The sequence below is a fragment of the Arachis stenosperma genome, chromosome 5 (genome assembly GCF_014773155.1).
Source record: "Arachis stenosperma cultivar V10309 chromosome 5, arast.V10309.gnm1.PFL2, whole genome shotgun sequence".
NCBI classification, from domain to species: domain Eukaryota; kingdom Viridiplantae; phylum Streptophyta; class Magnoliopsida; order Fabales; family Fabaceae; genus Arachis; species Arachis stenosperma.
The window spans coordinates 3,031,305-3,101,876 of NC_080381.1; the positions used below are offsets into that span (position 1 = coordinate 3,031,305).

The following is a 70,572-nucleotide window of genomic DNA, read 5'->3' on the forward strand; positions in this document are numbered from 1 at the left end:
AACTTTTATAAATTATTATATATAGTTTGAATAAAATGATATTAATTTTGTTTAGTGGAGGTTTATAAAAAAACATGTCAGATAATTAATTAGGAAAATAATATTATTTGCTAATAAATTATGTAAACTACTTCATCCATGCCTCCTAATTATGAGAAAATATTCAATTTGATTCTGAAGTTACACTCGAGCCTTAATTTAGTCTTTAAAATTTCAATTATTTCAATTTAGTTCCTGAACTTTTTAAATTTTAATCATGTTAGTTTTTACAATAGTTTCCGTCACATAATCAATTGAAAAGTTTGGGGACTAAATTGAGGCAATTAAAATTTTAAAGACTAAATTGAAGTTCGAGTGTAACTTCAGAGACCAAATTGAATATTATCTCGACTTTAATTTATAAAAACAATATATATTTAGAAAATATAAAAACTCTTATTACTTTCAATGTTGTCAAATTTTTTTTCTAAAAAACACTTTCTTAATAAACCAAAAAAATCCTTATCTATCTCCCATTTTTATCGTTATGTCGCAAATAATAGAAGCTTCATATATGCCACTTTAAGTAATAATAATTAGGATCGATATTTATATATATCCCACCATAAACGAACCAAGAATTAAAGAAGAAATTTGATTTAATATTGTAATAATAAGACAAAGAAATTAATAGCTGTCAGGAGTGATGATCATGGCATGCATGACAAATTGACAATGAAGTAAAGAAAGATTATCGTATCTAAATCGTGTATTTACTATTGCTGGAAAAGATAAACATGCAATATCTTACTTTTTCCAAAATTATCCACTTCGTAGAATTAATCCCATTATTTAAATTGAATGTGGAAAAGATATGAACGACACTTGTAACCTCAACAATCAAGTTTCAGCACTAACCATATATATACACTCCTCACTTTGTTTTTTTCTTTAATTCGTCACTTTATTAGTCACAAATTAGTGGAGTATGTAATATGCGACGATAACTACAAGCTTTCATTTTTGACTTATTCATTTCACAAATTCAATCTCAGTGGAATGTTTCCTTTTTTTTCCTTCTATTGTTTTTATAAAGTATTTTGTTAGAAATATAATTTTTTTTATTAATTTATATTTAAAAAGAAAATAACATTAGTTGACAAAGTATTTTCGTTTCTGCTAATATGTACAATCTTAATGAGTTTCTATTTTAATTTTTGTGATGAATAATTTTTAAAGTACAAATATGCATGTAAGAATTTTTTTTTGTTCATCCCCAAGAATATGGAATATTTTTTCAGAATTTTGTCAAGATATTATATTTCTTCTTTTTTTAACCTTTACTAAACCTAACAACATTACATCTACCGGAATCGATTGCTTCATATCCAATATCATGAATAGTATATATATACTCAAATATGTTTTTAAAAAAATTTTACATAAGATGTTTTTGTCTTCAAAATACTTTATTACGTAGAAGTCTTTAAATTTTATAAAAGTAAGACATAAATATTTTTTATAATTTATTTGTCAAAATAAAAATAATATGTTTGACTAAAATAAAAATTTATATGTCTTATTTTTATAAAATTCAAAAATCTCAAGATAATAAAAAAAAATTTAGAAATGAAAATATTCAACATAAAATTTCTCAATGACCTATTTGAATATATACTCTATATATATTATTTCAGACAATTTTATGGTATAACAAAAATCTATAATAAATTTAAAAATAAAGTGATAAATAAATCCTTAAAAATTTATATTTCAGATTTATTAGTCTTTAAAATAAAATACTAATAAAATCCTAAAGAATAATAAACATGGACAAATTAATTCAAATGAAAACTTTTTATCTTAATTTTATAGAGACTAATTTAAAGATAATATGTCAATATTTACTATTTTAAAAATTTTATTAATATATTTTTTTAAATTAGTCCATTCGAAATATAAATTTTAAAAAATTTATTTATTTAATTTTTCTTTTGAGTGAGTGTTTACTCGTAACGTTAGTCTCTTGTAGTTTCTTTTCCTGGGATACTAACTTGGCTCCAGCTATGATTTTGTATCTTTCATATAAAGTAAAATAGAGAGATATGAGACTTCCCACTACCATACTCGCCACTTTATATTATTGTGACAACACTTGATGATATCAAAATCAAATTTGTCATAAATATTCACTACAACTATATGATGCCCATGATGATGTAATTAATTAACCCCAATCCCCTCATACTTTTGTTGGATTTGGCCTTTTAATAATTAATAATTTATTAATAAACCGCGCATTATGTATATATACAGCTATAGATCATCCATGATGATCACTAGCGCAAGATTCTCAATCCACTGGAATGAACAATTATATATATATATATATATATATATATATATATATATATATATATTATTACGCTTTTGATTTTTCAGGTGAAAGAGAGAAACGTGTATGACAATATGGTGTGAGGAGAGAGGTGTTTTATTTGGCTATAGAATAACATAAATCGGAGGCACCAATTTATTTACATTGTTTTGTTTTTTAAATAAATAATCACAAATCGGATGGTCCGATTTGTGATTTCGAAAATAAAAAAATTTTTAATGTTGAAATCGGACCGTCCAATTTTTAATTTAACAAATAAAAAAATAAAAAATACAAATTGAACCCTTCGATTTGAAGTTTATTTTTTTTTTCAAACAAATCAGAACCTCCGATTTATAATTTATTTTTTTCATCAAATAAATCATACCGTCCGATTTGAATAAAACGCCATATAAAAAAATACCTAATTTTCCAATAACAATATATTACACATATATTTAATCAATATAAAAAAATTAGCCTATTCTGGTCACCTTTTAAATTTCGTATGTAGTAAAATCAATATATAACATGTATATATAAGTCCTAATTAAACAAAAGGTTAACTATCAAAATCGCTCAAAATTTTAAAAACTATAACAAAGATATCTTTTATTTTTATCAACAATAAAAATATATTTAATTTAAAATATATAAAAATATAATAAAATTAATTACCCAAAGATCGAATCTTCATAAAAAAATTTACAAGCATGATTAAAATTAAAGAATGGGACACTTAAAAAAGAACAAAATTTTAGAGATATAATTTTTACTGATTATTTTATATACATTATTCTAAATAATTATTCAAATATTTTAATAATTTTTTGTATCAAATGCATATAAATAATTTGTTAAATATTAAATTGTTTGTCATTTATAAAAAAATATTTTTTTATTATTTTTGAACATTTTATAATAATTTTAAAATATTTTTTTGTTATCAAAAGTGAGAACTATTTTTGTCAATATATTCAAATAAAAATGATTTGATATATATAAATTCTTTCGAATAATATAATTTTAGAAATTAATTTAAAACCGTGGTTCAGAAAATCTAATAAATCGAATGATTTGACCAGGTTAATTGAAAATTGACTATTAGACCGATTCGATTCAAGATAAAACCTATAACCTTGTAACAATTAAATATATAGATAACAAATTGATAATTCTATCAAATTGATGATCCATTTTTTTTAAATGTTAACTAGTTTAAAATAATAAAACATAAATACATGCATATATATTATTTATAAACATATTATTTCATTATATCCAGTCTAAATCCGATTAAACTTCAGTTAAATTTTAGCTTTCACAACTTTGTTTAAAACTTATATTATAACTCATATTATTGTGAGTATTGAAATCTTAAATTAAGAAAAAACTTTATAATGAATATTGACAAATTGATCATTGGTATTTTGTATTAGATTTTGAAAAAAAAATGACAAATTTATGAGTGATATATTAAAATATTAAATAAATTAATAGAAATATAAAGGTTGGTCGGGATATTTAAAAAAACAAAAATACATCAAATCACTTGTGTAATGGTGAAAAGAATGAGGTTAGCAAAGAATGTTAATTAAGTAGTAGAGATTTAGACAAGAAGCACTTAGTGAAAATATTGAATATATCACCATGACAGTCGAAGATGAGAATAAAGGGTCACAACTCACAATTAATATGTGGTAAAAATTTAAATCTGATCCTAAATCACACTAAAAATTCTGCAAATTTTCAATTATATTGACATAGTAACTCTATAAAAGAACATAAGCTTGGATAAATTTATAAGTAATTTTTTTTATTTTTAGTTTATAAAAAATTATAATATATTAATGTTTGGTGTAATTTTAAAAATTAAATTGTAATTTTTTAAAAAATTATTTAAGTATTTATAGAAAATAAAAAAATTCTCTTATAATAATTTTTTGATTATTTTTCTTTTAAAATAAGCACTTTTAAGACAAAAAAATCAAACACGTGTTAATATTATAAGTGTGAGGAATAACTAGGGCTGAAAGTGAGTCAAGTCAATTCATAAGCCAGCTCGAACTCGACTCATTAATAGCTCGATAAGCTGAACTCGTGAGTTGGTGAGTCGAGTTCGAGCTTGGAATTTAGCTTATAAATTAAATGAGTCGAGTTTAAACTTGAATAAGCTCATCTCATTAGCTCGTGAGCTAGCACAATTATATATATATAATATTAAAAGTATAGATTAAATATATATAGAATATATATATTAATAATTTAATATATATATATAATAGAAATATACAATTTTACATATATGTTAATGTTTTTAATTATTTAAAATTTTATAGTCTTTTTTTATATATAATTTTGATGTAGGATATAAATAAAAAATTTATAATTGATAGATAGATACTATATAAAATTGATTTTTTAAATATTTTTTAATATATATATATATATATATATATATATATATATATATATATATAAGTTATAATTTTTTGATATAGAATTATAGATTATATTCCTATTATTTGAGCCAGTTCGTGAGCTTTCGTTGAGTTGAGTTTGAGTTTACGAAATAGGCTCGATTATTAACGAGCCAAGCCGTGAGCCAAGCTTAATTTTTGTGAGTCGAGCTTGAGTTTGATCTAGCTCGACTCACTTCCAGTTCTAAGAGTAATATATGAAATTGGTCCCACATAGAAAAAAACAAAGAAGAGTGATGAGTTTATAAGATGAGAGACTTATACATTTACTACCTTATGGTTTTAGGGTTTAGAGTTTAGGGTTTAGGGTTTATGATTTTAGAGTTAGATATGTTGTCTTCTCATCTTATGTTCAAGGTGAAGCATGTCTCATATCCTTTAAAATTTTTGAGTTGGATGTGGTATCTTCTCATCTTATACGGTGGTTGAGAACTCTCACAGTGACCTAACAATACAAAATAATTTATAAGTACATTGCTAAAAATTAATTTATTTTATTTATACATTATTTCATTTCTAGTTTTAGTTTAGTTCTTTATATTTTCGTTTCAATTTCAAACTCTACTATTTATTTCTTCATTTTGTTCTCCGGTATTTAAGTTTTCTGCTTTTCAATTCTCAATTTTACTTCAAGTTTGTTTGATCTTATTTCTATGTTTAATTTTTATCATTACTTGTTTATTTGTACTATTTTTTTCATTAATAATACAATATTTATATTCTTTTTATTGTGTCCGAAATTATTTTCAACACTTAATCGATAAGTCTCAAATGGAATTTTCTTTTAAGTTGTATCTATTTTTCAAAGTAATAAAATTCTTGATACAAAATTGATGGACAGTTTGCATCAAGATAAAACAAAATGAAGGCAAACAACCAATTGAAGTTAAAGTTTGACACGAATAAATAATATTTTATTTCGTAATCTAGCAAGCTGAGCTATAGTACTATCATGGTACTACTTTAACTAGTCCAGATCCAGCTACTGATATACAATCATTAAAATCAACCGAATTTGACTGAAACTAAAATTGACTAAAATATTCAACCAGGTTTGACTAAATTTTCAATTCTTCATTCACTACTAATCTTCAACTCATCAATCTATATATGATTGGTTCAACATTTAATGTTTCTATATTAAATAAGTCTATATATATATCATATTGTGCTAATATTCCTAATAAAAAATGAGGATTTAATTAATTAAGTCGAGTTAGTTGAGTGGTCAATTCATTCGTCTATTTAAATATATGTCAAAAATTTTACAATAAATTAATTATTGACCTATCGAATTAAGAAATATCGTGGACAACTAAAAAAAAATTTAATTAATATGTATTTTTAAAAAATAAGATAAAATTATTAATTATTTTTTTAATTATAAAAAAGATGTAAATTTAATTTTTTGATATATTTATTGTGTATGTATTAAAATAAAAAATATAAAATTTTTTATTAATAATAATCTTGACATATTTATAATAGTTAAATCCTAAAGACTATAGTATAAAATGAGTGCTACATAACTAAGAGTTGGAGTTTGGTCATATTAATGATTATTAACTCTCATTAATGCTATTGTCGAATTGTGTATGTGGAATTATTGAGCTGTAACGAACGCCAATGCAAATCTGTGATGAATATATTTATATTTTTATTTTTCCAATGGGCTAAAACAAAACCAGAACTAAAACCATGGATTGCTAGCTATTTGTAGCTATTGTCATGTTTCCAATCAGATAAGTTCAAACTTCAAACTTTCCTCTTTTATTAAAAATTTGGCATTTTTCCAAATAATAAAAGGGTTTAGCTAAGGACAAATAATAAAGTTATAAATTATAAAAAATAATATAAAATTTAAATTCTTAATATATTTATTATATATTTATTAAAATAAAATATTTATAATTTTCTATTACTAACAATCGTAACTACTTATATTTTTAAGGCACAAATTAGCTAAACCTATAATAATAAAAAGTAGAACTCAGAGTGTTTTTCTCTTATTTAGATCCTCACTAATTTCCTCATCTTACCAAATTGGACTCCAATACAGACACACGTAATTATTTCTATAAATATTTGGAATTTCATAATGGAATGTGGTCAAAGCTTTATTTTGACATTATATATGAGTTTAATTTTTATATACAATATTATAAAATATTTTATATAATTATTTAATTACATTTTTTTAGATGATTATTTATATAATTAATATAAAAAATAATTTTTTTTATTAATATAATATTATAAATTAAATTTTTATATAAAATTATTTTATATATGATAATACATTAAAATTGAATTTTATATATTTCGAGTAATTAACAATGAAGTAACTTTAAAATCAATTTATTTTCCCTTGCTCCTAAGTTATAGCAGATTGCAAAATATATAGTATTGATTTTTTTTTTTTTACGGTATCCTCCAACCCGACAGATTAAGAACTGATTCGTTGCGGATTCGAATTTCATTTAAGAGTCTGTCGTTAGCCAATGAATTGCTGCATGTATAAGGCGGAATTCAAACTCCCGACACTTGCTTAGCTGACAACTCGATCAACCTAAATTAGTTATATAGTATTGAATTTACTTTTAATTATGTGACTAATTCGACCAGATTTCACTAAAACCCACTAAAGAGGATAAAACAAATAATTAAAAGTTTTTCTTAAATCTTAATAAGCTAGAGCCAAAAACACATTAACTTGATCACTCATTGGGAATGCTTCCTAATTAGTCTTCAATCACAGCTAGCTGTTCTAGGATTACCTTGCGGTTAACGTTTTAATAAAGTGGGATATGATTGAATAATGAGAAAAAATAGTTTATATATTTTAAAAAATATTTAGTAACAAAAAAAATTAATAAAAAATAGTTTGAATTTATTTTATTTAGTATTATAATAATTAATAATTGTTAAATAAACTAAATTATTTTAGCTGTTTTTTTTTTCTAGTATTACCGATATTATTATTAGCTAGTATGACATTTAGGAATTATAGTTTGAAAATTATGGAGAGTTATAATTTGTCTTTATATTTTTTAATATATAATTATAAATATAATAAACATATAATTATAAATAGTCTCTCTAATATTATCCTGTTATTATTTACTTTGACTTTTTGTTTCTAACTGGGGGGATGACAATTATATTCCCAATATGACATGCATTCTATAATAACTCTATTAATATATATAAGTTTGAATTATTTATTAATAAGCAAATTAAAGTGATAGAGCCACGTGCTTCCATTTAATTCGACGTACAAATTAGTACATTATTTGTACAATACAGGTATAAACATACATATAACAAAATAATGTTAATTATTATGACAACACTGAATTGTTAGATCATAGTCTCATGCCACTTAATTAAGGGAAGCATCCACGTTATTACTGATATGGAATGAAGGGTATGCTATATACCAATTCTTTATTCAAATTAATTAAGATTAAGAAGCATTTAATTAGTCAAAGCCACTTGCATTTAATGCTTTGACACCAATTATTAATTGAGAACGTCAACCAATCAATTAACAAGAACGATTATTATTTGTCTTTTATTAATCTTGCATGCACATAACCTGAAATTTCTACATACTATATGTTAAAATTTAAATATAAGTGTCACACTTGTTTGTTAAGAGTTGTCAACCACTAAAACCCAACCAACGACTCATGGATTAATTAATTAGATGCTGACTAGGATAGGGTTTTAGAATAAACCACTAGATTGTTCAACAAATTAAATAGATTATAATAGAAAAATGTGGGTTAATAATTTTTTTTAAAAAAGAAATCTTAGTTAAATTTTTAAAAAGTTGTCTTTTTCTAAATGATGACAGAAATATATAGATTTTATGAAATTAATATATATATATATACATAAATTTTTATAAATACCCAAACATAAAATAGAAAAAACGTATATATTGAGAAAAGAAGAAAATTATTAGAAGAAAAAAATAAAATAAAGAAAAAATTAAAAGAAAAATGAGTACACATTAGAAGAAAATAAAAGGAGAATGCAGTTTAAAGAGGAGGAAAAAAAAAGAAAAATACTAATTTTAATTTATGCATGTTATATATTATATTTTTTGGGTTAATACTATTTAATTTAAACCTTTCAAATAGAGTATAAAACGTCACCAAAAAAAAAATAGAGTATAAAACTAGAATTCACTTAAGTTAATTTTTACAATATTAATGGTAAAAAGGGAATATAAAATAGATAAATAATTAAGATTCATATTATTAAATTAAAATGCTTTTATTATATATTCTTGCTTTCTCTCAGGTGCTGTACACCCTTAAAACCGATTAAAATAATATATTTTTTTTAAATAAAAATATGCACAAACTTTTTTATGCGCATAGATTCGCCCACGCACATCCACGCTACTTAATTAGTAAACTAAGAACGCATGATAGGATGATTTATTTCTTAATTATTTTATGAAGGATTAATTATTGAGTTTTGCTAAGCAATATTTTATTTTAGAGTACTAGTTAACCTACATTTCCGATTCAATGCATTGTTAACTTATTATAGTATTTTTCTAATAAACAAATTCTAAAACTACATTGAAACCTTAATCAATATTCTTAAAATATTGCTTGTTAATAAAACCTGCAACTAATTAGTATAGCTACATTATATTTTTTACAGTGAAATTTGTAGTTACGTCACTAAGGATGCTAGCCAGCTCTAGAATATAACTTAGGATCATGTGCATTTTTATTTATGTGTGTATGTTAATTTATTAATTATTAAGAGATAAAATTTATTCATCATTTTATTAGAATCGATCTCACTACATATCTAAATATTTTTATCAATTAAGTTTAATTAAATTGGTTCAACCTAACAAAATTACTCACAAATATATGGATTAAATCAATCACTTATTTTTTTCATGTAAAAAATAATACTAAAATTTTTTATCCATGACATCAAATTTTTATAATTTTAATAATGAAATATCTTAAAGATTTGAACTTAATTATGCAATTTCTTTTTTTTTCTTATTCTTGTTCTTTCTTTTTTATTCGTGCAACTTTTTGGATTTTTATTTATAAAATTATATTTTTTTTTCAAAAAATAGTAGTGTTTATTGTAACAAAAAAAGAAGTAAAGTTGCATAATTTTTTTATATATTTTTATTTTATTTTATTTTAATTAGAAGATAAAACAATAAAAATTATGAGAGTGTGAAATAAAAGAAATTATGAAAACAAAAAGAAAATGGTGAAATTGTTTGAAAAAAATATAAAACAAAAATAACACCAAAATTTTTTAATCATAACAAATAAATTTTTTATTTTTGACATTAAAATTTTTTAAACGTGACATATAAAATAGAATACTATAATTTTTATATTCTCTTTTGGAAGAAGAAGACGAGACTATAGTAAAAAAGAATTGCGCAAATGACAATGATGATAGAAGAGAAAGAAGAAGAAGAGAAGAAGAAGATAAAAAAAAGATGAAGTAATAACAATGATAATTATAATAAAAGAGAAGTAAAAAAAATATAAAAAAAAAGAAAAAAATAGCATACGAAAAAAAAAATGCGCTTATATAAATTTCACTTACTTGAATTTGGTTAAAAAAATTTATGGTGTAATATTTCTCATCATGTTATTGTGAAGATAATCACAAAGTAAATTCAGTTTAATTATAATGTAGTGGAGTTCAAATAGTTAATACTTAGTACTTTTGATTGGTTTGTTATAATTCATCGGTTATCGAGTAAAATATCTCCCTAAAACAAATAACAACCAAAGTCGGTTTATTTTAAATTTGTAACTTCTTACTAAGTAAAGAATTATATAATTTTTGTTAATTAAAGAAATATTAAGTTTTTATTTATTATATTATATTTTATATTAATTTTAGATTTTAAAAGGTAATTAACCTGTTAATCAGGTAACCCATATTTTGGATAACATTATAAAAAGTTAAAAAACCTAAAATATACTAATTATTTTCTAAAGAACTTTACACTCCTTAACATAATACATTATTATCTGTCATAAAAGTCTTCTTATTCTATTTACACACAAGACATGCATGCAACATTATTCTCAGTATTTTTTCTTAATTATTTATGTGAAGACTTAGTCCCTCCCTGATTATTGAGTTTGCCTCAGATCTCTTATTTGAATTGAAAAACTGGTTGCTTTGACTGCCACCACGTGAGAAGAAATTAAATTAAACTTTGAATAATTTATTTGTATTTATAACAATAGTGATTAATCCATGCATGTATTATGAATGTTATATTAATTAATACCCGTTTGGAGTTTACTCACCTCAATTGACAATTGGGTCTACTTGCTAGTTTGCTTTGACTTCGGTGATCATCAACACCTGTCACCTAACATACAAAGCATTTTTTTTTATAGAATATTTATTTAAATAAGGTCAATGATATATTTTTTGATTGGATACTTTTTGTGGGACCTATAATAGGGTGTATATTGTCAACCAATAATAAACTTATACAATTGACAATTAGATAAAATTCATTTGAGATGATCTATTCACAAAATTCTATGTAAGTGACTGGATTTTTTTTTTTTGGGTTTAACTATTGTGAAAATTAATTGCACATGAATTTTCAATGAAAAGTATCATGAACCCTAATCACTATAAATAGATATTGAATATGGGCCTATGGGAATTTTCAAGGCAATGCCTCAAAGAGTGGCCCATGGACCATGAAAGTAGCCTTGAATATTGGCCCACATAGGTGGATTCTTTCGACATTTTTGAATGAGTCTCTTTTGGTAAAGGAGAGTTGCCTTGATTGAATGTTTTGGTCAAAAGTGAGTTTATTTGATTGAGATCAAGGTTTCATTAAGACCAAAAAAAAAAAGTTTCATTTCTAATGTTTTTGACTTTTGATTATAAAACTTAATCACTATGATGATAGGCATATAACTATTAACTAATAAATTATAAGAAAATGTTAATAAAAATATTAGATTTTATATTAAAATAAAAAATATAAATAATGAATAATTTTTTGAAATTTAAAATAAATAAAAAATAAAAAAATTGATAAACAACCATTTAAACAATAGGGTGACAATAAACTAAATTAAATAATGCATATTTGAATTAAATAAATTAAATAATTAATATAATGAATTAATTCTAATTATTTGAGTCAATAAAATAAGTTAATAAAATAAAAAAATCTTATAAATATATCATGTAAAAATTATAACACTTTTAAAAATTATTAATTAAAATATATAAGACAAAAAATTAAAGTCTCTAAATGATTGCCCAGTGATAAAAGAGGCAAGAATGTAAAGATAATCAGAAATTTTGTTTAAAAATAGCCATCTTTAAAAGAGTGTGTAATAAACTAGTCCACTGATTGAACACTCTTACGTTAAAGATGAATATGGTAAGAGATCTGTTGAAGTTGTGGCATGTAAAAATAAATTGGCAGAAAAATATTCCGCCTTACAAAAAAGGACCTGCGCAAGCAATGGTGGTCGAAGCAAAAGTAAAAATGTCAGCTTAAGTAACACAAACGTTGGTGAGAATTCAATACCTCAAAAATTTAAAGATTCTTCCTCATCTACGAAGGGTGAGTTATGGCCTAAGATCAAGACGAAAAGCATAATCTATGGATAACATGAGAATATTTTTATACTATTTATTGTTGGTCCCAAAAGACGAAAATAGTTAGGTTAACCATATTGATTCAAAGACGCAAGGTTCCCTTGCTTTTTTAGGACAAGAAAGAGTAGAGAAAATATCTCGAGTTAATGACTTATGCCTTACTCTTAAGAAAAACTCAAACGACCTTTAATAAAAGAGTATTTGTACCCGAAACCAACACCGTTGAATAGGTAGAATACCTAGGGACGCGAGATAATTCTCTCTAAAAAACTCGGCAAAATATTTCAGTAATTTTAGAAAAAAGAGTGTCTATCATAAAAGGAGTTTGGTAACCTGATGACAGAAGAACCGACAACCAAAGCCGCCAATAAACAAAGAGCAATGTTACGGGGTCAGCAAAATTTATAATTGGTAGCCATCAACTAGCCATCAATGATGATTTGATGGTATGAGATTAGTGTGAGATTTCATCCAATAACTCATCTTTCTCTACTGGTTACATGCCGGCCAAAATGCAATAAAATTCCTGGCTCCTAGACTTTTTCATAAACAACCCCGTAATTATAATTTATTTGTAAATCTTTAATAAATAGATACTTAAATTAATCCCAAAAGATTCTTATCACATACGTTCTTTTCCAATAAATTTTGGTTATACTAAAAGGTTTTAAAATGATTTGATTTATAGTAATATTAATTTAGAAAAAAAAAAAAAATTCATGTCTTTGAACGCTAAACAGAAGCAGCAAGGAGCAGAACACACCAACACTGAGAAATCAGAACAGAACAAACAGAAGAGAGTCAAATTTGGGAAACAGCAATCTGCACCAAAATCTAACTTTTACCGTCTTTCAATTTCAAGGACGAAGATGGATTCAAAGGGTGATGATTTGTGAATGCGAGACAGAGGAACCAGAATCAGATGGGGTTGGTTAAAACCTGCGAAGAAGTCACACATTCTCGGCCTCTGTTCTTGACGATCTACACAGTTGTCATCGTTGGCCTCGTCGTTTCCACATGCTACGTCTTCTCCGCTATTTACTCTGCCAACCCTTCTTCACCTGATTCCTCTTCCTCCACATGGTTCTCTTTGTCTTCTCAACCTTCCTCTCCCGTTTCAGGTACTCACTCACTCTAACTATTCTTAATGCATTTAAGCTGTTTGATAAAAGTCATGTAGCTGACTATGACATCCATTATTGATAAACTTCTGATGTATTGGTTGCATGTTCTTTTTTAGCATCAAAATCATGCCTTTTCTTGTTACCTGGCAGTTTTGGCTTGAATGTGGAGCACCCTTTGGTATTAAAGAGTCTGGTAACATGTAGTGATATTAGTTTTACCTGCCTTTGATGCCATATTAGTGGGTTTGTTTGAATGAATGGATTGTTGGTATCTTTCAATATAGACCTTTTTTATTTGTTAGTTTGTCACCTTCACCGGATTTTGTTATTGGCTTGTGTAACATACTTTTCAGCCTGTCATGTGTTGGTGGGATTTTAAACTTTTAATTGAAAATGGTTTTGGATTTTTCTTTTCCAGATGAGGGTCGTGGTCCTACAGATCAGACACTCAACTTTTCTAAGTCAGAAACTGTGCATGATGTGCACCCTTCAACCCTAGAAACACAAAAGGTATTATGGAAAAGACCTGTTTTCGATGTTCCACCACCGCCTCACCCTAAAAAGATGCCACCTTTGGAGGATTTCCGACTGACCAAAGAACTGGTTCAGCAAAGAGTGAAAGATAACATCGTAATAGTGACTTTTGGGAATTATGCATTCATGGACTTTATTATGACTTGGGTTAGACACCTGGATGATCTTGGAGTCTCTAATTATCTTGTCGGTGAGCATCGCCGTTTAAGCCTTCATTATTTTTTCGTTTTTCTTATATATTGTTTTTGTTTAGTTGGCCATGACATTTTCCTAAGCATGTTAGGTATTCTTTACAGTTGATTAGTTAAGATTTTGTTAAATGAGCTTGAAATCTAACTTTTAGGTGCAATGGACACCAAATTGTTGGAGGCACTGTTTTGGAAAGGGGTTCCAGTATTTGACATGGATAGCCATATGAGCACAGTGGATGTTGGCTGGGGTTCTCCCACATTTCATAAGATGGGGAGAGAGAAAGTTATTCTGATAAACTCAATACTTCCTTTTGGTTATGAACTATTGATGTGTGACACTGACATGGTTTGGTTGAAGGTACTTTCCTCCATTTTCTCAATATTTTTGTTTGCTTATAATGGTGACTGATAAGCTTGCGAAGTTCTTTTGTGCATCATCCAAATTGAACAAGTTTCTTTTTGACCTTGTTATATTCCTTTTTCACTAATCTTGTTCTTGTTTAGTATGATTTCATTTTATCCTTTTGCTACGTTTTATGTTCCATTATCACATTACATCAACCTTTTATCCTCATAGTTAAGGATGTCTCCAACACTAGTATGTGATTGTTCTCAACTTCTTATATATGTTTTTAAATATATTCAATTTGGTGATTGTGGAGCAGAACCCCCTTCCGTATCTTGCTCGTTATCCTGAAGCAGATGTATTGACGTCTAGCGATCAAGTTATACCAACAGTTGTTGATGATAGTCTGGAAGTTTGGCAAGAAGGTGAATATCTGATAATGAACAGAGCTTAATGATTTAGATTTTAGTGTGACCTAATTGCTTTTCTGGTGGGGCTTATTTACTGCAACTGCATAATTATGAGTCATGTTGAACTCTTAACATATCATTTGCAAGTGATAATCAAGTGAAACCTATTTACATGAGAATGCTCCTTATAATGATAGTCACCTTTTATGTCATCTTGTACACACTTAGTTTCTCAGGCATCATTTTAGATTTCCTCATCATGCTTTTGGAATGACTTATGATATGAAACCAGCAAAATTTATTTTGAGGATGAAGTTTTTTACTGTAGTATTATTGGTATTCTCTGGTTTCAGAAACAAAATTTAATCTTACTGAGATATACATCCTGTGGCTCACTCTTTCTGACCATATACTAATTATACTGTCTATCATCTTGAATAGTCGGTGCTGCCTACAACATTGGAATCTTTCATTGGAGACCAACAAAGTCTGCAAAAACATTGGCTTTGGAATGGAAAGAACTAGTTCTAGCTGATGAAAAGATATGGGATCAGACTGGTTTTAATGATATTGTTCACAGGCAGTTAGGACCTTCTGTAGATGAAGACAGTGGGCTTGTTTATGCTTATGATGGAAATCTAAAGCTGGGAATTTTACCGGCTAGTATCTTCTGTAGTGGCCACACATATTTTATCCAGGTTGGATCTAGTTAAACAATTTCAACCATTTGAGTTCTTTCTTTTCTTTTTTGGCTTGATTTTACATATGATGGGTTCTGTTTTACGCAAGTTATCTAAAGGAGTTTTTGTTGGACCCTGTGATCTCATTACTATTAATATTCTTGATGCTATCATTGTATAGGCTATGTATCAGCAACTCAGGCTGGAACCATATGCAGTGCACACAACATTTCAATTTGCAGGGACTGAAGGAAAGCGCCACCGACTGAGAGAAGCCATGTTCTTCCGTGATCCACCAGAATACTATAATCCTCCTGGTAAGTAGTTAATGCTCCTGCCTCCTGCTATTCTGTTGAGGAGATCATTCACTTAATTTTATTTTTCATTGCAGAACTGAGAATTACTATTTGCATTTGTCTATGCTTGTTACTTAGTACTTCATGCATTTGAGAAATTTCCATGCTGTCCATCTTTCAAGCGGGCTTTCACATTCACACTTTTATAGTTAACTGTCACCTAAACGGGTCTGCTTTTGGACATTTTGACTCCTTTTCATTAAATTACCGCAGCCTAACTCTTGGATGAACTTTTCCAGGAGGATTCTTGTCATTTAAGCCATCTATTCCAAAAAGCTTGTTGTTAAGTGGGAATCATACTGTTGGATCACATTTTACTCTTGTTAATTACCAAGTATGCATGTATATACCTGATCCTTTTTGCTTATAAATTTTGAACATAAATTTTTATGTTGTATTTTGTGATACATAAAATGAATTTGTGCAGATAAAACAGATTAGGACAGCTCTTGCTATTGCTTCCATTCTGAACAGAACACTGGTGAGAATTGTTTTCTGGAATCATAAAATTGCATATTAAATGCATGTTTTTTAGTGATAGGTAGCAGTACTCATCTTGAACAAGTAACACTCTGAGGAGGACCTGGAATTATGTCCCCATGATTTATATGCTTTTCTTATAAGATTATGGATGTGGACAAAACAAAGTATGTATCAATTATCGAATTACTTTCACGTTAATAAATTTGCAAGGAGTTCTACCTTTCAAAATATCTTTGCCTAACATGTTGCCCATGATATCTGATTAGGGTAATCGATTGAGTGTTCAAGTGGTTCTTAGTAATCGGCTATGATAATATTCTTTTTTGTTTTTTCAGTTCATTCTGTCTTCATAGATTATATTTAATGATCTTAAAATCGGCTCTAATATATGTGTTTTAGGTCATGCCTCCAATATGGTGCAGGCTTGATAGGCTATGGTTCCCCCATCCTGGCGTTTTAGAGGGGTCTATGACTAGACAACCTTTTCTCTGTCCTTTGGATCATGTATTTGAGGTATTTCCCTTTTGATTTGGTGACCTTTATTGTTATTATTGTTCATTTATGCTTTAGTTGCGAGGCAATGCTACATAAAGGGGGAAAAGAAAAGATCTCAAAACCTCATCTACTTCACCACCCTCTTTCCCATGACCATATATTATTGGCCCCATTGTAGGTGAATGTCATGTTGAAAGAACTCCCTGAGGAAGAGTTTGGCCCTCGAATAGATATTAGAGAGTACTCATTATTTGATAATCCCTCTCTGCCGCCTGAGGTGAATATTATTCCAAGTTCCATCAAATTTTAGATCATGAGTTCTGCTATATTGTTGTAGTTTACTGAGTGAAAATCATGGTTGGATTCTTGATCAGGTTAAAAGATCATGGCTTGATGTTCAGCTCTGTAAAGAAGGCAGTCAAGACTGCAATGCATCAGATAATACCATTGGGGGAGTACTAAAATTTCCAAAGCATAGCAATGAAGAGATGGTATTTGAAATTTTGATCCGCTAAGTATTGAATTCAGTTCAAATTCTTCGAAACAACCTTATAAAGTACACTGATATGATCATATTAGAATGCTAGACCTTTTTTGGTTCTACCAAGGGAACTCATTAACTTGCATTAAGGAGCTGATACAAAGAAAGAACTACAAATAGACTCTACAATATTTTCATTTTACTTGCATTTGAAATTTGTAGTTTTGCTTGAATTCACAGTACCAGAAAGTGTTCCCGTCATTCAAGGATGTAAAAGTCATTCAGTTCAGTTCGATGCAAGATGCTTTCGCAGGATTCACCGACAAGGTACGGCCATTTTGTCTTCTGTTTGGAATTTTTCTATTAGTATGTTGCATAATGAAAAGAAACTTGTGTTGATTCATCCAGTCCTGGTTACCATCCTTTCTGGTTTTAATCAGGAAAGGGAAGAAAAATTCCGAAAACGCGTCAAACGGTATTTAGGCATATGGTGCTGTGTGTTAGATCACACCCCCGGTCACATTTATTATGACATGTACTGGGACGAGAAACCTGGATGGACGCCGCTCCCTCCTCAAACTTCTGCAGATGATCATCCACCTTGGTGAGGTCAAATTCAGGATTATGTTTGTTAATATACTGTAATACACGCAAGAGTTTAAAAGATGGTTCGGTTTCTGATTCGTCGTCAAGACCAAGGTTTCCATACTTACAGAAGCTAAAGAATCTAAAGAATCCTGTATCCACTTTGAAGATGTAAGTTACCACTGAGATGAGACTGGTTCTTGTGTAACAATTGTAAGTAAAATTGCCTTGTACCAAGTTTTCAACATTGCAAGAAAAAAGAAAGTGAAGCCTACAATGTCTTAACATGAGGTTGCAGTTTTTGCACGTTGATATCTTGGTTGATATTGAATTGCATGTTTTATAATAAACTTAATACTAATCACATTAGATTATGGAAATATAACACCTAATGCCTAACACAATAGTTCAATAAATTCTTTTACAAACAATTTCGTGTTAAAAATAAAAGAGAGAAAAAAAAAAGTTATAGAACAAGATAATCCACATCAACACCTGAGTTGGCAGTTGCTCCAGAAATCCTAGACCCTACACATCAAATAGCGAAATTTCTCTTTTGCAAATGCAAGCCTTTCATTGCAAGATTTTTCGTATTCTGCAGTGATGTGAAAATGAGAACATGGGTAGCTTTTCCTTTTCAATTGCTCCTAAAGCATATAACAAGATGGGCCTCTCAAAATTTAGCCTTTCTTCCACCAAGAAGATCACCATCATCCAATTCATTTTCTTCACAGAACTACCATAAGGGAAGGTTCAGAAATTTTAAGGGGCAAAGAGATCTTATTCTATCAAATTCTCGTCCTCTGTTGTCATCTTTTGGTCATTGTTTTTCTACTGCCATTCAACTGTTCGAGGAAATGCCACAAAGGAGCTTTCATGTCAATAATGTTGATTTTGGATTAGTTCTTGATTACATTAGATTGTCCCTCAAAAGACCAAGAACTGTGACTGCCTATGTTGCTCACTGTGCTTCCTTAAAAATAGGTGCTCTAGGTCACCTACCTATTTCAACATCTCTACTCACTGTTTATTCCAAGGCTGGAGATTTCAAATCTTCAAGAGATTTGTTTGGTGAGATTCATGACAGAGATATCATAGCTTGGAATGCTATTGTTGCAGCATGTCTTGAAAATAACTGCTATAGTAGAGCAATGGAATTCTTAGAGGAAATGAATAAGGCTCAAATTGGGTTTGATTCCACCACTCTATTGCTTATGGTATCAGTTTCACTCCACATGAAAAATTTTGAACATGGACAGGCAATTCATTGTTTGAGTGTAAAATCTGGGATGCTTGTGGATATCAGTTTAGGTAATGCTTTAACTGATATGCATGCAAAGTGCGGCGATCTAAGCTCCGCTGAGAGTCTATTTGAAGAGATGGAATATAAAGATGTTGTTTCATGGAATTCAATAATGAGAGGAAGTCTTTACAATAGTGATCCAGAGAAATCACTATATTACTTCAAAAGGATGACTAGTGCTGGAGAAACAGCCGATTGCATTGGTCTATCTTGTGCTATTTCGGCTTCTTCAAGGTTGGGAAAGTTGGCTTTTGGCCAGTCCGTTCATGGGCAGGGAATCAAACTAGGTTACAGGGACAGATCACATGTTTCATTTTCTAACTCTCTCATTTCGTTGTATTCACAAAGTGGCGACATCAGCGATGCTGAGACAGTATTCAGGGAAATAGCACAGAAAGATGTCGTTTCCTGGAATGCAATGATGGAAGGATTTGCTTCAAATGAAAAAGTTAATGAAGTATTTGATCTTCTGCTTGAAATGCAAACAACAGGATCTTTCCAACCTGATGTTGTGACATTTACCACCATACTTCCACTATGTGCAGAGCTTCTGCTCTCCAAAGAAGGAAGAACTATCCATGCATTCGCAATTCGACGACAGATGGTACCTGATCATCTTCCTATGCTGAACAGCCTGATAGACATGTACTCAAAGTTCAACCTTGTGGAGAAAGCCAGGATCTTGTTCAATTCTGCCTCACAGAGAGATTTGGTATCATGGAATGTAATGATATCTGGCTATTCCCAAAACAGTTATTCTGAGGAAGCTCGAGATTTGTTCAGGGAGTTGCTAAACCGGGTTCCAAATTGCAGTCCTTCAACTGTTTTTGCTATTCTTTCTTCCTGTGATTCCCTTGATAGTCTCCACTTTGGAAGATCAATTCACTGCTGGAAGTTAAAATCTGGATTTTTGAACAACATTCTTCTTGTAAATTCTCTCATGCACATGTATATCAATTGTGGTGACCTGAAAGCTGGTTTCTCAATTTTGCAAGAGAACTCTGCAGTTGCAGATATCGGTTCATGGAACACTCTTATTTTAGGTTGTGTAAGAGGTGACCATTTTCAAGAGGCTTTAGAAACTTTCAGTTTGATGAGGCAATTAGCTGCTTTCAACCATGACTCCATAACCATTGTGGGTGTCTTGTCAGCTTGTGCAAACCTAGGACTACTCAGCCAAGGAAAAACTCTCCATGGTCTTACCCACAAATCTCCTTTGCAGTCAGATACACGTGTTCAAAACTCGCTAATTACCATGTATGGCAGATGCGAGGACATCGACAGTGCCAGAGTAGTCTTCAAATTCTGCTCTGTTCCCAACCTATGCTCATGGAACTGCATGATCTCAGCTCTATCTCATAATAAAGAAAGTAGAGAAGCATTGGAATTCTTTCGTGATCTTCGGTTCAAACCAAATGAATTCACCATTGTGAGTATTCTGTCAGTTTGTTCTCAACTTGGCATCCTAAGACATGGAAAACAAGTTCATGCTCATGTGTTCAGGTCCAGAATTCAATGTAATTCTTTCATAGCAACAGCTCTTGTAGACTTGTACAGCAACTGTGGAAGACTGGACATTGCTCTCAAAGTATTTAGACACTCAGAGAAGTCAGAATCAGCTTGGAACTCCACGATTGCTGCATATGGATATCATGGAAAAGGAGAGCAAGCAATTGAACTCTTCCATGAAATGTGCAAATCAGGAACAAGGGTGACAAAGAGCACTTTTGTTAGCCTATTATCTGCTTGCAGCCATTCAGGACTAGTTAACCAAGGTCTTTGGTTCTACAACCGGATGTTAGAGGAATACGGCGTGAAACCAGAGATTGAGCATCAAGTTTATGTGGTCGACATGCTAGGTAAATCAGGTAGGCTTGATGAGGCTTATGAGTTTACAAAAGGCTTGGAATCAAAGGCCACTTCAGGTGTATGGGGAACACTTCTAAGTGCATGCAACTATCATGGAGCAATCAAGTTGGGGAAACAAGTAGCTCAACATCTCTTTGAAGTGGATCCTCAGAATGTTGGATATTACATATCATTGTCAAATATGTATGTTGCTGCAGGAAGCTGGAAAGATGCCACTGAATTGAGAGAGTATGTACAGGACCAAGGATTAAAAAAGGCTGCAGGCTATAGCCTTATTGATGTTGGCTTGGGACAGGAGAGTGCTTAAGAAAATTAATCAAATTTCAAGGGATAAAGTTATTGACTAATAGAAATGCTTTTAAACTGTAGATATGTAAATCTAGTTTTATAGTGAGCAGTCTCATATTTATCATTTGATCCACCCCTTGCCAATGAAAATATCTACCAAGATGCAGAGTAGATTTGATTAGACACTCTCTTAAAGCTTTTTTTACCCCTTAAGCAAAGTATCATGTTCAAACTGAGAATTGGCTAGAAACAAATTTGAAACATGATTACAACAGATATACACCACATAATTAAAATAAGCAACACTTCTATTCCATAAAATTTTAATATCTTTGCTGAAGTGTATTTTTTACTATATCTTCTCAATTTCATTCATCCTTTAGTAACTACTATATGACTGAATAGTTATACTAACCTCTCTATTCGACAATGCCATCAGGAGTGTAATGTAAACTCCATGGTTTCTTTAATTAAATTAACGAGAGCATCCTCCTTCACAATGTGTATGATGCAATTCTAGAAAATATTTTAGGAATTAATATTTGGTTAAATTATCTGTAAGTTGCGTTTAGCTACAACTATTTCCTATTTATGTTGAGACTTGAAATTACATGGTAAAGACGTATATGGTTAAGAAAGATTCTCATGAGTTATTAACTATTTTACTATTTGTCTTGAACATTAGATTTGTGGACAATTTTAATTTGTATTTACTAGCCAAAGTAACCCCCCTAGACTCTCTTTCTTTTTTGTGTGAGAGAGAAGAGTGTATTTCAGGATGATGTGAGAAGAGGAGTATTGCTATAGGAGTTACAAATTTGGTGTCTCCAATTTCTTTTATTAAACAAACAATCACAAATTGGACGGTTCAATTTGTGATTTCGAAAATAAAAAAAATTTTAATGCTGAAATCGGACCGTCCGATCTTTATTTTAAAAAATAAAAAAATATCAAATACAAATGGTACGATTTGTAATTTTTTTTCAAACAGATCGGACTTTTCGATTTGTAGTTTATTTTTTTTTTAAACAAATCGAACCGTCCAATTTAAATAAAACACCATATATAAAAACACCTAATCTTCCAATAACAATGTATTACATATATATTTAATCAATATAAAAAAAATTAGCCCCACCTAGATGCTTTGTGTGTAACTGCTATTTAAGGGAATTTATAATAATTATCTTTCAAATTAAATTTTAAATAAAAAAATTAGTACCACTGTACAGAAGAAAGGTAAATAAAAAATAAAATTCCACTACTAAGTAAATTGAAAGAATACTGTAAAACACTATTTCAATTATTCAAATTTAAAAAACGTTGTGCGCGATCACAAATTTTTCGTTTTCAGAAACCAGTAGCCACCAGAGAGACGGGAATGCAGATGGAGGCTGAAGACCCAACAGCGGCGGTCCTCTTGTGTGAAGTGGTGGTGATGGAGATCCTCTCTTGGCTTCCTGCAAAGCCTCTGACGCGCCTGAAGCTTGTGTGCAAGTCATGGAACTCTATCATCTCCCACCCTCACTTCGTCAAACTTCACCTTCACCGTTCACCCAAAATTGCCATCCTCCTCTTTACGCCCCTCGACGAAGAAAATAAATGGGGCTTAGTGTTTAGTAGCGTTGAGTCTTTCATCCAGAATCCATCATCTACTCTTGATGCTCAAGAGAATCGCTACTCTCTACACGTAAACGACTGGGTTGTGGGTTCATGCAACGGCTTGGTTTGTGTGGCCCCATTTATTGAACCCTCTCACAGGGTATATTTCAGAGAACTCGCCGTGCTTACGTGTCAATATGCTCAATGCTCTTGGATTTGGGTATGATGAGTCAAGTGGCAGTTACAAGGTACTGGCTATCATTTGGGATTCTTCTGGAACACTGATTACGCAAGTTTATAGCTTTGGTGGCAGTTCATGGAAGAGGATCAAGAGTTTTCCTGCTTTTCCGTTTTCTTGTCAAGATAATGGCTACTTCATCGGTGGCACTCTTAATTGGATAGCTCTCCGTAACCCGCATGGAGCTGATTATGATTGGTATGCTGTTACACTTGATATGTTAATGCTTGTTTCTTTTGACCTGAAATCTGATACAAGTAAACAGATTCCGCTTCCAAAGGGTATCGATGAGATCCCGGTCAAGAGCCAACCCTGGGAGTTTGGGGAAATAGCCTGTATCTTCTTCATGATTACAACAGCACTCATTTTATTGCATGGCAAATGAAGGAGTTTGGAGATGAAAATTCTTGGACTCAATTGCTAAAGATTAGTTTTCACCATCTCGATGTTGAATGCCTATTTCCAGGATTTGTACTTGTGAATGGAAATGTCTTCAATGTTGAGAGGCAGGCATGATTCTGAGGCAGTTTTTTATGACCGAAGAGATAATAGTGTTAAACGCGTTAATATCTCCTCCAACACTCATTACCTCGATGCATTTGATTATGTTGAGAGCTTGGTTCAGCTTTGTTAAAATTTGGTTCCTATTCAAAGTTTTGCTTCTGCAGCTTTTTGTTCTGTCAGCAAAGTTCAGGTCATTGTGATTATTTTGGGTGTTTCCTTACTTTGGCTACTTCTTGTTGTTGGATCCAAAAACTTTATATATACAGGTGCATAAAATTCTAACATCCTTATCATGACTACTTGTTGCATAAGTTTATTAATTTTTGCTAGTTGTTAGATGAAGTTTAAAGACAAATGAAGTTGTGTTGATTTTTTCATTAGTAAGAATCTAGAACATGATTTTCTGGAGTGAAGAATGATTTTCGCGACCATCCCATTGTAAAAGTAATGAAATTTTCACTTTATTTAGTTATTGGTTACTTTATCTTTTCATGACATATGTTTTGTATGGTGAACTAGCTTGATGGCAAGCTGAAATCTTATTTATAGTAGTCATGGGATTGGATTGTACTAATAGGAATGAATAATATAAGGATGGAAATAAATTATGACATCCTATTACCCTGCCAAAAGTACCCTAAGTATGCCCTATCTATGATGTAGATGCTCTATTTATGATGTATATACCTTCATTAGTTTTTTTCCGTGGAAATTATGTGGCTATGTGAAGGTGGCTTTGATCCTGTGTATATCCATTTCCAATAGTGTTGGAACCAAAAAACTTACGTGTCAGAGTATTGTTTTTAGTTCTTTTTTTCTTCGGAGTAAATTTATAATATGATTTCTTGGATCTTTAGATACATGTCTAATAGGATAGCAACTAAAATAAGATTGCTTTCTTAGATTGTTACATACATGTCTAATAGGATGGTAACTATGTGTATTCTGAATTTTGTTGCTGTGAGATGGTTAATACGAAGAAAAGATGATGAAGTATTGACTAATGAGAGAATTTTTCGCCACTAGAAAAGTTAGATGTACTTAAGATCTTAAAATGATGTTGTAGAGTAGAGGGATGGTTGGGAGGGGAGGGGTATCATAACAAAAACTTAATGAGGGAGCTGCTTTTAGTGTTCTATTGCTGTTTTGTCAACAAAATTATCAAGTCCAAGAATTACATATCACATTAGCAGCTGAAAATTTGTTTCAATGCACTAGAAAATATACTGCTAAAAGTCACAATTGACATTGAACTGTAAAATGATAAGTTTGATGCATTATGTCACAATAAGTTTCAATGCTAAAAGTCAATTGACATTATGTCTTTTTTTAAAATCCTTCTTTCTCTCTCTTTGTTTAAACTTTATTCCAACAAATTTGGATCAATATTTATTTATTAATAGCTTGCAAAACTTCCATTGTGGAAGAAGTGAATGGAAAAATAAGTACGCAAGTTACTAAATTACGGACTTAGTTGTCAATGGAAATATAAACAACAATTTCTATCTGCAGGGTCTGGAAAATGTGACACCAATGATTACAAAGATAGACCAGAAGAGTGCAATAGAGCTTGAATCATATGGCTTGGGTACAAGAATGGTAATTCCTACTAGTAGTAGTTATAGTGATTAGATCTTAGCATGTTGCAACCGTAATGTTGAGAACTTTAGATGATACAACATGTGTAGCATGTTATTGCAAGCATAGGAATGTAAGCAGTGAAGATTAAGAACCAAAATTTTATAGAACTAGAAGCAGTTATTAGGTGATATATATGTGTGGTAATTCCTTTGCCAATGTTATTAGTTCCTTTAAAATATTTACTTGTTTTCATGATTTCCATGGATGCTATCATATCTTATGGTCAACTAGACATTTTATGACAATATCTTGTTATATTGAAGACCAAGAGCAATATTTTCAATCTTAATAATGATGTTTCAATTAAGTTGCTTGTCAACGGTTGACTTCTATGAATTCTTCTGAAATCATGCAAGTGGTTTTAAACCCCTGCATTTCATTTATGGATACAGAAGATCAGGGTGCCGTAAATACTTTTGGTGTTCCCTTAGTTTGACTAACTGTTGTTTCTGTTTATTCATCATGCTAATTTTGGTTCTAAATATGTTGTTTGGTGAATTTATTTTGAATTTATTCAAGATAATGTCATGAAAAAGTGAGCTAGTATTTGCAAATTATAATATAATGAAGTTAGTTGTAACTTGTAAGTTAGGATATTGACACTGAATCTGTTTTTTATGTGAATTGCAATATTAACACCCAATATGTTTATCTGTTTAGGGTTTATTGCATTATTGTGGTAGATAGTAGAGTATGATTTAACTTTTTAAAATTTCAACAATTCCTCTTCAGAGTTATGCTTCTGCAGTTTTTTGTTCTTTAAGTTATTTTAAATGCTTGCCATTTCATGTAGGAAAAAGTTCAGGTCATTGTGATTATTTTGAGTGTTTCCTTATTATTGTTGGATCACAGATTGCTTCAATTTTGGGTGTTTCCTCATTTTGTTCTGTAATGTTTGAAGTTTTCTTATTTATTAATTTGCACGCAGATCACTTTAATTATGGGTAGAACTTTTTATATACACTAGTGGAAATGATTTTATCCAACAGCACCTGAACAGAAGCAGAGAGTAATGCCCCTCCCACAATAGCAGCAGCCATATTTTCTTTGGTTTAAATAAGACCCTACAGTTACCAGTAAATTACAATATTAGTTTACAAGAGAAGTAGTATGCAAGTAAGGATTAATAGCACACAAATTTTTCACAAACAAGTTTCTTAGTATTTGATGGATTAACAATTATACTTTAATCGGTTAATGATGATTATTCTTAAGTAATTAATAGAACAAAAGAATAGGATAAAATAGAGAGCTATGAGGACCAAAATTTGGTTTATTGATTCTATCAGCAGATGTTATTACAGTCTCTCCTAATTTTGGACCTCACTAATTAAAGAAGAAACAAAAAGAGAGAGAGCTGAATTCTTACCTTAGAAGTCTAATTTAGTCAGAATTAGCAGCAGAGCTTCTCTCAAGATCCAGTTGCTTCTTCTTTGATGAGAAGTAGGGGTGTCAAAAATCTCCAGCAGGCGGGGATCCCCGCGGGGACCGCCCCAAATGGGGCTCCGATGGTGGGAAATTTTCCCCGTGGAGATGGGGATGGGGAGCAAAATTCCCCCAAGACAGGCGCGGGACCCGAGCGGGGATCCCCGCCCCATCCAGTCTAATTTAGTCAGAATTAGCAGCAGAGCTTCTCTCAAGATCCAGTTGCTTCTTCTTTGATGAGAGTAGGGGTGTCAAAAATCTCCAGCAGCGGGATCCCCGCGGGGACCGCCCCAAATGGGGCTCCGATGGTGGGAAATTTTCCCCGTGGAGATGGGGATGGGGAGCAAAATTCCCCCAAGACAGCGGGACCCGAGCGGATCCCCGCCCCATCCCCGATAATTCCCCGAATTGTTAAATTTACTTAATACTCTTACTTTATTTCTAACATAGGGGGTATTTAGTAATTTCACCCATTAAAAACCTTAACCCTATATTCCCTTCTCACCTTTGTTGCTGCGCCCTCTCTAACTCCTATTCCCATCCAAACCCCACTCTCTAGACTCCAGTCCTCACTCACTCCACTTTGTTCAAACTTCAAAACCCTCACAGCTAGCCACCGGCCACTCTTGCGTCGTCACCCTAGCTTCACCGCGTCGTTCTCTCTCCTCAGGCACGGCGTCCTTCTCCTCTCCACTTCTGCGTCTGCGTGTTTGCTTCCATTCTCGTCACTGTATGTTAACATATTTGTCTCTATTTTTTTAACAGAATATGGAGATGTTTTGTTGGAATTTTATGCCGACAATGAAAGAATATTTGATGTTAAGACTTTGTTTTATTGCTTTCTTTATAATGGAGTTGCTTTTAAGATTTATTTTATGGACTATGATTTGCTATGTTGATTTCTGGACTTATATTCTTAGATAAGATATGTTTGTGTGTTTGTAATAATATTTTTTTTTTTTTTTTTTTATGCGGGAAACGCGGGGAATGCGGGGAACGGGGATGGTGACAATTATCCCCCCATGACGGGGAATGGGGCGGGGACGGAGATTAGGGAAGCATCTCCCGCCCCCGCCCCGCCCCATTGACATCCCTAATGAGAAGTAACTCAAAAGTCGAAGTCAATGTTAACCTTAACAAAAAAAATCAATAAACTAATCTGTACTAATATTATTATTATCAAAATTAATTGATGCATAATTCTAATTATTGAAAATACAAAAAGATATTTATTTCAACAAATTAAAAGAGCACGTGCTTTGTATTTTTAAGAGAAAATGACACTCCTTTTTTTGAGAAATGTCAAAAAACTTCCCTTTTGCTCAATTGCTTGTATATATAGTCATATATAATGATTTTGAGTAAAATATATGTAAATTTAATTATTAGTTATACTATGCAAATAATTGAATTTTAATATACGTAAAATTTTAATTAATCTACATTATTCTTATATTGATAAATCTTCATCGATTTATAACCCTATGACAATATGTATTATTAATAGATTAATAATATTATTGATATTTTGAGTTTGTTGAATTTATAAATGGTCTCCATAATATACATTATATTTTATTTCATTTAGTATTAATAACCTATTGATAGTGTATTTTAATACAAAGATATCAAATAAAATTATTAATTTAGTTTAAAAAGATAAAAAATTAAGTTTAATATTACTCAAAGAAATTTTAGTATATATCAAATAATGTGTTCATTAGTTTCTACTTTATTGCGAAAATTATCGAAATTATAATACTAAGTAATAACATATCATAAGATTATTATTATTAATCGTATTTTAATATTTATTATTTATACATTTAAAAATTATTTATTTAATTTCATAATAAATGTTATTTTTAATTTTGAATAATTTATTAATTAATTTATACTTATTATACCATATATTCAATAATTTATTAAAAAAATATATTAATATAATAAATAAAAAAATCATTTGAAAAAATTAATTTAAAAAATAAGAACAAATAATTTCTTTAACAAATTTAAATTTAAAGACAATTAAATCCTTATACATTGGCACATAAGAATCACCTCAACAAGCATAACATAATATCGTAATAGCTCAGTCATGTAACCTAACACATAAACCCTTATGCGTTGTGTCATGGAAATCAAAGATGGTGGCCAAAGTGGAACATTTTTATTTATAAGCAGGTGTTGTCATTCTGAAAAAATAAACAGGAACCGGATTGATAGTTCACTCTAATTAAAAATTAAAGGAATATAGTTTATCTTTTATAATCGGCTCATTTGATGGCTAAAATTTCATGAAATGATTATTAGCAAGTCACCACAAATCTTGGGTTCGAATCTTAACTTCTTAAGCATTCAAGAAAAATAAGCTGCTCAGACCAAAGTAAATAAAAAGTAAAAACCACTCCGGTGGCAATATATTCCAAAGTATAGGCATCTATCAAAATCAAGTCACAAGGGAGTGAAACATAATACTCCACGTTACATATCCAACTCATAAATTAATAAATTATAAGCTCCCAAGAGAAGATTAAACTCAAATGGTTGTCCCTCTAAATTTGGGGCAACATATGTAAAACAAGACCAATATAAACTAATGTAAACATTCATATCCACCCACCTAAGTCATACCAAAACTGGTGATAAGCAACTGCACTAAATATTTAGGGAATAAAATATACAAAATGCACCAACCAACATAATGGCCTGCCGCCTGCATGCATGCATACAGGCTCCTCAATTCATTGCCAAAGATGCCTTCAAGGCCAAAATGATCATCTCCTTATATGCCAAGGCATCAAATGAACTAAAGTTGATATTCCATGAAAAGCTCAAACTGAAGCAATGTTGAGTTGGCCTAGAGAAACTACAACAAGAGAGAATAGATTCAGTTCCCAGTAGCCATTGAAAAGCATTCTGATTTTAGACATGCATTAAGGACAAACCTATCCGCAAGTGTAAACTCAGTCGTCAAGGTAATAGTAAGACCCGGCATTCTTTTGTTCTCTGTCCTTGGTTGAATCAAGTTTGTTAATCCTAGGACGATAATTAGTCGGGTCCCTTCTAAATGTGATATCGAGATGCTGCAACAGCAATGGCATACATTATATCAATTATGTAAGACTAGCACAGAAATCAAGAGGGAAAAAATTGGAATACTTGGAGATAATGACACTTACCGACAAGAAAAGGTTCATGCCAGTCAACAATGATTGCGGAGAATTGGCAGTACAATCAAGTGATGGTTTACCCTCGTAAACAATAACTCTATCAGCAAGATAAGTTGCCATAATGAAATCGTGCTCAACCACAAAAGCTGTTTTCTTCGCATGAAGGATAAACCTCTTGATGACTTTGGCAGCATGAATTCGCTGTTCAGAGTCAAGATATGCACTTGGCTCATCTATCAAATAGATGTCTGCAGGCTGTCATGTAAAATAGCAACAGTCAGAAAACTTCACATGCTATTTTGTTTATAACAGAGACATCTAGAGAGACAGAAAACTAACAACAAAAACAAGTGACATGATTCCAAAAATATATTTAGTTCAACTAGAGCCAATAGTATAGGCTTCACACAACAAAATTCAGCTATTAATCTAATTTTCATTATATGGAAATAAAGATACTAAATGTGGATAGGAAAATATGCAGCTACTCAAGAATATACAGGGAAAAGCCAAATTCAGGAAGGAAAAATGCACACTGCGATTAAAGGGCACAACCAGTCTTGAGCAGTTCTAAAAAGTTTATAATACCTTTCCAAGACAGAGACATAATGCAACTCTTTGCAGCTCTCCACCAGAAAGATTCACAACCTCTTGGTCCATCAATTGTTCAATAAGAAGTGGCTTCATCACATCTGATATAAACTGGGGATGAGTGTATGCATCACGTATTTTTTGATGCAGCAAGTTTCTAACAGTTGACTGGAACTTTGGGCTAATCTTCTGAGGCTTGTAAGAAACATTAAACTCAGGCATCTCTGCGTCAGATCCACCTTCTATTGTGTCAGGTTTTAACAAACCAGCCTGAATAATCCAAAGTAGTATGGTAATTACACGTGTGGAATAATTACAGATTTCCATAAAATACCAAATATGACAGTATAAAAGAATACCAGCATTCGAATAAATGTTGTCTTTCCAGTTCCATTCTCTCCCAGCATCACAACAATCTGAGAATCCGTGAACTCTCCCTCAACAACACGAAGCTTGAAATTGCCCTGAGTTTTGGTCATGGTTGGATATTTGTATCGGGCATATGACTGAGCCTCCTCAGCAGTTTCCTGTGGAGTCTCAGCAACCTAAACGCAAGAGTGAGGTATGTGAGATTTGTTGGAATAAAAACACAAACCTAGGAATTCATCTCTAATATTTTAGGACATTTTCATTGTTAGGCTATTAAGTTTCAAACACACTAATGTAAATCAGGCAACACTAAAGGGAATTATTTGTTCTATAATAACTTTAATTACGAAGGAACTGCTGCTGAATATCTCCAACATTTAAACAAAGCAAACCCATATGATTTATTATGCATTCTGGTTTCACCAGCCAAATTATATTTATATCCGGTAAGAGGGAGATTTCTAAAAATATTATACATACCTTGAAGGTAAGAGAGTCATCACGGAACCTAAGATTTTCTGTTGGAACAAAACCAGCCAAGAAGATATTAATTCCTTCTCTGACTGAGAAAGGTAGTGTCACAACTCCATATGCACCAGGTTTGCCATACAAACAGCAAATGAAGTCAGACAAGTAGTCCAAGACACTCAGATCATGCTCCACAACAATTACATAGCTGGAAAACGACAATTGCAAAAAAATCAACATACATCATCAGAAGTGACACAAACAAGATTTCAAGCAGATAAAACAGAGAAGAAAAGACACAAACCTATTAGGCCTAAGCAATGACCGAATAACTTGAGCGGCTTTCAGTCTCTGCTTCACATCAAGGTAACTAGATGGTTCATCAAACATGTATATCTCTGCATTCTGGATGGCAACAACTGCAATGGCAAACCTTTGGAGCTCTCCACCAGAAAGATCACCAACATTACGATCTATAACCTGGTTAAGCTCCAGATCAGCACAAAGCTCTGCCTTCTTATCTCTCTCATCTTTCTGATCAAGCACCTGCCCCACATTCCCTTGCACTGCTTTTGGAATGTGGTCAACATACTGAGGCTTGATGATAGCCTATATAATTCACAAATAATCAAAATTACCACAACTACCAAGATGTATACAATTTTTTTCCCACAAAAAGTATAATACCTTTGAAATAAATTTAAGCAACAGCTTAAAGTTGAATAATATATGCTCAAAAATTTGTCAGTATACCAAAACCCACATTACCAAGTACATAATTAAAAACAGTTTTCCTGAACACTAGGACAAAGAATCCTACAGCAATTGGTCCAAAGTAAAGCATTTAATTTTAGGTGCATGATGAGAACTTAAATCTACAATGCCTTCAAACTTGCATTAACAAATTCAAAAGCCTTTCAATTCTGTATTACCTACTTTGCTGATATGGGTAACGGTAGTGTAAAATGGATGCTCAACCTCAACGTAAGATTTCATGTGTGATAATGTTAATATAGTATATTTACGAGAATAAGGCATTGTAATGTACCAAATACCAATGTTTGATGCAGTCTCCTACAAACTAATTTTGTGACTTGATACTTATTTACAGAAACAAACTGGCTTAACATATATTCAAGTCCATTAACTTAACAACAATGATATGCTGTAAATAACCTGTGAGGAAAACAAAATAATAAGTAATAAAGTTCCATGAACCTACTTGCAAAATCATTGCACTGCTTCTCTTTTGAAGCAGTTTTACAAACTAGCTTAATGGACACTAAGCCTCTACCAGGACATAATTAAACAATGATCAAGTATGAAGACTTGAATGAGAAAGGAATTGACAATATGCACAGGTATGCAAAAGAACATAATATGAGATTACTATTTTCATTGCGACAACAGGAAAAACAGTAAAAACATCACTGCATACATACAGAATAAGGACACAGACATCACCTTAAGATCATCCTCAAGAATTCGAGTAAAATAATTCTGCAATTCAGATCCTCGAAAATAGGTCAGAATCTCCTGCCAATCAGGGGGATTCTGCAGAAGCAAGAGTAAAATCAAATGAACAAAATAAAACCTTGAACATTTTGGGCAAAAAAATCGAAAGGCCAGTTTAGTTATTACGGTGAAACGACCAAGGTTTGGCTTCAGCTTTCCGGCCAAAACTTTAAGGGCAGTGGACTTCCCAATACCATTAGTACCAACCAATCCAAGCACTTGACCTGGCCTTGGCACGGGCAACCTGCGATTTTAATTACATTCATCACAACCGAAAGCAAACATATGGCCACCATTTTTTTAGATAACTGCAGCTAAATGACTCGCCTGTGCAGCTTAAAAGTATTGGGACCATATCTGTGTGTAGTGTCCTTGTCCAAGTCCTTAGGCAAATTGATAATCTGGATAGCTTCAAAAGGGCATTTCTACACCACCGAATATCAAAACCGTCTCAGAACACAAACGCATCAAACTAGAACCAAACAAAACTTAACAACGACAACCATAACGGCATCTTCAATACCTTAACACAAATACCGCATCCAATACACAACTCCTCAGATATGAAAGCAATCTTTGAAGCAGAAGTAACTTCAATACACAATCTACCTGCACTCACGTACACAATTCTTCAGTCACCATAAACCCCATAAGAATTAAGAAACACAAAACTACGATGACAGCAATTTCCCTAAATATCAAACCCAAAAGAAAGGGGATAAAACCCAAATCTATGATTGAGCTAAGGTATGAAATTTGAACTTAAATACACAATCCACGTGTACGCACATAACTTTTCACACACTAAAAACCTGATAACATCAATTTCTGGGGAAACAACCTTCAAACAAAAAAAAAAACCCTAAATCTATTATTGAGCTGAAGTACCAAAAAATTGAAACTTGCTGGGGGCATCAAGGTATATAAACAAAACAAGAAAAGAATTTGAAATCCATCACAATTCAAACAAAATCGTAACAGAGAATGAAGAGATCTAAATCGATTGAATTACCGGTTCTGACGACAGGGCAACTCTTCTTACACTCCTGGCGGCACTTTTTGGGCTTGCACCTGTCGTTGCTGACAATAGCAATACGCGTCAACCGATCCGCCATCTCGCCGCCTAAGAGAAACGATTAAAAAAGCCTTCTTTGATGTTGTGGTTATGGCGGCGATTGAAGAATGAATGGAAGGAATTGATCGGAGAACACCGATCAGAGAGAGAGAGAGGGAGAGGGACGCGTGGTGGGAACGTTCTTATGCAGAAGAAAAGCACATAGCATATGGCTAAAGCAAACCCTAGGGTTACTTGCTTGCTTCACCTTCTTACCACTCCAATCGGGTTTCTGGGTCGGTTTCAATTCGGGTTCAAACAGGGAAGAGATAAATCCCTAATTGTAGAATTTAATTTTGATTCGATCCGGTGTATTTATACGTAAATCTAATAATATAATATTATATTAATAAAAATAATTTTTTATATTAACTATATGAATGATTATCTAAAAAACGGTTATAATTACAAATTGTATAAAATATTTTATATTTATATCAAAATTAAATTTTTATTTTTAAATTAAGATAATAAAATTTATATATGATAGAATTTATAAATTTAAAAATGATTAATATTTTTTAATTTGTTACTAATACTATTTAATTTTCAAATATATTAGTAATAAAGTGTATTGCAAATTTTGCAATCGTTATCAATAATACATATAATATTTTTTGTTATTTTAGTTATTTTTATATTTACTACTAAGAAATAGGAATTTTTTTTAAATAAAAGATAATATTGCCTTTTTTTTAAATATAAGATAAAAATTCTTATAAATAAACCGAAATTTAATTTCTGTTGTAATTCAAATTCTAAAATTCGTATTTTCATTAGCTTGTGTTGTAAATATTTAATAGATAGACTGATAGATAAGAGAAAAAATTATACTGAGAGTATTGAGTTTTTAAGCAATCCAAAAACCATCACGTTGGACTTTAAAAAACTATCTAAACAATTATTTTGTATATAAATAAAAAAAAATATTTTCACAAATTCAAATACTATCTAAATTTACTTGTCCTCCTTAATTACCTTTATCCAAAGACACTCGCATGTTTTTGAGGGAAGTCACTAAAGCCTTCCACCGTTAGCATCTTTTGCTACGTACGTTTAAATCCTAACTCATCTGGGTTTAGAGACTGTTAAGGTAGTTAGAGAGTTAAGAGCTTTGTAACTTGTAATTTACTGATTTCTATTAGACATGAAAAATCAGAGAGCTTATGTTAGTTAAGTCAATAAGCTTAGAATGGATATTATTCTATTTTCTTTCAGCTTTGTTGCCTTCTATTTCTATAAACAGAGTACTGCTTTGTTATTCGGTTTTAAAAAGTTCACATTTCAATTGAGTTGAATTTGGTTTGATATAGTGTGTATCATTCAGTATAATTTAGCTTGATTCAGCATAATCCAATTGTAGGTGAAAACTCATATGCACTATCTTTGTCTGAAATTAATAGCTAAAAAAAATCAAAGAACAATTTAATCAAATATATTAAATCATCCAATATTTTCAATCAGTAACTTCACACAAAAACTACACTGCATTTTCACCTTCAATTTAACGTGATTGACATGGCTTGATATCAAATTCATGTTCATCTTTAAATTCTATTTAATTTCTACAATATAAACTAATATAATCTATCTTGTCGTAAACCAAACTCTTGCAAACCATTCAAGAGCTCGACAATAACAATACAATTACATCAATCGAGTATTGACTTCTAACAAGTTGTCGTTTATTTAATATTTATAGAAGCTATAAATATAACGCATAGCAGTAGATAGGGTATTATTCTACATAGAAGATAGAACTACTTCCACTTCTTGAACATTTTACCAAACTTGCCACGCTTATATTTCCCATGCTTGCCGAACTTTCCATGCTTGAACTTGCCATGCTTGAATTTCCCATGTCCCATGTGTCCCATGTGGCCCATGTAGCCCATGTGTCCGCTATGGTGGCCGTGAGAAAGATGGTGGGCGCCATATGCGGCAGCCGCAGCGGCAGCACCTCCAGCAAGCAATCCTCCCATCCCGCTGCCGCTGTGGTGACTATGCCCTGGTGACAAGGCAGAGAAGTTAGTTTTCGGCAATGTAGACATTATTAGACAGCATAGAAGAGAAAATGAGTCTTCTTATATTTATTTTTTTCACATTACTTTAACATGTTTGATCTCTCACCATTCATCATCTAAAGTCACATGTGTTGTGCAGGTCTCACATTTCAAATGAGTGGTAAAAAATCACACAATGACAACTCACAACACGAGAATTCATTCTCATGAAAAGCTTTTTCATCTAGCAAATGCATCATTGGATAGGGTTTAACATCATTACAACACATTCAACAGCAAACATTAGCAAGTTTCAAATGCAGTAAAGAACAGCCAAAATAAACCTAAATGAAAATTGTTAGAATAATCTCAAAGCATGGTCAAAACTATTGACTATTGAACTAATAAATAGATTGTGCTGATTCATTTTATCAAAAGACTAATCACAATTTCTATCAAAGATTATGATTATATCTTTGGGACTGCATATAACATTGCTCAATTTGATTAGCAGTCAACACAAAGTCACAACTAATTTAAGCTAAAACTTAAAGAATCACTATAAAACTCAAAAGATCACTATGTTATATGGGATTTGTCTCACATCCGTTTTCTTATATGACAATTCATACTGATAATGTAAAACAGTTATTTTTACTAACAAGACCTTATGCAATTGGATGCACTTATAAAACTGTTTTGCATTCACAATGAATCAAAATGAAATTCTTTTAAAAAAATTAAAGAACACTATATATCAATTATATAGCCATGATAAGTGAAATTACATAAACTAAAGACTAAAGTAGCTTCACAAAACTAAGAGGGATCATATATGCATACCATGCGGATTAGGATAACCAGCTGGTGGATAACCACCAGGAGCAGGATAGCCACCGGGAGGAGGGTAACCGGCAGGGGGGTAACCGTGGGCGGGAGGGTAACCGTGTTGTCCTGGAGGGTAGGCACCATATCCAGGAGGGGGAGGGTATCCTCCATGATGTCCATGTGAGTGAGCATAACTTGATGCTGCCCCTTGAGCAAGGTGTGAAAACAACCCTTTCTCATCATGCTCCTTTCCACCTCCCATGATCAAGATCAGATAATAAGGAAGGCTGATTCAGTGATTTCAAAATTGAATCTGCACAAAGAATTAAAACATTCGTAATTTGGTTAAAACACACAATCAGATTTAAATAAATAAAAAGAGAGGCAATATTTGTTTGTTATGATAAAGGTAAAATTCACCTAAAACTAAAACCTAATTGAAAATTTGTGAATGTTAGTTGCATGCAAAAGCCAATAGCAATATCAAATTTTTAATTTGTGAACAAGAAGTTCCGAAACAAGGATAAAAATTTTACGAAATGAAATAAAAAGGGGATAAAGGAGCTTACCGAATTAGAGATTTTGAAAGAAGTGGGTGAAGAAATTGGAGGATCTTCAGAAATAGAGGAAGAAGATGATGATGAGGATAGTATTTATTGAATGAATTTGATTAGATTTGGTATGAGCGCGAAATAAGATATGCACGCCGTACGCGTTTGTTGTTATATACGCGTCAAAGCATTGCATGCTGCTCTCACATGTTGACACGTGGATATTCCGAAATTGTTGCCCCTCCTCGATTTTAGGCACAGGATCTTATTGGCTTCCTCACTAACTACTAACTTATAATCTAAGCAACTTTCTTCTGGATTTTCATCCTTGTAGTACAAAAAAAAAAATCTGACTTTTTAACTTAAAAATACATAAAAATTTAATTAATTAAAAGTATAAATATTTTTGTATTTTTTAAATACAAGACTTTTAAATTTTTTTAAAGATTTTATTTATTTTCATACTTAAAAAGTAAGAAATATTTTTATATTTTAATTAATTAACATTTTATTTATTTTTGAGTTAAGAAATCAATGATTTATTTATCTTTTTCTCTCTAACATTTTTTTAGAAGGAGACATGTCAAATGAAAAATTACATAACTTTGTTTTTCTGAGAGTGTAATTTTGATGTATCAAGGATATAAAATATTTTTTTAATGACTATTAATGCAATAATTGAAAAGAAGTTATTTTTTAATATGATAATATGTAATTAGATGTATATAAAATTTATTTATATAGTATATGAGAATTAAATTCTTCTTTTAGTAACCAAAAATATACTAATTATATAATTTAAACTAGTTTAATTTAATTTATGCTGGAGTAATTTTTCTTAAACAAACTAAAAACTAAAACGTGTTCAGATTTATTTATTTTATGTGGATGGGGAGATTAGATTTCATTGAATTATTCTAAGAGGAATTCTTAGTTAATTGGAATTGCATCTAAACAAGGAACTTCTTTCAAACCTAATACAATGATTGCGATCAAAGAATCTGGAGCACTTTTTCTTTGGTCCCCAACTTGTGTTGTGGTGAATCTGATTCTAAGCTGGAATATTATTAAGAGGGAGAATAAGTATGGCAAGTATTGGCAACTTGATAGACACGATGTAATATGATTAACAAAAATAAATGGACCAATATCGGTGAAAAAGTGACATTATTATGTTTTACATAACTACTAACCATCTATCATTAACAACTAAAGCTACTTTGTTGTTAATATGATTAACAAAAATAAATTCCCCGTTGTGAGCATTGTTAGATATTACGTTTTTTCTTTTACATTCTTTTTAACAAAAAAAAGTTTTAGAACACCAATCAAGAAGATTAAAATAGTGATTGCTTCAGTTTCTTCGATCCAACACCTAACTCAACCACCATCCGTGTATGGTTTAAAAGACATGTTTGATTTTGATGGACTGGATGAGGTAACACGTCCTTGACAAATTGCATTTGGTTAATGCTAAACTAAAAATTGAAACTAATCATTATTCTATCATTTCTCTTTCTTCGTACGTTACTTATATCTAATTCCTTTATTATTTCTTCCAAAAGTACCAAGAAATTTTCGAAAACATAAGTGAACAATTATTGCAATAACGAGAGAGAGAATGAAAAAATGCCTCAAATGATATTCAACTATACACTGCCGCATAGGACTGTCACACGAAATACAAATAGTTAAGGCATATGATAATTGATAAGACTATTACACGAAATTTAAAATGGGAGTTTTATAATTCTACCACTACTGAAATATTCTTAATAGGATCTACCACCGAGAAGAGAACACAGTGAGGAATCAGCAAAACCTTAAAGTTGCTTTCAGCTCCTTCTCATCAGCACAATTGTATCCCAGCGAATAAGCTCTTGCTGTTTAAAGATTACAGAGAAGCAACATAATGAGATGGATGTGCAAGATTTGATTTGATCATAAAACTGAACAAAGAACAGAAGCCAGAGACAGGGAGAGATGAGTTTACCAAAACGGCCCGACCCCATAAATGGTTCTGCCTCATCAGTTGCACCACCTTGCTGCAGTTCCTGAAGTTTCGAAAGAACAGAAAGCGTTACGAGGACAAGCTATACTGTGTACATGGTTATGTATCAGTATTATAATAGATGCTATTGATAATTAATTTTATGCTATATTAAGTAGATTTAGACCTACAGTATCCGGCTCCATCTCAGACGGTGACAGAAATCTATCGAAACAGTGCCCCGATATTGTACAGACCAAAAGCTCATTGGTGGGATCCATGATTACTTCTCTACAAGTCTCATCACAAACTAGATAAAGAAAAAGAAACATTGAATTGTTAGATTTAGTCTAAACTAAAGGATTTAAACTTATGCAATGTAAAAATACACCGTAGCATTGTCCATAAAACATGTTTCATACCATGAACTTGCCCGGTCTTCTCACAAATAAATACATCTCCGATTTCATAGTAAGAGCATGTTTCCCCAGAACAAGCATGATCAGTTACCACTGCATCGCTGAGTCCCTTGCTGCTTTTCCATGATGACACTTGATCAGCTAATGTTTTGTCAAGGATTATTCTGTCATCCTTCACCTTCACATGTTATACGAATACAATTAGGGGAGGTCACAAACAGTTAAGAGGCACATCTTTTATGGAGGCAAGAAGCATTCACGTCAAAACACATTATAGTATTAAGAATTAACAACAAAATTACTTTGCAGCCTAGCATTTGCATAATGTTATGAAATCCCAAATCCCTGTTAAGTTTTATATACATACAGAGCAAAATCAAACAGGCATTACAATATAAAGTTCAGTTTCCCCTTCATCAAATAGCTTGGACAGCAGGGGAGCACGAACAATGGTACAAGGACCATAAGTATTTATCTCCCTAAGATCATTCTCAATATATCAGTAGATATTCCACACTAATGGAGGCTCCCATTACCTGCGAAGGATGAGGGGCTTGACTCCGCTTAGCTGCTTGCATTTGAATGTAATACTCCTTAAACTCATTTTGGCAGCTTCTGACAAGTTCAACCATATCCTCTCCATCACGCTGCACAATGGTAAGACAAATGAAAGGATCCACAAACACGCATGCACAAACAAAATGTATGAATAACTAAACTCAAGCTTCCATGAGAGAAATGATGAAATATGATTATTATAAATACATAAAAAACAAATGTTGAAAGAATAGATATCAAACAAAATGGGCAAAATAAGCAATTACCTGAATATATAAATTTTTCCATGGACATTCCCTTAACTTTCTTGTAGGGGGAAGAAGACCCCATCGCATACAGTACCTGAATAATTTTTATCATGACAATGGACATAAACATGGTTCATGAAAACCTAATATCACAAATCATATGAAACAACGAATCATAATCAACATGAACTATTGAAGTAAAGGAGAACCCACTCCTAAAACCCAATCTGATAGGAGTTGAGATAGGAGGTGAGAGCCACCACTTCAAATGGCAGTTCATGGTCTCATATCACTTCAGCATCAACTACAAGGACGATGCAAAATGAGGAGATATCATGGATTAAGAGCATGTAATCCAAATAAGTCAGCTCATGTCGTCAGATGCTAAATATTTAACAACTATCAACAACAATCGCAAGGCTGCAAACTTTGACATGATGTCATTTACTTACAATCGACGCCACAATGCTTCATCGGATGCTGCATAATTTAGAAACCTACAGACCAAGGAACAAGAAATAAGGTCCTGCACCCATCAAAAAACAACAGTAGTTAGCCAATAAACCCTAAACAATCTATATACGTAGAGACCCTAAAATTCAAGGGTTTTTTCTCCTTCATCTTATTATTATTTTTTCACAAAAATATATAAAGAGTCAACCTCTGAGGACAGGAATTTAAGGATATGGTGAAAGAGCTCAGGTGGGACTTTGCTGAAAGAACCGGTCTCAATCCTCTTCGGCACCACTACATTATTCACACTGTAATTCTTCGGCTCCAACAATGAATTTGAACTTAAACTTTGTTTGGCACCTTCCTTAGAACTCTCCGCCTCCTCTACCCTCTTTCTCTTTGGTTCAGGCTCCTCCGGATTCTCCTCCTCCTGCAACAAAGCAACTCAATTTAATCCTCCACACCTTCGAATTCGAACAAAATCTGCTAAATACCCAAGCTTACACCTAAATCCCAATTCAAAACCCTAATCGATCATCTGACATGATAATACCACAAATTACCACACAAAAAGGGAACAATTTTACAAACATAGTGAATACCTGGTCAGAGGTTTCGGAGAGAACCTCCGATTCGAGAAACTGAGCTAGGGTTTCGTCCTCGTCTTCGGAAATAGTCATGGCGTCACGGAAACACAAGAAAAAGGGAATCGATGAGAGATGGAACGGAAACCGGAGAGGAGATGAATGAACGACGGGTCACCGGTCGGAAAACCGGGAGAAATCAGCTCCGGTGGCCGGAATTGTATGGGGGTTAGGTGAAATAAAGAGATGAAGGATTTGATGAAGATGGAGAAAGATGAGAAACGGAATGAACGGTTGGATGCGTTTCGGGTTAACCCTACCGGTTTGAAAGCAATCGGGTTTTGTCCGGTTCTCTAGCATATTCGGATTTAGATATATATATTTTTTTTTGGTCAGATAAGATCTAAATCAGATCATCTAAATCTAAATCTTATCTGATTTAGATCTTTCTTTAAATTTTTTTTTTGGACAGTTTCATGGGCCGGGCCACCCACAACCACAATATGAAATGCCACAAAATATGCAACTACATTACACCAAAACACATACAACTACATTGGGCTCTTGCCCCGTTTAGTACACCAAAACAAAATATGCAACTACATCAGGTACAATCTAGAGAAAGTTTGGGGTGTTGATGGGCCTCTGATCCAAACTAAGCCCAATTTAAATTGGGCCATTTTTAAATCCAAACCCAATTCGGTAATTTAGGGGAGTATGGCCTACGGTGTAATCGCAGTAGAAGTTGCAAGATGAATCGGATGCGCGTGGGGTTCCGTATCTCCTCTGCCGCCGTGGCTGCGGCGGCGGAAAAGGGAGGAGTATGGCGGAGGAGCATGTCGACGGTGTCAAAGGCGAAAGAAATAATTGAAGGGAAGAAGGGCAAAAATCGCAAAGCTACGAGCGAACTCTGCAACTACCTCGGCATCCCTCATCAGTCTCGTTCAGAGATGGCGTTAACCCTCTCTAAGTTCATGAAGCTCTACAATGCCAGGGTTTCCTTCTTCAACCCTATTCATATTTATTATCGTGTTATTATTGCAGCGTTTTGGCTCTCTGTTTCGTTATTTGGGACCTGCATACCAACTGTTTGATAAATGTTCTCACTCAAAGATACCTTAATTTATTACACATTGCTATTTACTTTGTTAATTGTGATCTTGAACTTTTTAACTCGATCTAGATTATGCAATACTGCAACCTTTAATTTGGTCAGCCATGATTTAGTCTATGATGATTATGAGATTCTATATAGTGTTTTTTATATGCTATTGAAGCCTGGTTCTTGATACTACTTTTGAGGTGATCTTTCAGAGGGAGAACTTAGATAATGGATTGCAGTTTGCATATCCCTGTGATTCTGTAGTAATGTAGACAATTTTGGATGCAATAAAGCATAGCTAGATCATTTACGGGTTGAAAAATTAATCTGAAGATTGACATCTTTAAGAATTCTATCACGAGATTTTTGTGATAATGAAAATGGTGTAGTGACTTACATTTGTTTCTTTTCCATCATTTATATCTTCATTTGGATTTTATTGTTGTTATGCCAGTGACTTTATAATGATATGGGTTGCACTGCAGAGTCCTGGTATTAAGAAAGATGATATCTGGGAGAAGAATTTGAATACGTTGTTACGTGGCAAAACTAGTATTGGTTTTCCTGAGGTTGCTAGAATTCTGTCTCCAGAATTTGGCCAGCAGGGTGGAATCAGCACCAAGGACAGTAACATGGATTCTCACACGGACAACACAAAGGGGAAGGGTTCAAAAAAGAAAGGGAAATCATCAAAGAAGTAGGTTTTCGCATATCGTTTTTCTGTCCTCTTACACCCCAAGTTAGATATTAAGAGTTGTGGTTTATTAGTTTGCATCACTATCATAATTAGAGAAATCCAATGACAAAACTAGAGTTTTAACTATTGAAACTAGTTTGGTTGTTCTATATGAGAAAACTAGTTTTCCCATTAAGAGTCTTGTCCTTCGAAATAATAGTGTCTTTCCTGTTGCTCTTTTGGTACGTTCATTAGTCTTAACTCTTAAGCCTGAAAGAGACGGTCTCTTGCTTAGACATAATTCATACATTGGATATATTAATAATTTTATTTTATATTTAGTAAAATCGATTTAATCACAGTTCAACTTCAGTTAGATTATTGAATCCTCTCTACTGATTTGTTGACTGATTTGGTTTAGGGTTGTGAGAGAACGCAATTATAAACTTCAATGTCTTATCACTTATGTATCATGGATAAAATTTCGTGGTTTTATCGAAATTGCGCTAGTTTCTGATTTCGTTCCTACTTCCTACTTCCTACTCCAAGAGTCCCTATTCTTTCTCTCTTTTTTTTTGCTGGGCTGATAGCGTTGTTGCACCACAAAATTAAGTTTGATGGTCTTGATCTTTCATGCAATAGTCCATCATTGAGGTGTGATGTGTATGATTCATATGTCGGAAATATGCGAGTTTGACCCACCCCAAAAAAATTGCAAGTTTGAATGTAATAAGTCAATTAGTTTTCCTTGAAGTGGCATTATTGTCCCCCTCCCCTCGAGAGGTCTCGACTTCTAGCTTCTTCAATACAACCAAAAAAGAAGTTTGAAAATACTATCACTTGGGATTTTATGAAGAAAAAAAAATGTTAGCAATAACGGTTTGTAAAAATAAATAGCATAGATCAAATAACAAAATGATAATGCTCTCTAGCAATTATCTTTTGAACTAAACTATTCATTTGCCAAATTGCACTCACAGTTTCTGAGATTTATTCCATCTTTTATCTCAATAAAAATATTCATTCGTACAACGTTGATTTTAGACGATGTCATTCCAATATTTTTCATACTGTTTAGACTTTAGACTACCATTGACTTAAACGTCGAAATCTATAAAAGGTTCACTGAATCCTTCTCTAGCTAACTCCGCACAAGCTTAACCCGTTTTTAGCACACGTGTTTTTACAATAGAAAAAAGAATAAAAAAATATAGACATAACGTACAATGCACAGTTTTCTAATAAAAAAACTACAATCTTCACTCCACCGAAAAAATTCGCATATATAAAATTCAAGTAAAAATTCTATATTCTTGTTTTTTTTTTTTTTTACCCAAACGGTATCCCTCAACCCGACAGGTTAAGAATTAATCCGTCGCAGATCTGAGTTCCATTTAATAGTCTGTCGCTGGCCAATAAGTTGCTGCATGCACAAGACGAAGTTCAAACTTCTGACACTTACTTAAGCAGACGAGTGAGCTGACTCCTAGACCAACCAAACTTGGTTATATTCTTGTATTTTAATGTGAAGAAAAATACTCATATTCACACAAACAAAAAAAAGCGGGAAACAGAGAAACTTGTGAGCCCATCAACGTCTACCCAAGGCCCGCACGGCCAACTTCCAATGAAAACATGCCACGTCATCCCTAATTTGAGTCACTTGTACGAAGCATTGAAAAGTTCCGACCGTGTATGTAGCAAGCTGGAAGAGGAAGAGCGAAAGAGAACCCAAAACCCACACTATCGTAGTCTCGTTTATTGTGTTCACTCTACACTAGTTCTACCACTACTCCCTGTTAGGGTTTTTCACTTTTCAAAAATATTCCAACAAAACCAAGGTTTTTTTGCACTGCGATCATGGCACCAGCTAAGGTTTTTGGCGCTTTCGCCGGAAGAGCGCTCATGGCTGCTGCGGCCAAGGCCGGAGCTTCCGCCACAGCCAAGAAGGCGGCGTCCGGTGGAGCTATCACCGCGACTAAGGCGGCGAAGAAGGCGCCGAGCAGGCCGCGGAACAACGTGGGGATACAGAAGGTAGTGCCGGTGTCTTCCGAGCTCGGAAGCTTCCTCGGTGCTTCGGAGGTGTCCCGAACTCACGCTGTGAAGAGAGTGTGGGAGTACATCAAGCTGCAGAATCTTCAGGTATCTTCGTTTTTTTTTCTTCTTTCTCCTTTTTTTTTGTGGTTCAATAAGGGTGTTTTCATTTGTGATCTTTGTGTTTTTCGTGCTTTTCAGCTATTTTGTTCACAGATTCTTTCATTTCCTCGCTTAAAGTTACGGCTTTTGTTTGATTTTATTACCATTTTTGTTGTAATTACGTTTATTTGTGTTAGTTCTGGTTTGATTTTAGGGTTTATGTAAATGCATAATAACTCTTAGGCTTAGCTATGATGTTTTTTGCAATGTGATTCTTCAATATTGAAAACTTTAGCTTGTTAGGCAAATAGTGATGGCCTTCTTTGTGCTAAGATTTTGGTTTTGATATGTTTGATCCTTAGCTTTGAGACAGTTTCTTCTTTGGTTCGGTTGTGGTGTTAGTGTTGCAAGCTTGAAATAATCGTTCGGATTTTGTTTATTCTGTTTATGCTGGCCTAACGGATTTGGTGGAAACTTTTGTTTTAAGAAGTCTTAGATTGGAAGCCTATTCTCTTGTTGTGTGGCATTTTTCTGTCTTTTTTGCTGCTGGCTGGTCTCTGCAATGGCATAACAGGGCTGTGTTCTTTTGCAGAATCCTAGTAATAAGAAGGAGATCTTTTGTGATGACAAGTTGAAGACTATTTTTGATGGGAAAGACAAGGTCGGGTTCACAGAGATTGCAAGATTGCTAGCTACCCATTTTGTAAAATCAGGCTAGTGATATTCACCTTTGTTGGACTGTTGATGATGATGATGATGATGATGGTAACTTGATTTTTAGTACATTAAGTAGGTCTTTTTTTTGTGCATGGTTTGTGACCAACCACTAAAGAAACTTGGATTTTGTAATTTCAGACAATTGGGTTCCGACGTGATGTTCTTTTGTTTCACGTTTGCTATCTCATTGTTAAGATTATGCATATATGTGCTTTTTATTTTCCAAGCCATGTGTTTTCATCACCTTTGGTCCGTGATGCTATTTTAAGGATGGTTGTTCACTCAGGTTTCTTCTAATATCCCTTTTATCTCAAATTCATTTCAATATCAATTAAGGTATGCATGCAATAGGTTCGGCCAATTTGGGTTACAGAACTATGATTTTGGTTCTTTGTGCAAGAAATAATATTTCTTCCTTTTTTAACTTTGGGTTACCTAGAACGTCCTCCATGGCATCAAAATGGTGGTAGTACGTCAAATTGAGTAACCTATGTTTCATATTATGTTTAGTTGCAAGATCACAATTTCCTAAGACTTATTGATTCACCCCCTCCTCATAGTGTCACACTTCGTCATGCATAATGATTTCTAAGAAATCTAGTGACCAGTTATTTGTAAATTATGAGTTACTCTAAGGCATTGGAAAAATAAGAAACTGTGTATATGTGACCGAGGCACTGTGGACTTTGGACAATAAACACAGCACAATTTGGCGAACCACATTGAAATATTGAATGCCTTACGAGTTTGTTTAATGCACACTTTTTCCGTTATATTCTTTTTGGACTTTCGGCTTAATATTTTGGTCGACACTAGTGGACATTCATAATTTCATATAACGCTAGCTTTCTCCACGGAGTGATTATTCAAGTGAAAAAGAAGATATATGTTAAAGACCCTCCAAAAAGAGGTGATTAGATGTTAAACAAGCTTGAATTCAGCCTCCACGTGCGTAACTAAAGCAGCAGGCAACTATAAGTAAATATACATTGGCCTAGCACACAAATCACAAATGTTATAAGAGGATCGGAGAACAAAGGAAAAGAACATCTAAACATGGATCAAACAAATGAATACGTTCATCATAGTGATGATAAAGACTAAAGAGGTCTTCACTATTTTGGCATCCCAATCCCTGATCTACTTTAACCATTTCTGTGATGCTTCTGAGAATCAGAATGATCTTACCGGTGCTTGTGACCTTGCCTTCTCAAATGCCTCTGATGATGATAACCATCAGATTCAGATGAATAAGAATGTTCATATCTGTGATACCTGTCAGCACCAGAATCCTTAGATGAATAGTAATCCTTTTTTCTTCTCTCCCTACTCGCATCACACCTAGGATGTTCAGAACCCTCGGGTATATAGCGATCCTTTTGTTCGATCTTTCTACTCCGATCAACTGTGTCAACATCAGAATCTTCAGATGAATATAAATTCTTAGATACGTTCTTCTGTTTTCCGCGGTAGGGATCAAAATCATCATTTCTGTTATGCTTTTGGGAATCTCGATCGGCTGCCGAAGACTTCCTATGGTTGCACCTTCTATGATTAGAATCATCCGAGGAGTTTGAATTCTTGTCCCTACTCTTGTCATTTCCATGATGATCGTCAGGACCAGAGTCCTCGGATGAATTAGAATGCCTTTTTCTGCTATGTTTTCTCTTATGCTTTTGTATAATCTTTCTCCTTTTATCATCTCTGTCGCAGTCCGAATCATCAGATGAACAATGCTTCTCACTGTTTTTCGAATCCTCAGATGAATAATAATGTCTTTTTCTACCATGTTTCCTCTTATGATTTTGTATATTCTTTCTACTTTGGTCATCCCTGTTACTGTCAGAATCTTCACTTGAATAAGAATGCCTTTGTCTGTCATGTTTACTCTTATGACTATGACGAGAAGAACCTTTGGGCATCTCATGTTTAGTCCTTTTGCTATGGTCAAACTTGTCCCTGTCAGAATCTTCTAAAGAATAAGAACTCTTGCGTCTGCTCTTTCTTCGATCCTTTTCATAATCTGAAGTGTCTGCCGAACTCGACACATGATTTTTCTTCTTTTTGTTTAGCTTTACCTTCTTTGATTTCTTCTCTCCATCATCTAGAGATCCCTCACTTCCAGAATTTAGTTGCTGATTCTTGCACTTGCTCTTTTTGGACTTCTTTGGTTTCTTAGAGAAGTTGGTCAACAAATCAGGGATACTATCCATACCAAGAAAACCTGTAAAATGGTGGTCATTGTGGACTTGGAAAAATCAGGGATACTATCCATCCAAGACTCCAAGGTGTACCAAATATTTTATTAAATAAGGGCAGCAAGCAGTTACCTCCATACTCGTCAAATATTTCCTCAGCAACAATTTGCTGGTTGGGATCATCCGGTTTGAACCCTCCTCGAGGAGGACTGATTCCTGGCTTCTGCTTGAGCTCCCATTTTAGAGGCTGAATCATTGCCAAACAGCAGAATTAAGATTAAGATATATATTCATATGTTTAAATGTTGGGGGGGGGGGGGGGGGGGGGAGCGATATTCATCTTAACTGCATCTAGACAATAATTTGCATTACAAGTACATAAGAATGCAATAACCAACAGTAAACCAGTGTAACTATTATGGAATTTGGTAGGATCCTGACTTAAAGATTCCTAATCCACATGGGAAGGATCTTTCTTTTCCAAGACTTTCGTCTGAATCAGCGCATGTAGAAGAAAAAATATGCAAAGTCCATATACATGCAATTTAGGCTCCTTAGATCTCAAAGAAAATAGAAATTGGGTTAGAGATTTAGGAGGACAGGTGCAATTGACATTTTTCTTAATGGGATTCTCAGCAAATGTGAATATCAATTTGCAATCAGATATACGCCTACACAATGCAATATAAACTTGTTTTCTTTTTCTTTCTTTCTTTCTTCCTTTATTTTTTATTTTTTATTTTTTGGTAAGGCTGTAACAAACATATTGCAGTTTAGTGGTATCATGGTGTGATTGAGTTGAACAATGTATTACTTAATGGAAGGATGAAAAAAAAAGTAAAAGAAAAGCAAGTAACATTCATATGCAAACAAATTTCAAATTTGTCAAAGAATTAACTTATAACATTTTAAATTAGCCAAACTCAAATGATGCATAAGTGAAACAGTTGACATTGTCAAGACTAAATTGTGAAATTCTCAAAACAATAGTATACTAAACGTGAGTAACTGACCTCAGTAGGGTCTGTGTGCGCGAGGATAGCATTCAAGGGGTCATCTCTTTTCAATCTGCTCTCTTCATTAGGCATTATAACATCCTTCAAGGGACATTCACGATCACCACTTTGATGGCCGTAGTTCCCACATCTTAAACATTTTACATTGCGAACCTCAACTCCAAAAGGTTTTACCCTACCAGCAACTCCTGTTTCCAGCCTAAAAAGCATTCAGTTACTAAGATTACAACTAAATAAATCAATAACAATCCATGTTGTACCAGTACTCATGGAAGCAAAACAGTTTAACCATGAAACACACTGAATTGTGTTAAAAAGCAATGGATGGAAATGACACAGAAATTTACAATCACCTAACAAAGTGATCTAATCTCGGCAGCACTTGTTACTACAGATTTCAACCACTTTCAACATCTGAATGTTGACTTAACACAGCTCCCATTTCCATGATTTAACAAAAGAAAATAACACAGCTCTCTAAATCATAATTAATGACAAAACAACACAGAAAATAAATAAACCTAATGGATATACATACTTTGGTGCATTTTTCAGAATCTCAAATTCTTCTTCGGTTGGCAGAGGGCGACCAAAAACATCTTTAGGCCTTGGTTTCTTCTTCTTCTCTTCACCTAAATGATCCTTGTCAGGCAAGGAACTCGGCGGCCTGCATAGCAAATCAATGGAACGAATTAACAAACAAATCAAGCCACCAAATAACTGAAAAAAAGAATCCAACTTTTAACCTCTCATTCACTGAAAAAAACAACAACAATAATTCAGAAGTAGTAGACAAATAGAATTACACTGAAGAGGATGAGGGTCCTCCAGCACCATTACTCAATTCCTCTTTTCTCTTCTCATCAGCTAACTCGGCAGCTTTGGCAGCCTCAGCGTTGTAACCAGGAGGACGAACATACATAAAGCTAACAGCTTGCATCAACTCCACCTAAACCCAATTGACCCCATTAGCAAAATTGAAGGGAAAATTGCGACCCAATAAAGGAAATAGGGAAAAAGGAAGAGGGTAGGTATAAAAGAGGGAGCTTTATACCTTTTCCTTGTCTTTCTTGGAGATGAGATTGGTCTGGCGGAAGAACTCTTGCTCCTGAGCGTACTCACGCGCCACCTCTTCGGAACGTCGCTGGCGGTGGGCGTGGGTCTGCTCCGCGATCCACTTGCGACGCTGGTTCGGGTAAGAGAGAGGGTGCCATGGCTTCTGGTTCAGGTAAGAGTGGCTCCACGCGGTTCCAGATTTCGTCTTGTAGTCGACCTCGCCGCCGCCGCCGCCGCCGTTGTCGTTGAACCTCTTGCTCAGCCTTATGCCTCCTCCTTCTTCTCCATCCATCTTCTCTCTCTCTCTCTCTCTCTCTCCGAGCAAGATTATTGAATAACGAGAAGACTCGGCGGAACGGGCGTCGTTTCTTTCTTCTGATTGTTTCTATTATTTTTGGTGAATAATAATGGATAATTAAGTTTAAAACAAATTAAAAAAATAATAAATTTTTATTGTTTAATTCTTTTTCAATTTAACTTGAATTAATATGTGGTAAAAAAATTAGAAAACAAACTGTTTTTCAACTAAAATTAATTAATTTTAATTTTTTTCTTAAATCTTAGTCCAACAAACTATAACTTAAATGGTATAGTCTTTTTATTTTCATTTAAAAATTTTGAGTTTGAGTCTCATTCCTAATTTTAAAAAAAAAATCTTAATCATTGTCTATTTACTAATTATGGATCAAAATAAAAAATTTGTTCCCTAGGCAAACTGTATATGATTGTGTCACCAAAAAAAAACTGTATATGATTAACTACAATGAGGACAACTATAACTATTTCTTTTTAGACACCAAAAAGAAAATAAGTCTTGGAAGTTTTAATAAAATTGACTTTGAGGCTCTAGAAGGAGAGTTACAAGCATCACACTGGAGAATCTCAATGGCAGTTCAAAAAGGATGAAGAAATATAATTCTAGAGGTATATAGTATTAGGTGAATGCTATAGTGTTTAAAATTGTTTGTCTAATTTATCAAAAGTGAAACAATACTGGTTAAAAAAAAAAAATAAAGTTCTCAATTTAACTTTGGACTATACCTCAAGTAAATTTCACTCTTATTATGAACTATGAAATTTTATTCTTATTTTTATTATAGATCTGGTGTCTCATTTAATCACAACTAACAATTTACTTGAGCATACTTGGTATGGAAATAGGGTATTATTTCATTTAGAGGAAAACAAAGATCAATTGTAACATAATAAAACTTTCATTATGAACTTCAATTATTGTCAAAGCTCATAAACCAAGTAGGCAACTATCACAAGCAGCAGAGAATGTCAATATTGTTAGTTTGGTTACAATTAAGAATATTGTTAGTTTGGTGTGTAGAAATTAGGTACATGTCATTTGAATTTCTTGATTTTTTTTTTCTCTTTTATTCTTTATGGAGAAGCAAGCAAGACTTTTATGTTGGCCTTTTATTTTGAATGAATGAAATTCAATGATGCTATGCTAGCAGCACTTTGGACATTTGCAATGTGCTGGGAATATAGCATCACTGCCATGGACAAGTCCATACCACTCAAAATTCCACTCACATGTTACAATGTTTCAAATTTCAATTCCATGGTTTCCCACTGGATTTTATTTCATCAATCTAGAAAAGCCTACAAATGTTGAACTCTTCTAGTGGTATCTAGTTCCTATGACAAAAAAATTTTGGAATCCTTTTGTTATCAACTTTGACAAAAATTTCGTGTTAGTATCAATGAACTATATCATGGATTCATGGTTAACTAAATGCTAATAAACAACATCTGTTAAGGATATGATTCATTTCTTTCTTTCATAAGTTAAGATTCCTCAAATTAGTTTATTCTTTTTAGTTATAATGTTGGGAAACATACAGCATATTTTACTGCCATCATGACCCTTTTTCATTTTATTTTTCATATTTTTGGTCAAATATGTATGCTAAGGTCAGTGGCATGCATTGTTCTAGGACCTAATCTTCCTAAGAGTATAAGATTCCTTTGGTTGTTTGGACATCTCAACGTGGGGTTTGTACAATAAACTTTAGGCCTCTAATGGATGATATTCAAAACAAGGGAATGTTCCTTTTCTGTTATGAAACATCGATTTGAGGCTAATTTTTTTAGTAATGGATTCCCATTAAGTGTTTTTCACTATTATGAATTGTTGTCTTGATTTTAATGGATACGGAGACATATTTTTTTTTTAAATAACAATCCACAAATCGGAGACTCAGAATTGCGGAGGAGAAAAACCTTAGAATTTGATTTGGGATTGGTGAATTTAAATTCGGGTGATTTATATAAATCGGACTTTCGATATTGTGTGATCAGTTTCTCTTTCTTTTTAAAGTTCGGAGAAAATTGTTGGGTTGATTTTGTAGTTAAAAACCCTAAATCGGACCTTTCGATTTATTGATAGCCATCTTTCACACTCCTGAATAACACACAAAATTCTAATAACAGTTAATAATACCACTGTTTTCTCAATATAAATATTAAAAAGCTTTTAATTTGAACCAATAGTTTCCTTAATAAATAGAGCATTTTTGTATCTAAAAGATATTTTACTATTTTATCCACAAAAAAATATTGCTTTTCGAGATAATTTCAACGGTTTTACACTTCTAATATTCGAGTTTATGAATAATAACTATAATACATAATAATTCTAATATCATAGAACCACTTCTCTCAAAAAACTTAAATGGGTAAGATGAAACATATAAATAATTGTATCTTTTTAAATGCCACCATTATAAAAACAATGACACATAGGTAAATAATTTGAAAAGAGTAATAATTTGATAATAAGTTTGCATAAAGATAGTAGAAAAATGAGCAATGTCAAGTTCATAATCATGTTTTAATAATTTATGAAGTCACTCTTCTTTTTAACTACTTTTCTGTAGTAATGATTCTTTACTGCTTCCTTATTGATCTCATAAGAGTAAACATATATTACATGTTTGAAATTTTCATCTTTATTTTACTCTTTGATATTGATAATGTTCCCTGTTTGAAATGTTACTGTGGTTATAGTCCTTTTTCTCTCAAATTCAAAGTGATTTAGAGTGGATAAAGCACTATGCTGAAGTAGAGTGTGACACGGATCTTTTGTATGTCATTTCTTATTTTACATCAATTATCAACATTATGATTTCATTGGTCTTAAAGGGTACACACAAAACACATTGCTATATCCACCCACCACTTTCTTCATTATTTTTGGGTTAATTAACCTTAGCTTATTCCATCTGCCATCATCTTAGCATTACTTGATGATGGATGTGACTTGGTTGTTTCAAGTGTTAATAATGGCCATTCTAATTAAAATATCATAAGTGAAAATTCAACCAAAGTTTATGATGATATTCTTCGGCCAATCGGATAACCAAATATCATGGTTTTGAGAACCATATCAATTTACTGGTTTGACCCAGTCAACTAGAAATTGGTCACTAATCGATTTGGTTCAAGATAAAAACCTCTTGGCAACAAATTAGTTAAAAAATAAAAAAAAAATCAGTCAAAAAACGAATTGATCAGTCAAACCGATTTAAAATAGTAAATTATAATTTACAAAAGACATTAATTTTTTTTTAAGTATATACTTTATACATAAATATATTATTTTATTATATTTAATTTAATTTTGGTTGAATTTTGGTTAAACCTTAAACGTATAATTTTACTGATTCATTGATCCGTTTGATATTTAGAACCTTGCTAATATTAAAAACTTCTTTATAACATTACTCATGCTTTTTGGAGAATTCAATTTTTTTTTTGTGACAGGAAAGAAAAACAAACAATAACCAAGAAAGAAAAAATAAATAAAAAATTACTTTCAAGGCAATAGAAGTTTTACTTGGAGAGAAAAGATTTTCATTGCGGTCTTTGCTATGATGTCTGCTATTGTATTTGCATTTTTTATGATCAATCGAAGATCAGCACGTCATTTTTAAGATATGATATGTTAGATTTTCAACACCAAAAGATCAATAAAACCAGATCAATCCCGTAAATTATTGACCATAATAAAGGCCTCCACATAGTCTGTCTCACATATAATATATCTCTGTCCCGAGTTCCAAGCCTTTCTAAATAGCAAACAACTCTCATTATAGAATACTATGACTCTCAATTGTTCTCAGACAATCTCGTTGTCACCTTTCCTTTCAATCTCTGCTAACACAGGCAAAACCAACCCGAACACCATTGCCAAAATAGCTAGCATCACAATTAATATTAAAGGTACCCATCAAGAGAGAAATCCAAGAACTACTAATGGTGGAGAAGATAGACACTTGTTGCAACTCAAAAATATTCCGGAACTCCTTTTCCAAGGATAAAGTCATACCAATCACCTTATCCGTGGTCCATAAGACTGGAAGTGAGCCGAGTTGAGTCGAGTTAGACCAAGCTCAAGCTCGACTCACAAAAATTGAGTTTGGCTCACGGCTCGACTCATTAACAATCGAGTCTATTTCTTAAACTCAAGCTCGACTCACCGAAAGCTCACGAGCTGGCTCAAATAATAAGAACATAATCGATAATTCTATATCAATAAATTATAACTTATATATTTTAAAAATATTTAAAAAGTCAATTTTATATATTGTTTATCTATCAATAAATCATAAATTTTTTATTTAGGCCTTACATCAAAATTATATATTAAAAATAAATATAAAATTTTAAATAATCAAGATCATTAATATATATAATATTAAAAATATAAATTAAATGTATATAGGATATGTATATTAATATATATATATATATATATATATATATATATATATATATATATATATATATAATCGAGCCACCTCACAAGCTAATGAACTAAACTTATCCAAGTTCAAGTTCGGGTCATTTAATTTATGAGCTCAATTCTAAGTTCAAACTTAGCTCACCAGCTCGAGTTTAGCTTGTTGAGCTATTAACGAGTTGAGTTCGAGCTGGCTTGACTCACTTACAGACCCTAGTGGTCCAAGGCTCGTGGGGATGAAAAATCTCATTATTTCTCGAATGTCAAATCCACTAGAAACCAGAAAAAAATCTAAAAAGACGTTTGCTATTATGTAAGAACCAACTCATCAAATTCAGTGGTTGACTGGAGATCTCTAAAGCTTGCCAAACTAGCTGGGGTTTTGGACAATCCCGAATATATCAATGTAAAACTGATTTCTGACCTGAAAAACATCATGAACAGCTATTCATGTGCGAAATGCCCCTCTTAAAACAAAATGCAGCGGTAGAAAAAGTCTCCTGAAGACATAGCCAGGTCAAAATTTTGTGTTTTTCCTAAACATGTTAACGTCAAAACTAAAGCCAATTCTTCCCGTCCTCTCAACTAAACGTCTTCTCACCGAGTCACAAATGTAATCTCTCTAGTCACAAATTATGCAGGAAAACATGAAACGAGGAAATTATGGCTTTTAAGGCCTCAAAAATGGTCCATGGGAGAGTTATTTTTTCAGATGAAGACCCTCTTGAGAGACTTAACATCTTGCTGATATATTTGACCTTTTTTCTTTCTCTCTTACATATTAGATTTTGTGTGTGATATTATTATCATTACTTCTTATCAAGTGGCATATCCCTTATGTTTAGGCACATGAATGAAACTTATTCTAAAGTAACAACACCTTGGTAGTATTATAGAAAAATCTTGCTACTTATCTCTCAATCGTTGAGGGAGATTTTGATACATATATATTTATATTTGATTTGATTACATGAAGTAACATGAAAAGCCTAATATAATTCTAGTTATTATTAGTAGTAATATTATTGCTCAGTTTGAATTAGTACAAAAACCTTTCTTGAAATTCTTCTTCTTCCTTGCTATGTGTATGAATCTACCTTACTCTATTGAGTGCTAAATAAGCAATTAGTCTATAACCAACCAACATAAGTGCCATAATGCAAACATCAACCCAAAGATGATTCAATCCCATTGATTTGATTGGTGGAAAATCAGCAACCTTGCACATCACACCCTTTGAGCATTCATAGTAATCATCTTGAGTGTATTGAACACCAAGAAGAAGCTTGTAACAGTAGTAGCTATAGCTCAAGTACTTTAGCCACACTATAAAAGGTGGAATCTGTTGAACATAGTATCCACCAGCAATGAGGAACACAAGGGTTGTGACAGAAGCTAGAGTGGTTGCTTGTTTGATCTCCATTAATATAGCACCAAATGCTAAGCCTAAGCTTTGAGAAACAAGGACACTGTAGAGAACAACAAGAAGAGAAAGGATGAATGTAACAGGATCAGGTTTGAGTCCTCCCATCCAATAGATTATGAACACAAATGCAGTTGGAAGTGCAAGCTCCAATGGCAAGTCTCCTATTGTTCTTGCTAAGAAGTAGGAAGACAGCCTGTACATTCCTGAAGATCTTTCCTTTATCAGCATTCTCCTCTCTTGTGGGAATGTGAATACTGCATTGTATAGAGGGTAGAATCCCCAGAAAACTGAGAAGAAAAACAGCAATGCTACCTGCATTTTCACCACACAATAACCCCATGTTAGCCCCTCCTAAGGGCTTTAAAACAACATAGTCCAAGTTTCAAACTTTAGATTTCTTGGACTGTTTCTAATCCATATCACAGAAACTGCATAGAAATTTAAGTACTTTTTACTATGGTTGTCTACACCTAATAACTTACTTTTAGTTATAACTTTGATTTACAAAGTTGATACCTTTTGAAAACTATAAAACTAGATTAACAACTTTTAAATTGTTTAAATATCAATTTTGAGATAACAAAGTAAATGTGGTTCAATCAATCAATGCTAATCTTGATTAGTTTCAGAATTTTAGATATTTCAAGATGTGATGTTTGACAAGGGAAATTGAAAAGGAAAATAAAGTAAATTTCATTCATATGTTAAAGGTCAATTACATTCCATAACCTTTTTTTTCTGTTTAAGGTTAAATGATGTTATTATGAGTTATAACAAAAGTAGAAAAGAAGCTAAACTTGATAACTGAATGCAAAAATTTTCTTACCCGATCTTCAATGTGTGATTCTGGGGTATGCCACCACAAGAGTCCACCAAGAAAAGCAACACTTATGACTTGGAATATTCTCAGCCTATTGAATGCTTCAAACCTTCTCTCCCTCACTCCCCTCTGCAATAGTACTTTAAACTGATGCCACCAACTTGTGCACCATTGCTCCTGATTTATCTGATTCCCTGCATCAAATTTTCATCAACAGAAAGAAGGATTAAGACCATTGATGAGCAATATCTTTTTCACTGAAAACTCAAAAAGGGTAGCTGGAAAAGAAAGACCTACTTGCACAAGCATCTTTGATCATCATGTTGTTGTAGTTGTTCACCTCAACACTGCACAGCTCAGCTTTCAGATTTGTTGCTATGTTCTTATCATAAGCTGATATTAGAGCTTCTCTAACTTGCTTCCTTTCTTGTTCTAATCCCTCACTTTGTTCACTTGCATGCTTTGAGTCTGGAGCAATCCCTGAATCAAAGTTTTCCATTGTTATCATCACATTATTGTTATCCTTAAACTTAGTATACATATCAAAATATTGATTAATTACCATTGGCAAGATCAAGCAAGAGATCAGAAGGATTAACAGTGACAGAAGTAGAGAATCCAAGTGAAGAGAAATAGTCCAAAGCAGTGGAAGCAGGACCATAGTAAATAGGAGAGCCTTCAGAGAGCAACACAACCTTGTCAAACATGTAGTATAGCCTGCTAGATGGCTGGTGAATGGTGGTTATAACGGTTCTTCCGCCGCCGGCGAGTCTCTTAATAGTGTTCAAGATCCTCTGAGCAGTTGTGGAATCCAAACCAGAAGTAGGCTCATCAAGAAGCAACAAGCTAGGATTAATAAGCATTTCTTGTCCAATACTAACTCTCTTCTTTTCTCCACCAGAAATTCCTCTGAACAAAGGTCCTCCAATCATGCTGCTCCTACACCTTGTTAATCCCAATTCACTGATCACTCTCTCAACATGATGAACCTTCTCATCTCTTGTTAAAGTCTTTGGAAGCCTTAGAAGTGCAGTGAAGAATAGTGTTTCAGTTACAGTTAGGTGAGGATATAGAACATCATCTTGTGCTACAAAACCTGTTCTTCTCTTGATTGAACCTGAGAATGGATTGTTGTTGTATGTTATCTTACCGGAGAGTTTTCCGGTGAGACGGCCTCCGAGAGCTGTAAGGAGTGTGGTTTTGCCACTCCCTGAAGGGCCAAGCATAGCAAGAATCTCACCAGGGCAAACACAACCACTGATTCCATTCAGAATTGTTTTCTCTTTGCAGCTCCATTTGTTGCTTCCCCAACATCCTCCTTTCTGTTCTAGTTTCACTTTGTACACCAATTCCTCAAACTGAAAATTCAACCAAAAAACACAAAGTAACTTTGCAACACTAATATACATGCCATGAATGAGTAACTATAACTAGTATTTATATTAGTGTGTTACCTTCAAAGTTATGGGGAACATAGTGAGTTTCTGTATGGATTGTTGTTCATTGGTATTATTATTCTCTAAGGCTGCTTCCATAGAGTGATGATGAGTACTACTACTACTATTACTACTAGTGTTGTATTCTGGTTTTGGTGCTATGCAGTTTTGTGGCATGGCTAATGATGGTTAAAGAATATAAAAGAAAGTGATGATATGATAGAGATTTATGGTGGTGAATGATGAAATATAATAGAGGGGTTTTGAGAGAAGTTAAGAAGTTCCTTTTAACTTCTTGTCAATGTGTTATGTGAGGAGAAAGAAAGCACATAAATATATAGCACAGGCTTAGGATCTTCACTGTGTTCAAATACAGTATTTTTAGGCCTTCCTTTGCATTGTGGAATCCCACCTTTATTTATTTATTTACCTCACATTATTCTTTATCATGACCAAGCTCTCACCCCAAAACCTCTAGAAATTCTGAGCCATTGCTTTTTTTTTTTTAATTAACACTACATTTAGGTTTGTGAGATCTTAACTTTAATGGTGACATCACTGTTTTCTCTTAATCATCTGCTACTTTTTTAGTAAGACTGTTTAAAATTGACATATGCAACTCATAGACATTAAAATTGGAATAGCAATAATGTTATTACATGCAGACCAAATAATATAAACAGTAATTGATGCAAATTAAAACCAACCTCCACTTTCATTTATATGTTAAAATCCAAAAGGGTAGGTTCAAAATTCAAGGTACAAAGAAAACAAAGACTAGAAATGGCACAAGTAGACAAGAAGAAAGGAAATGGTAAAACAGCATCATATGATTTTTGTTTTGTATTTTATGCAATACAGATAGATAGATAGATAGATTTAATATGGCATGTAAGATTTGATTTGAAACCTATAAAAAGAGAATGCTAGTACTACCTGATCTGACAATAAATATTAGTGGTAGCAGCAATGCACCTATTAATGTCTATGCCCACATTACCATAATTGATATAAGAAAGTGGCCTCTTTATTAACATGCCTAGCTAGTGATATACACCTGAGAGAGAGAGAGAGAGAGATTTTGAGCTTTCTGATGTTAGATTTCTTCTACTTTAATTTTTGAGGTTTGATTATTAATGCATTGTTCATACTATGTTGTAGGCATGTGAAAAAACAGAAAGCACTATTTGAATAATGTAAAACTGCAGGGTCACTCACCATAATGCCTTTCTTATTTAACACCATGTTAACAAGAATACAAAACATATATCTTTCTACATATCTATCATTGTTAAACCTTCTTAGTTCTTAGTTTAACCATTTCTGGAGGTTATGTTTCCATTTTCTTTTGGAAGCTGTTATATTCTCTCTGTCCAACAATAATTCTCATTTTTTGGGATAATTGATCTTAAGGTATAATTAAGATTAATGTGAAAAACCAGAGCTAATAACAATATCCAATGTCTATAAAGGAAAAAGGTGTTTTTGGTTTAAGCATCTTCATAGCTGTTATGATGAGAATCTGAGATTTTTATCATTTGATTTCCTTCATTCATATATAAATATAGATGTACTATGAGAGCAGAAAATGGTACATTAGTGTTAGTGGTTAATGACATGTCTCTGCATGCATTTTTCACTTTCTTGTTCAGGTTGTTTCTTACCCTTCAAAAGAATTCTATGTTTGTTAAAGACACACTGATTGAAGTGGGGAGAGAGAGAGAGAGAATATCTTTGAGGATCCTGACATCTGTATGGTTCATTTGTCATTGTTCATAACAGGAAAATGCAAATTTATCTATAAATAGTAATGGAACTCATCAACACCTTTTTCATATATTTGAATGAATGAATGGATGAGAATTCAGAAACTTGTTTATTAGTATATAATTTAGATTTGGAAATTTTTTTTTTATGAACGAATATTTTCACTAAATTTGTAGAAAATATGAGTATTGTTCATGATTTTTTTTAGTGAATTTTTTCTATTATAAAAAGAATAATCTTTATTTTCGTTAAAAGGTACAATATTCGGGTTTTTTTTATATGGAAGTAAAAGTAGTGATATACCTTAACATGGTAATTTTTAGTGTTTTTCAAAAGTATGGAAGATAAACAAATCGGAGGGTCTGATTTCTCTACTTTAAATTTTTTAATTTTTTTTAACAGAAATCCCTCGGTCCAATTTCTGTACTCTCATAAATCCCTCGGTCCGTATTTCTCACAAATCGGACAGCTCTATTTTTGTTTATCTAATTAAACGGTTTCACATTTGAGAATAACACCTCATTAACCCACATTTTGAAAAAACACCATTGCTACTGTAATATCAAAAACAAAATCTGCAATATCCGGTAGCATTATTTATCAAAAACTCCACTAATTTGGTTTGAATTATAGAGATTTTAAAAGAAACTTTAGATTTTTCATTCTAATAATCCAGTCTAAAACATTTAGTTAACAGTCCAAATATTTGTTATTTTAACCAATTTTTCGTTATTCATAGATACAAAATTAAAGGAAGTATACAATTATATATTGTCATTTCAATAAAAAATAGTTATTTTTTGAATTTTCATTAAAAAAATCCAGTTAAATATTATTATTATTATATTTTTGTATAAATAATTACATATTATGCTGATAAAAATAACTATTTTTAATAATACATACTTGTTAAAATAGTTATTCAACAAATATTAAATAATAACTAAACGATAAAATAATAGTTTTACATTATTTGTGAGTCAGTATATTAAAATTAAATTTATATTATGATTGTTGTTATTATTATTAAAAGAATTTTAAATAATGACTTTTTCTATTTATTTTACATTTAAAAAAATATTAGCCAATTTCTTTTTTTACTAAGATAGTGTTTGTTTCTAAAGATTAATACGAAGACTGGGAATTAGAATTTAGTATTGTGTTTAGTTATCAGAAATAGAAGAAATTGAATTTTTTTGAAATCAAATACTAAAATCTTAATAATATTTTTTTCAAAAATAATTTCATGTAATTTTTTAAATTTTAAATTTATTCTTTCATCTTTATATTTATTTTAAATCAAACATAATTTAATTGAATATATTTTATACCAAACACAATATACAAACTTAATTTAGTCTTTATCTCTCGTTTTTAATTTCCGTTTTAAAAACAGCGTCAAAGTATTTACTTTCTAGTATTATTTTTCGAAAATGATTTTGTCTCCCCCATGTGCTTTGGTGGTAGTTTATAGGTCAAGCATTTGAGTAAAGGAACCATCTAACATGAAAACCCTCAAAAAATAAAATTATATATATATATATTCTAATATTCTCTTCCTCCTCCTTCCTCTGCATGTGATAACCATTTATCTTAGTTATCCTCCATATAAATAAATAAATAAATAAAATGAATGAACGAGATTTAAGAAAATATGATATATGTTTTCGAATTAAATAATGGAACACGTCTTTTAATTTCTTTGCAGTTTGAAGTACACACAAAGTTTGTGCCGCACAGTGAAAACTTTACATTAAATGAAGTATAAGAGGCAAGAATAAATTCAAAGGATGAAAAAGTGAAAAAAAAATGCTAAGGGGTCCGTGGGGATTTACCAAAGAAAGATCGGTGATTAAAAATAGTCTTAGATGCTTCTAAGATAATATATGAATAAAAAAATAATTAGTTTTAACCAAATATATAAATAAAAAAACTCGAATTCGCCACCTCTTAAATTACATTTGCTTTATCTTATGAGTTTTGAAATTTAAATTTAAGATATCATATATACTATTTAATTATATTATTAATTATTTTGAGATTGAGCTCAACGCAATACTTACATTTTCTTCGAGTTTAATTTGGAATTTCTTCATGTTCAATTTTCATCCGCTTTGGGAATAAAATTTTGGTTAAAACAAATAACTAATTATTTTCAATTATTATAATTATTAGTATATATTAAGAAAAAGGCAATCAAAGTTTTTCAAAAAAAAAAAAGAATATAATTTCCATAGGTGATAATTTACCACAATATATACAGTTGATACATACATAATCTATCACATTTTTTTTAAAAAATAATTACTACTAATGTAAAATTTAATAATTTATTAACCTATTATAACTATTTTCCAATAACATAATTTTCTTTACACCTTTCCATCGAAATTTCTGTTCTTCTTTCGTTATTTTTCATTATTTAAGGTTAATCAGAGCCGTTTGAAAGTTTCAAATTATTTCTTAATTTTTTATTTATAAAAAATAATAATATTAATGTTTGGTGTAATTTTTAAAATTAAATTATAATTTTTTAAAAAATTATTTAAATATTTATAAAAAATTTAAAAAATAAATTTTTTTATAATAAATTTTTTTATTTATTTTAAAATAAATATTTTTAATATAAATATTTATTATTTAAATTATTTAAAAAAAACTTAATTAAATTATTTATCTAAACTGAAGCTTAGTATGTAAATGTAAGGTGATGAAATTAACCGTTGCATTTCTTTGCAATGAAAAGTGATTATATTCTTATATTATTATTCCCTCTAAGCTAGGATATATATAGGAACATGCTATTGATTATAGCACTGTGATTTTTCAACATTCGTATCACCGAAAATTCGATATGACTAATTTTATTATATCATTCTCTGTTAAATTATCATATCACTCATTGTTCAGTTAAAAAGCATAGGGATGCGACATGCTAATAATAATAAGCTTAGCAAAGTGTTTACCGTTTCCTAATAATTATTAATTTTTCTAATCTTATTAACACTTCCTCCTAATGAATAATAATACAAGGGAATGATTAAAGTTAGAACCCATCAATCAGATTCCAATTTCTGTCCATGAAAATAATTTAATAATTTTTTTTTTTAATTTTCCTTTTGGGACAGCACTAAGATAAATGGTATTTATAATGGGTCCGGTGGGATATTGTACCTTTTCAGTGCGCATATGTAATTTTCTATCTATCAACTTGTATATATCATAGTTTATATTTAATATATATATAATATATATTTATTTATATTTTTCTTTTTATCAGTTTAAATTTTTAGAATAAAATATTTTATATCATAGTATTATAACTTTTGTGACAAAAAAATTTATAATTTGATTTTTATTAATCTTAAAAAAAATTCAGCACACATGAAATGAAAAATAAAACTCAAAATTCAGGTGATCATTAAAAAAATATATTAAAAATATGATTATTTATATATTTCTTTTATATCAAGTTAAATTTTTTAATAAATAATTTTATGACAAATAGATGAAGATGTATATAATTAATTAGGTATTTTTTTTCTCTCCCACTTATCTTTTTTTTAGGGGTGTTCACGGTGCGGTTTATTGATTCGGTTTTAAGAAAAAAAGTTATCCGATTCGAACGCTTAATTTATGTGCGGTGCAGTTTGGATTGGATGAACCTTTTTTGGAAATTCGATCCGATCTGATCCGATCCGATTACAAGCGGTTTGGATCGGTTTGGATTTACGATTTTTTAAATATAAAAATTAAATACATATAACAAGTCTCAACATCAAATTTTAAATAATCAACAATGACATAACAAGTCTTAGCAATATCTTAAAAGGCCAACGATAACATAACAATAGAAATAAAATTATAAATTAGTTAAAATAAATAAATAAATAACATTTTGAACATAAAATATTTATTAATTAATAATAATACATGAATAATAGAAAAATGTATAACAAATTGAACATGTTATAAGCATAATTGTAAATATGATAATAAAATAATAATATTATAACATATTGTGCTGTTTGGATTGGATTGGATTGGATCGGTTATGAAAATTAGATCCGAAATTCGATCCAATCTAGCAGTTTGCAAAAAATATAATCCAATCAAATCCGAATTAGTGCGGTTTTAATCGATTTTCGATTTAGATTAGATTAAATAAACGGTTTAATTTGGATCTGTTACGGCCCGGCCCAGAACCAGCTTTGGGCCGACCCGACCCATGTAACACCCGACCCGGACACGCGCCCTACAACCGACCCGGACACACTTCCTGTACGGACCGCACACGTGCTGCAGGACAGCGTCCTTGAGAATATGGGCCTGTCACGTAAGGGGCCCACTACTGACATGTATATAAGGGGAAGATTGGCTCTTCCCCCGAGGTACGTCACTTTCTACATCACCCCCCCTGCTTGTACGATTTCTGACTTGAGCGTCGGAGTGTCTTTGCAGGTGGCACCCCCCTCGTCCGTTCACCAACTCAAGTGCTCGCCAGCTCGGCAAACCCTCGATCAGCGCACCCAGGACTAAGACACCCTCATCTATCCACCTTTGCATCTTCTGTCCACCCGACCTGTTCAGAAGCCGACTAACGAACAGGATCAGTTTGGATTTGAACACCCCTACCTTTTTCCACATATATTCGCATTAATATATATTTAATTTACATATCATGTTATTATATATAACTATAGCAAACTTAGTCATGGATTCTTTTTTTTTTTTTTTCACCTTGGGTATATCTTATACCCTAAGCATAAAACATACCTCAAGATAAAGCCATCAATTTCATCATAGTATATAATTTGGAATTTCGATGAATTTCCTTGTGGAATGTCGTCCTTTTTTTTAAATGATAAGATTATTTTATAAGATAAGTGTCCATTATTTGCAACTGTTCAACATAGTATATAAATCCATTAAATAATGCATACTATAATTATCAAATATTCTATTTTTATCTTTCTTATTTTAAGAACGGATAATAAAATTATTGGTTCATTCCTGTTTTCATTTGACAATGAATTCCCCATTCTTTGATTAAGACTAGCATAGATGAGAGACTGTAGAGATAAGTATATACACATAGATTTGTATTAATGGGGAACAGAAATTAAATTTCACACCATCATATATAACATAAATATTTGTTTTGATCCTGTGATGATTTTTCTATTTCCCCATCATGTAAGACATGCGCAATAGTAAATTAACTGTGTGGAGGGACTTGCTTGCAAAATAATTTACATTTTGGAGAAGATTTTTATATATGATAAGTAACGGATCTAAAAATTTTAAGTGGTGGGAATAAATATATAGCATATAAAAGTAAAAAAAAAATATAAATATGTTAATATATATATATAATTAAATAATATTTAATATTTAATAATATTTTATTATCTATATTAGTTAATATTTAATATTAATTATCTTTTGACCAATAAAATTTTTATTCAAGTCTTCAACTAATTATTTTAAATGATTTTATTCAATTTATGTTTGAGAATCAAACATCAAAATACATATGTAATTTATTAGTAAATATTAAAATCGAATAAAATTAAAAATTCAAAAATATAAATTTTGACTAACTAAATAAATTCATTAATTGAATAGTATTAAGTTGATTTAATATATAGGATATTGCTAGCTAGCATGTGTTCTAATAGCAATTTTAATAATATTATAAATTTTTTTAAAATTAATTAAAAAGATCATCTTTTATATTTTTAATGTATTGAATATATCGAAAATTTAAACATTTATATTATTATTATTATACTCTTAAAATACGTCTTTAAAATACAAAATAATTAAATTCATTTAATAAATTTTTGACATAAATAAAATAATTTATATTTTAATATAAGAACATACAAATACAATTTTAGAATAAAAACACATATATTTTCTTACACATTTAAAAAATATTAGTGGAACGCTTACCCCCGCAACTCCTATGTGCACTGTAATATGATGGACATGACAAGATAAGAAATTGAAAAATGTTTTTGTACAAGAACTTTCTAAAGTTAGAACAAATAAACTTTTGATTTGTCAAGTTCAATGTGAATGTGTGAAATTTCAATTTTGATTCCATTATTCTTACCCTTGCATTAGCTTTAGTAGTTAAAAATAAAGGACCACGATTCCATGAATTGGATGATCAAGTTCAATGTATTACAGTAATACAGTTAACTGTTTTATGTTAATTTATTTTTATTTCCAAGGAGAGGTTTCTTTTAAAGAAAATCATATATATATATATTGTGAATAAATTATGTTGTTAAAAATGTACACGAATTCTACTAATACACTTCAGATAAAAGAAGGAAGTGCAGAATATTAATTTTTATTTATTAAGAAATGTTTATGGATGATCCAAAAAATCACAAGAATAAATTAAAAATTTAATTTTTTACGACAATAATTTATAACAATAAGAATAAAAATTCCCTAATGTAATCTTTGATCAACCTGTGTTATGTTGTTAAATTAAATACACTTTTTCATTCAAGACATAATAAATTAATTGAAAGAGTATTTTATATATTTATATTAAAATCTTCTTAAACATTTTTCTGATGAATACTATATATAATAAAAAATAGATAAATATTTGGAATGTCTCGATTTTTTAAAGTAACTAATTCCATCTTTTTGTTAATAATTAGATATTTATAAATATCTAATTAGAAAGATAAATGTTTCATCCTTATTATATATAATATAAAATCCTGGAATAATATTATTAACCTCTATTTCTAGTTTTATATATAGAGAATAAATACTATTAAACTATATAATATAAAATCCTGGAATAATATTATTAACCTCTATTTCTAGTTTTATATATAGAGAATAAATACTATTAAACTATTCTTCCATCTTAACTCATGACAACAATAAAAAAGTTTTATGATTCATAAATTTAGTCTAACAGAATACATAAATTCAGTTATAATTTTAGTTTTTATTATTTTATTTTTTCTTATCTTTATGTTATCTTCTTATCTTATCTTATCTTTATTAGACAATATTCTATACATATTTAATTTTACCTTTATAATTCAATTCAATTCAATTAATAAAAAGATACAAAATATAATATTCTTCCTTTTTTTTTATTCTTTCACAATTTTATCAAATACCATTCAAGCAAATGATGATCTCCTTAATTAATTAATTAATTAATAATAGAGACAATAGAATATAGATAGAGTGGAGTCGTCAAAAGTGGGAAATTATATATGCTGATCTTGTAGGGGCCAAAAGTACTACAATATATATAGAGAAGATATTCACACTCATATATAGTGTGATGGGAATACTAGAGTCAAATAATTATAATTAAGCCGTCTAAATCTTAGTCATTAAATCATATAAATAGTAGATATGCATGAATAAATCATAATGTTAGCATTATATAATATACATTAATGTATGTGGATCGATGATTGATTGATTGTACATACAAATTTTTAAATGACAATGATTGTGAGATTGTCTTAGCTTATTATTACCGAGGTAGCTTAAGTTCAACTAACCAAACCCATTGTTTTCCCCTCAAATCACACCACCAACCCACTCCCAAAATTTGTAATAGTGAAAGACAAAAGGCATAAAATTTTCAATGGTATACTCCAATCTATATTATACTTATTATAATAATGTTTCAAAAAAAGTATTGAAGTAGTGTATAGCCCTAGCTTGAATAATCTTGCATTGTTAGGCTGCTAATCATTATAACGAGTTGAGGATGCTAATGAAATTGTTTGCTACTTGCTAATAATTTAAGTTGATATGAGCAGAAAAAAGAAAAAGAGTCAAGATTTATTGATTAAAGAAATATTTCACCTCGTTTGGTTTGTGGTAAATATAATTATATATTTGATGAGGTGAATTATTTTTTTCCGCATAAATTAAATGAGCTGAATTTATTAATATTTTATGAAGTACATACAGATACTTTTTTGAGTTGTCGTATCTGAGTGTCAGATATATTTTAAATACGATATTCTATGACAATTGATATATATGTCTTTCGTATTTAATTGTGTCTTAATAAAAAATATAAAATGCTTTTTTAAACATGATTGGATACACTTAAATACCATTACATGTCATTTATGTCCAACTTTATTCTTAAAATGATATTAGAAATAATATATATTATCATTTATTAATGCAAAAAATTATTTTAAATATTGTATATAATTAAAAAAACATTAAAAATAGTTAAAATATATAATTTATCTAAAAAATACTTTATATTTTATATATATATACTGTGTTTCTGTGTCTTATAGAAAATTAAAATTCGCATGTCTGTGTATCTCATGTTGTGTCATATCGTATTCTATACCCGTATTAATATCCATTCTTTGTAGGTTAACATTTAATATATTTAAATAGATAATGCAATATATTCATATCTTTTAGTTTATTTAGGCGTTTATCAGTATCCAAAATATTTACTGCTAGTATTTTTTTGAATTTAATTATTCCATCGATCTCTATAATTTTTTATTGAATTTTTAATTAAATTTTTATATTTTTTATTTTTTTAATTGAATCCATATGCCATATCAAATTTTATAATTAAATTTATACTGTGATAAAAATATTAAAATTAATAAAATATTCTATTAAACTAACTATAAAAAATATTTAGTTAAGTTTAGACATATATTTATTTTGTCTAATAAGATATTTTATTAATTATAATATTTTTGTCATAGAATAGACTTAATTACAAAAATTTATATAGCATAAAAATTTAATAAAAAATATAAAGACTTAATTAAAAATTTAGTACAACTAAAAAACTAATCTAATAATTAAATCTTTTTTTTTCATCATTAGTATTGAACCCAATGTTCTATTTAGAATTAATTACTCAGTTGGTCTTTATAGTTTTGTAAAATTTTCAATTAGGTCCTTATATTTTTTTCTTTTAATTGGGTCCCTGCACTATTTTTTTTCAATTAGATCTCTTTTAACAGTAATTGACTTAATTTTATAGGGACTCAACTAAAAAAAATATTTGGTGCAAGAACCCAAATAATAAAAAAAAAGTGTAAGGACCCAATTAAAAAAAGTTATAATATATATAAAGACTCAATTAAAAAGAAAAAAAGTACAAAAATATAATTAAAAATTTCACGAAACTATAAGAACTAATAGAGTAATTAAACTTTCTATTTATTAAGGGGAATAAGTAATATTGAATCACATGATTCAAATATATGTTACTAAATAATAATAATAATAATAATAATAATAATAATAATAATAATAATATGATGTTTATCATACTATTTTACTTGATTTTATATTTATTTTCAATATTATATCATTTGATTATTTTAAAATATCAATGAAATAATAATAATGACAATAATAATAATGTAAACAATATAATTGATTAAAATAAATATATAATAATAGATATAATAAATATATAATTTTAAATATTAAATACATAAAATTATAAATATTAAAATAAACAAAAGAATTTTAAATTATTGTCCCCTTAGTATTATT

At 31.2% G+C, this 70,572-nt stretch overlaps 10 protein-coding genes across 11 annotated transcripts; 5 read left to right on the forward strand and 5 right to left on the reverse strand.

Moving 5' to 3' along the window:
• The first annotated feature begins 13,216 nt into the window (after positions 1-13,216).
• LOC130982687 (arabinosyltransferase XEG113-like) lies at positions 13,217-18,460 on the forward strand. Its single transcript, XM_057906744.1, has 13 exons — positions 13,217-13,610; positions 14,032-14,337; positions 14,491-14,696; positions 15,004-15,109; positions 15,536-15,792; positions 15,956-16,091; positions 16,370-16,464; positions 16,558-16,611; positions 17,013-17,126; positions 17,287-17,385; positions 17,483-17,599; positions 17,830-17,916; positions 18,030-18,460. Exons 1-13 carry the CDS (start codon positions 13,412-13,414, stop codon positions 18,195-18,197), a joined length of 1,944 nt encoding a protein of 647 aa, XP_057762727.1. The 5' UTR covers positions 13,217-13,411; the 3' UTR covers positions 18,198-18,460.
• Positions 18,461-18,563: 103 nt separating this feature from the next.
• LOC130979813 (pentatricopeptide repeat-containing protein At4g19220, mitochondrial) lies at positions 18,564-21,653 on the forward strand. The gene has a single exon (XM_057903360.1). The coding sequence runs from the start codon at positions 18,786-18,788 to the stop codon at positions 21,651-21,653; it is 2,868 nt and encodes a 955-aa protein (XP_057759343.1). The 5' UTR covers positions 18,564-18,785.
• A 1,362-nt stretch (positions 21,654-23,015) lies between these two features.
• On the forward strand, positions 23,016-23,859 carry LOC130979814 (F-box/kelch-repeat protein At3g23880-like). The gene is made up of 2 exons (XM_057903361.1): positions 23,016-23,343; positions 23,396-23,859. The coding sequence occupies exons 1-2, from the start codon at positions 23,016-23,018 to the stop codon at positions 23,857-23,859; spliced, it is 792 nt and encodes a 263-aa protein (XP_057759344.1).
• A 5,574-nt stretch (positions 23,860-29,433) lies between these two features.
• On the reverse strand, positions 29,434-34,440 carry LOC130981775 (ABC transporter E family member 2). Its single transcript, XM_057905471.1, has 12 exons — positions 34,173-34,440; positions 33,684-33,769; positions 33,488-33,585; positions 33,287-33,404; positions 33,110-33,199; positions 31,950-32,254; positions 31,658-31,853; positions 31,168-31,353; positions 30,806-31,078; positions 30,227-30,472; positions 29,993-30,130; positions 29,434-29,913 (listed from the first exon to the last, which is right to left on the reverse strand). Exons 1-11 carry the CDS (start codon positions 34,273-34,275, stop codon positions 30,011-30,013), a joined length of 1,821 nt encoding a protein of 606 aa, XP_057761454.1. The 5' UTR covers positions 34,276-34,440; the 3' UTR covers positions 29,434-29,913; positions 29,993-30,010.
• Positions 34,441-35,698: 1,258 nt separating this feature from the next.
• LOC130979066 (glycine-rich protein A3-like) lies at positions 35,699-37,904 on the reverse strand. Its single transcript, XM_057902426.1, has 3 exons — positions 37,675-37,904; positions 37,121-37,418; positions 35,699-36,282 (listed from the first exon to the last, which is right to left on the reverse strand). The coding sequence occupies exons 2-3, from the start codon at positions 37,365-37,367 to the stop codon at positions 36,035-36,037; spliced, it is 495 nt and encodes a 164-aa protein (XP_057758409.1). The 5' UTR covers positions 37,368-37,418; positions 37,675-37,904; the 3' UTR covers positions 35,699-36,034.
• A 1,376-nt stretch (positions 37,905-39,280) lies between these two features.
• Positions 39,281-42,257, reverse strand: LOC130979339 (F-box protein SKIP31). Of its 2 annotated transcripts, none has more exons than XM_057902759.1 (9): positions 41,927-42,257; positions 41,533-41,754; positions 41,324-41,397; positions 40,890-40,965; positions 40,602-40,712; positions 40,069-40,243; positions 39,834-39,956; positions 39,650-39,710; positions 39,281-39,539 (listed from the first exon to the last, which is right to left on the reverse strand). In XM_057902759.1, the coding sequence occupies exons 1-8, from the start codon at positions 42,002-42,004 to the stop codon at positions 39,685-39,687; spliced, it is 885 nt and encodes a 294-aa protein (XP_057758742.1). In that variant the 5' UTR covers positions 42,005-42,257; the 3' UTR covers positions 39,281-39,539; positions 39,650-39,684. The 2 variants fall into 2 exon arrangements, with proteins under 2 accessions (XP_057758742.1, XP_057758740.1); XM_057902757.1 differs by having other exon boundaries at positions 39,838-39,956; positions 41,927-42,255.
• Positions 42,258-42,631: 374 nt separating this feature from the next.
• LOC130982450 (uncharacterized) lies at positions 42,632-44,127 on the forward strand. Its single transcript, XM_057906459.1, has 2 exons — positions 42,632-42,903; positions 43,496-44,127. The coding sequence occupies exons 1-2, from the start codon at positions 42,661-42,663 to the stop codon at positions 43,709-43,711; spliced, it is 459 nt and encodes a 152-aa protein (XP_057762442.1). The 5' UTR covers positions 42,632-42,660; the 3' UTR covers positions 43,712-44,127.
• Positions 44,128-45,385: 1,258 nt separating this feature from the next.
• LOC130981827 (upstream activation factor subunit UAF30-like) lies at positions 45,386-46,742 on the forward strand. The gene is made up of 2 exons (XM_057905557.1): positions 45,386-45,828; positions 46,415-46,742. Exons 1-2 carry the CDS (start codon positions 45,547-45,549, stop codon positions 46,538-46,540), a joined length of 408 nt encoding a protein of 135 aa, XP_057761540.1. The 5' UTR covers positions 45,386-45,546; the 3' UTR covers positions 46,541-46,742.
• A 575-nt stretch (positions 46,743-47,317) lies between these two features.
• LOC130981826 (uncharacterized zinc finger CCHC domain-containing protein At4g19190) lies at positions 47,318-51,183 on the reverse strand. Its single transcript, XM_057905556.1, has 6 exons — positions 50,808-51,183; positions 50,560-50,702; positions 50,292-50,420; positions 49,751-49,952; positions 48,870-48,984; positions 47,318-48,763 (listed from the first exon to the last, which is right to left on the reverse strand). Exons 1-6 carry the CDS (start codon positions 51,099-51,101, stop codon positions 47,724-47,726), a joined length of 1,923 nt encoding a protein of 640 aa, XP_057761539.1. The 5' UTR covers positions 51,102-51,183; the 3' UTR covers positions 47,318-47,723.
• A 5,306-nt stretch (positions 51,184-56,489) lies between these two features.
• LOC130982485 (ABC transporter G family member 14) lies at positions 56,490-59,560 on the reverse strand. The gene is made up of 5 exons (XM_057906506.1): positions 59,266-59,560; positions 58,374-59,169; positions 58,109-58,291; positions 57,818-58,005; positions 56,490-57,303 (listed from the first exon to the last, which is right to left on the reverse strand). Exons 1-5 carry the CDS (start codon positions 59,422-59,424, stop codon positions 56,659-56,661), a joined length of 1,971 nt encoding a protein of 656 aa, XP_057762489.1. The 5' UTR covers positions 59,425-59,560; the 3' UTR covers positions 56,490-56,658.
• Between the last annotated feature and the right edge of the window lie 11,012 nt (positions 59,561-70,572).

Coding starts and splice junctions, on each gene's coding strand:
- LOC130981826 (XM_057905556.1), bottom strand. CDS start 51,101: ATGGATGGAGAAGAAGGAGGAGGCATAAGGCTGAGCAAGAGGTTCAAC. Junction 48,985..49,750: donor CGCACACAGACCCTACTGAG/GTCAGTTACTCA, acceptor GCAATGATTCAG/CCTCTAAAATGGGAGCTCAA. Junction 48,764..48,869: donor AATATTTGACGAGTATGGAG/GTAACTGCTTGC, acceptor ACCATTTTACAG/GTTTTCTTGGTATGGATAGT.
- LOC130982687 (XM_057906744.1), top strand. CDS start 13,412: ATGGGGTTGGTTAAAACCTGCGAAGAAGTCACACATTCTCGGCCTCTG. Junction 16,612..17,012: donor CCATTCTGAACAGAACACTG/GTGAGAATTGTT, acceptor TATGTGTTTTAG/GTCATGCCTCCAATATGGTG. Junction 17,127..17,286: donor CTTTGGATCATGTATTTGAG/GTATTTCCCTTT, acceptor GCCCCATTGTAG/GTGAATGTCATGTTGAAAGA.
- LOC130979814 (XM_057903361.1), top strand. CDS start 23,016: ATGCAGATGGAGGCTGAAGACCCAACAGCGGCGGTCCTCTTGTGTGAA. Junction 23,344..23,395: donor CGTAAACGACTGGGTTGTGG/GTTCATGCAACG, acceptor ACCCTCTCACAG/GGTATATTTCAGAGAACTCG.
- LOC130979339 (XM_057902757.1), bottom strand. CDS start 42,004: ATGACTATTTCCGAAGACGAGGACGAAACCCTAGCTCAGTTTCTCGAA. Junction 41,755..41,926: donor TCTCCGAAACCTCTGACCAG/GTATTCACTATG, acceptor GCTTTGTTGCAG/GAGGAGGAGAATCCGGAGGA. Junction 39,711..39,837: donor CTGAGATGGAGCCGGATACT/GTAGGTCTAAAT, acceptor TCGAAACTTCAG/GAACTGCAGCAAGGTGGTGC.
- LOC130979813 (XM_057903360.1), top strand. CDS start 18,786: ATGAGAACATGGGTAGCTTTTCCTTTTCAATTGCTCCTAAAGCATATA.
- LOC130981775 (XM_057905471.1), bottom strand. CDS start 34,275: ATGGCGGATCGGTTGACGCGTATTGCTATTGTCAGCAACGACAGGTGC. Junction 33,405..33,487: donor AATACTTTTAAGCTGCACAG/GCGAGTCATTTA, acceptor TTAAAATCGCAG/GTTGCCCGTGCCAAGGCCAG. Junction 33,200..33,286: donor CAAACCTTGGTCGTTTCACC/GTAATAACTAAA, acceptor TTGCTTCTGCAG/AATCCCCCTGATTGGCAGGA.
- LOC130982450 (XM_057906459.1), top strand. CDS start 42,661: ATGAATCGGATGCGCGTGGGGTTCCGTATCTCCTCTGCCGCCGTGGCT. Junction 42,904..43,495: donor TGAAGCTCTACAATGCCAGG/GTTTCCTTCTTC, acceptor GTTGCACTGCAG/AGTCCTGGTATTAAGAAAGA.
- LOC130979066 (XM_057902426.1), bottom strand. CDS start 37,367: ATGGGAGGTGGAAAGGAGCATGATGAGAAAGGGTTGTTTTCACACCTT. Junction 36,283..37,120: donor TGGTTATCCTAATCCGCATG/GTATGCATATAT, acceptor CCTTGTCACCAG/GGCATAGTCACCACAGCGGC.
- LOC130981827 (XM_057905557.1), top strand. CDS start 45,547: ATGGCACCAGCTAAGGTTTTTGGCGCTTTCGCCGGAAGAGCGCTCATG. Junction 45,829..46,414: donor TCAAGCTGCAGAATCTTCAG/GTATCTTCGTTT, acceptor GTTCTTTTGCAG/AATCCTAGTAATAAGAAGGA.
- LOC130982485 (XM_057906506.1), bottom strand. CDS start 59,424: ATGCCACAAAACTGCATAGCACCAAAACCAGAATACAACACTAGTAGT. Junction 59,170..59,265: donor TGTTCCCCATAACTTTGAAG/GTAACACACTAA, acceptor TTGAATTTTCAG/TTTGAGGAATTGGTGTACAA. Junction 58,006..58,108: donor GATCAAAGATGCTTGTGCAA/GTAGGTCTTTCT, acceptor AATTTGATGCAG/GGAATCAGATAAATCAGGAG.